This window comes from Primulina tabacum, chromosome 3, assembly GCF_025594145.1.
Source record: "Primulina tabacum isolate GXHZ01 chromosome 3, ASM2559414v2, whole genome shotgun sequence".
In the NCBI taxonomy this organism is placed as follows: Eukaryota; Viridiplantae; Streptophyta; class Magnoliopsida; order Lamiales; family Gesneriaceae; genus Primulina; species Primulina tabacum.
This window is the reverse complement of record NC_134552.1, coordinates 23,079,423-23,151,511: the sequence shown is the minus strand read 5'-3', so window position 1 is coordinate 23,151,511 and position 72,089 is coordinate 23,079,423. Positions and strand designations below refer to the sequence as shown.

The 72,089-nt window shown below is 37.2% G+C and overlaps 2 protein-coding genes and 1 pseudogene across 2 annotated transcripts; 1 reads left to right on the top strand and 2 right to left on the bottom strand.

Moving 5' to 3' along the window:
* Positions 1-23,696: 23,696 nt before the first annotated feature.
* Positions 23,697-28,848, bottom strand: LOC142541020 (26S proteasome regulatory subunit 8 homolog A-like). The gene is made up of 9 exons (XM_075647558.1): positions 28,529-28,848; positions 27,681-27,778; positions 26,717-26,941; positions 25,917-25,979; positions 25,644-25,807; positions 25,317-25,473; positions 25,065-25,163; positions 24,724-24,834; positions 23,697-24,068 (listed from the first exon to the last, which is right to left on the bottom strand). The coding sequence occupies exons 1-9, from the start codon at positions 28,725-28,727 to the stop codon at positions 23,928-23,930; spliced, it is 1,257 nt and encodes a 418-aa protein (XP_075503673.1). The 5' UTR covers positions 28,728-28,848; the 3' UTR covers positions 23,697-23,927.
* Positions 28,849-33,470: 4,622 nt separating this feature from the next.
* Positions 33,471-37,190, top strand: LOC142541019 (uncharacterized; annotated as a pseudogene).
* A 14,107-nt stretch (positions 37,191-51,297) lies between these two features.
* On the bottom strand, positions 51,298-55,702 carry LOC142538599 (uncharacterized). Its single transcript, XM_075643912.1, has 8 exons — positions 55,552-55,702; positions 54,206-55,470; positions 53,764-53,950; positions 53,566-53,676; positions 52,826-53,127; positions 52,187-52,717; positions 51,990-52,092; positions 51,298-51,659 (listed from the first exon to the last, which is right to left on the bottom strand). The coding sequence occupies exons 1-8, from the start codon at positions 55,700-55,702 to the stop codon at positions 51,298-51,300; spliced, it is 3,012 nt and encodes a 1,003-aa protein (XP_075500027.1).
* Positions 55,703-72,089: the final 16,387 nt, after the last annotated feature.

Genomic DNA, 72,089 nt, shown 5'->3' with positions numbered 1-72,089 from the left:
AATGATGGATTGGAGGATATCAAACTGCGTGTCCATCTGTTGCTTTTACTTGGGTGATTTGCCACGAAAACTCAACATTCATTTCAGCGGCTTATTTCTTTGTAACAGTTTGTTTTGTAGCTAGCTTGAAGTTCGTCTCTAAAAAACTGAGCTGGCACAAAACTTGTTTCTTGAAACCTTCAAAGGATATGGTACGAGAAAAAAATTTGACCTCAACATTTGAAATTAATTTGTTCAAACCCTTCATTTGGGAGTAGATTTGTTGGAACATGATTTGAGGTGTGGTAGCTTTGTCGAACTTGGAGAAGACATTGATGTTGAGTTGATGAAACGTCTTCAATATGAGTTTTGAGAGAGAGGAGATAGGTCGGATCTTCAACTGTTGGATTTGCAAGATTAGTTTCAGTGGATGGTTCTCATGCTAGTTGCAGTTCAACCAAAATTTCCACATATTTGAGTCACGGTTAGACCTAAGCAGTCTAATATTTGAAAGCCTTGTGGATAAACATTTCCTTGTTGGTCAGATTTTCAAGTGAAATAATATGATCATCTATCATGTTCTCACTGGCAGGAGTGGTTGGAACTGATTCTATATTCAAATATTCTTCAACATACATACCTTCATTCGCAGTGGTTTGATCTGGAATTATTGGAGAAGAGGGGTGTAGCGATGGCTGATTGAATTCAAACTGGGACAAAGACAATACCACATAGATTAGGGGAACCTCTGGGAGATCTTCAGAATGAGTCTGCCTTGGTGGAGAAAGAGGAGGAGCTTGAGCCATAACGTGTTCGGATCATTAAGACTAGCACACTTGGCCACCAGCATTAAAATCAGATTCAAGAGCGGCTGAATCTCGAGAGAGTTCTTCCACTGAGGATTTTTCTATGGTGGGTATCTCAATCTCTTGATCTTATTGCTCGGAAAGAGGTGCTTCTGTCATTACAAATTCCTAGACATCTTGGTTCACATTAGTTGTTTGTTGTGTTAATTTTTTTTATTTTCTTCTATATTGAGCTGCTCACCGAGTTGACTTTCACCCAAGTCAAATACAAGATAAATAATTTCTTGTTCAACAGGAGAAAGTCCATACTCCTTCCTCTTCACTTTTACTTGCATAGACAAGGATAGATCATACATTTCCAATTGAATGATTATTGTTGCCTCGTCCTTGGCAGTCGGAAGATGAGCCAATAAGTTGGCACTCTTTAATTGGATTAAGTATGGGGGGATACTTTCTTTCAATTCTAGCTCAATGAAGTCTCGCGAAACGTCTAAAAAACCAAACCTACGTAAACCACATGCATGCAAAATTATTTTAATTGCTTAATTGTTTTATTTAATTAATTTTAAATGCTTGCATGATATTTATTATATGATTAAAGGTATGATTGCATGATTAAATGATATATGACATGATTTCATGAAATTTAAAGATTTTACCCGAATACTCGATAATAGGCAGGGGAAAGGAGATCGAGGACGACCAAGACAAGAATATTTATTTTTCATTAAATATTTGCAAGGCTTCCTAATATGAATAAAAATGATTTAATTTTTCTAAAAATGTTAGAGTTCAAATTATTTTACGAGTCGAGCTCGATTTTTCCTGTGAAGCCGGTTTTTGGCAAACGAGAAGTTTTTAAAAGATCAAAAAAATTATTTTTGGGAAACTAATATTATAAACTTTTATGTTTTAATTAAATAAGAGTTATTGTGCTCAATTTAACTAAATTGAGTAGGTCCAATTCCTCCTATGCTTGGAAGCCCAAAACCAAAGCCCATTAGCCTGCAATTAAATCTATAAATAAGTGAACCAAGTGTTTATTCACCCCATAAATGCTTGATTCAGCCGAAAAATACACAGCACACACATTAGAATTTTTGAGATTCATCAAGGAAAGAAAAACAAGGGTTATTCGTCGTCCGGTCTTCCAATTTCGCACCGTCGCCAACGATCGTTTATTCGAATGTTATAAATGCAAAGGCACGTGTTTTCTAAACTCTTTTAAACATCATACAAATCATAATATGCATGATTTAAGTGTTTATGCATGAAAAATATGAGTGTTTGATTATTTTTACGGTAGATCGTATATTTTCAAAAATATGACGATTTACATTTATATGAAAAACGTTAAGAACCCAAAGGACATGCTGCCAGCTAAGATTGATTTTTGAACAAAACATGATAAAATTTAAAGGAACTTACAAGCTGGAACCGCAGGTGTCATAGGGGTTAACTTGCATGGGGTTTCCAAGTCATCCTTGTGCACTAGTGGGATTGAGGGCTCGGCTAGGGGCTGTGCTGGGGCTCGATGAGGGTCATGGGTGAGGGAAACTAAGGTGGGATGCGTGGTTGCTGTGCTATGGCAGGTGGCTTTCTGCGTGCGTTCAAGGGTCTGGGCTGGGCTGGGCTTGGTTGGGTCTGGGCATGGTCTAGGGTTGGTCAGGGTGGCTCGGTGGTGGCTCGGCTGGAAGTGTCCTAGGTTGACTAGGAGTCTTGAACGAGAAGGGTAGCATGCGCGCAGCAAGGGCCTTGTTCCAGGAGGCTTGTGCATGGGTTAGGTTCAGGTTCTATGGGTCAGGGTCGGTTAGTAGGGTGCCTAGGTGGGTTGGCTTGGGTTTGGCTCGAGGTGGCTAGACCATGGCTCGAGTAAATTGGGAGATGGCTCGGGTTGTTCACATAAGGGTCATATTTCAAATTAAAAAGAATAAAAATTGGAACCATGGGTCCACGGATGTGGTTCATGGCTCACAAGGATAGCTTAGGTAATAAGAAGTCTATGTTTAAAGTTTGGGAAGAAAATATTAAGTTTTGAATTTATTCGAGAATTACACGCCTCACGAATCGTTAATTAAAGAATTAATTAGAAATCTTATAAAATTATAAAAAATTAGATTTAAGCTTAAATAATTATTTGGGTTAAGCTCATGTCACTAAAAGTAAGAAAAAGATAAAATCGAGAAATATTACGTATAGGGGCAAAACGATCATTTTACACTTGGGAAAAACGTTAAAGCTTGGCAGCGTCCCGAAGGATCATAACGCATGTTAAAGGATATTTTACGATTTTAAATGATGATTTTTATGAAAATATGAGATTTTATGATTTATGGTAAAACTGTGCAATTTTTACTGTTAAAATGTTATTTTTGGAAAAGTTATGATATTACTCTTTTAAAAGAAAATGAAAAATATTTTGAGGGAAGTAAATTGACGATGACAAATGATATATGATTTTGTGGGGATGTCGTGAGAGAAAAGACCCAGAGGGAGTCCATTTATGGGAGAAGACCCCATAGGGAGCCCATTTTTGGGAAAGCCCCAGAGGGAGCATGTCTATGGGAGAAGGCCCTAGAGGGAGCCCGACGATAATATTTTCATGGTGGAGCCTAGTGCCCAACCCCATGGACCATGTGTTGTTGAAGACCGATCAGTCGACCAAATGATTAAAGATAATCATTTTCAAGGATCAAACTTCACCCAAAATGATAAAGGATGAAAGTTTTACGATTAAAATGATTTTATGATATATGATTAAAAGCTATTTTTAAAACGACTTATTTATGTTTAAAGTTTATTTTAAATGATTTATTTATGTTTAAAACTATTTTAAAAGATTTATTTATGTTTCAAATTATTTTAAATGATTTATTTTATGCTCAAAAATTATTTTAAATGATTTTACGATTTATGATTTAGTTATGCTTATATTATTTTAAATGATTTACTTAATGCTTGTGATTGTATATGTATTATTTTCTATTCATATTTAGAATGTGTTGAGTCATTAGACTCACTAGATTTGTATGATGCAGGATTTGATGATATTATGGGAGGCACTGACGATTGAGTGGATCGAGTGCAGCAGCACACACCCGAGGGCCATTTATGTTCCGCACTAACTAGATAAATAAAAAATTTAAAGATTTATTGTTAATGATTTTATTAGATATATTTTTATGCTTTCATTTTATTTTAGTTGATCTTTTTAAAAGTCGACATGGGATTTTTGGTTAGTTGATGATTTAGAGATATTTTTATACACTTGATATTTTAAATATTAAATTATTATGATTTACGAAAATGTTAATTTATTTTATTAGTAATTTTCGAGTCTATGATTTAAAAGAAAAAAAGTGGTGGTCATTTAAGAGAGTTTCAGATATCATCTCAGTTTCTGTCCATCTCAACATCTTTTGTTCAAGAGCAAAAAATCGTCCTATAATCCACTCTTTTGTCAAACTCGCCCATCTCTTCTTTGAACTTTGATTGACTTGCTCCAGTATGAAGTTGATGACAGCCTGAATGTTTGAGAGCTTGCATTCTTCCATCAGTTTACCCTTTCCCTTGTCTTTGGGATCAATTATCGGTTGACCAGATATCATTGAAGTTATTTCACGCTTTGCAATGGTTAAACCTTTGGACAAAACAAATATGGGAATAACTTGAATTGGTAATGGTTCATTGACATGTTTTATCAACTTGATCTTGATTTTTGGCTTTTCAGCCTTGTCCTCTTTTAGCAACCGATTGGGATTTGAGCAGCTTCTTTGATTTGCTTAAAACTTTAATCAAATGGATTTTCTCCCGATTCACATCTGATTCAGAGTCGGAGGTGTCAGAATTTTTCTCAAAAATCATGTTTTCACGTAAATATAAACATGATAAATAATATGCGGAAGCAGATCGAGAATTACCTCCGGCCATTGAAAATTTTTGATTTCTCTGCTTTTCCTCCGATTGATGTATTCTAAGCACTTCACACATTCTATAGATGGTGTATAATTTTCTTGTGTGGTGTGTGCTTAGGGACCTCAACCGCTGCTATTTATAGACATCTCATACCATCAACGAGTTTATTGTGGGAGCTTGATTGTCAAAAGAAAAAACGTGTACGCATCTCGATTTTCTAAAGTTGAGACGGCTTACGTAAGTTTTGTCAAAAGATGTAGGCAATGGCCGTCGTCAATTCCTACACGATACTTGTTTTAATATGTGTCATATTTCTTACATTCCCTCACTTGACACATATATCTCATTTACCATAGGAGAAAATAAAATACATGAATCATGGCGATATGTCATCTAAAAACGATTATTATCTTCCATGTATCACAATGTATTATATCTCTCAAACGACTTAATGAATAAACTTTATGTTTATTCGAGGTCCAACTTTATTTATATTTCTCGAATTAATGAATATGTGCACAACAAATATGAGAAAATATCACACATAGTTTCTTAATTTGTTCTTACAAAAAAATTACATCAAGGAACCAAGTTCCATTCTTTCTGTATGATCCTTAAATTTCAATGGTGGCATACCTTTAGTCAAAGAATCTGCAATCATCAATTCAGTGCTAATGTGTTCGATAAGTAACTTCTTATCTTTAACACGTTCTCGTATGGATAAATACTTAATGTCGATGTGCTTGCTTCGACTACCACTTTTGTTATTTTTAGCCATAAAAACAGCAGCTGAATTGTCACAATATATTCTTAATGGCCTAGATATAGAATCCATAATTCTAAGCCTCGAAATGAAACTCTTCAACCATACACCATGTGAGTTTGCCTCAAAACAAGCTACGAAATCAGCTTCCATAGTGAAACTAGCAGTCAATGTTTGTTTTGCTCTTCTCCAAGATACAGCTCCACCAACTAGCATGAAAATATATCCTGAAGTGGATTTTCGTGAATCAATGCAGCCAGCGTAGTCTGAATCAGAGTAGCCAATTACTTCCAAATTCTCAGTTCGTCTGAACATGAGCATATAATCTTTGGTCCCTTGAAGGTACCTCATTACTTTCTTTGCATCTTTCCAATGGTCTAAACCTGGATTACTTTGATATCTTCCCAACATCCCAACAACAAATGCAATGTCATGTCTAGTGCAAACCTGAGCATACATCAAACTTCCGACAGCAGAAGCATAAGGAATTTTTTTTATTTGTTCCCGCTCTAGATCATTCTTTGGGCATTGACTCAAATTGAATTTATCACCTTTCACAATGGGAGTATACTTGGTGAACAATCTTTCATCCGATATCTCTCTAAAACTTTGTTGATATAGGTTTCTTGAGACAGACCTAGAATACCTCGAATCTGGTCTCTATGTATCTTAATGCCAATTACATATGATGCATCGCCCATATCCTTCATATCAAAGTTTTTAGAGAGGAATTGTTTCACCTCATATAACAGACCCTTATAATTGGTTGTAAGTAATATATCATTCACATATAGAATAAGGAAACAAATCTTGCCCCCATTGACCTTCTGGTATATACATTGATCCATGGGGTTCTCGACGAATCCGAATGAAGAGATAACATCATCAAATTTTAAACACCATTGACGAGAAGCTTGTTTCAATCCATATATAGATTTCTTAAGCTTATAAACCAATTGCTCACTATTACTTGAGAAGAATCATTCAGGTTGTTTCATATAAACCTCTTCCACTAGTTCTTAATTGAGAAAAGCCGTTTTCACATCCATTTGTTGTAAATCTAAGTCAAAATGTGCAACTAATGCTAGAATGATACGAAGTGAATCTTTCTTAGATACAGAAAAAAAGTCTCATTGTAGTCGATTCCTTCCTGCTAAGTGAATCTTTTAGCTACGAGTCTTGCTTTATACCTTTCAATGTTGCCTAATGAGTCTTTCTTTGTTTTGAAGACCCATTTACATCCAATGACTTTTACACCATCAGGCAACTGAACAAGATCTCAGACTCCATTAACTGCCATAGAATTCATATCTTCTTTCATAGCATTAAACCATAGTTTTGACTCATTACAACTCGTGACTTGTGAAAACGTTTCAGGATCATTTCTGGCTCCAATATTAAAGTCCGATTCTTGTAAATACACAACATAATCACTAGATATTGATGATCTTCTTATTCTATTAGATCTTCTAAGGTTGTTTGGTTGATCAACAATTTCTTGTTGTTCTTCATTAACAACTTGATCTACTGGATTTTCATCAGCGATTTGTGGAACTAAAGTAATCGGTTGCCTAACATCCATTTGATCTTGAGGGGTGTGAATTATAACCAATCTGTCATTTGAATAAGAGGGTTGTGCATTAATGTGATCATTCTCAAAAATTATGTCATGATCACTCACACTAATCAAGTCATTTTCAAGAAATTTTGCATTTCTTGATTCCACAATTCTAGTGTTGTGAGATGGACAATAGAATCTGTACCCTTTAGATTTTTCGGCATACCCAATGAAATATCCACTTATAGTTCTTGAGTCCAGTTTATTTTCTTGTGGGTTGTAAACTCTTATTTCAGAAAGACAACCCCAAACGCGTATATGTTGCAAACTCGGTTTCCAACCTTTTAATAACTCAAATGGCGTCTTTGGGACAGCCTTAGTTGGAACTCGGTTTAATATATACACAGCTGTCTTAAGAGCTTCAGTCCACAAGGATTTAGGAAATTTTGAGCTACTAAACAAGCTCCTCACCATGTCCAATAATGTTCGGTTTCTCCTCTCAGCTACACCATTTTGGTCCGGAGAACCAGGCATAGTATATTTGGCAACAATCCCATGTTCTTGGAGAAACTTCGCAAACGGACCAGGTGCCTGTCCATTCTTAGTGTATCTACCGTAATATTCTCCACCTCTATCAGTTCTCACGATCTTAATATGTTTTCCACATTGCTTTCCACTTCAGCATTAAAAACTTTAAAGGCTTCAAGTGCTTCGTTTTTATTATGAAGCATGCAGATATACATGTATCGTGAATAATCATCAATGAAGGAGATGAAGTATTTCAGACTTTGCATGTCCATATTTGGACAACAAATATCTGAATGTATGATTTCTAATATTTATGTACTCCTCTTGGCACCCTTTTTAGACTTATTAGTCCGCTTTCCCTTAATGAAGTCCATACAAGTATCAAAATCAGTAAAATCTACAGTACTAAGTACTCCATCATTTACTAATCTTTTAATTCTCTCTATGGAGATGTGTCCCAATCTCCTATGCCATAATATAGAGGAATCTTCATTTATAACACATCTTTTAATACCTCGTTGAACATACATAGTGGAGTTATTATTTTGTAAAGAAATAGAAAAAAGACCATCAACCATTGTACCATTTTCAATAAGATTTGATTTATAAAACAAATTTATTGATTTATCCAAAAACAGAAATGAATAGCCAAAAGGTACAAGTTTTGAAACTGAAATTAAATTCCTAGAAAAACTAGGACATAAAAGGTCTTTTTCAATTTTAAAATATAATCACTATTCAACACTAGGCAGCAAGTCCCAATAGCATCCACATGCGAAGACATCTTGTTTCCTGAATAGATGTTCCGCTAATTTTCTATTGGCTTCCTTAGGTTTTGCATACCCTGCAAGGTATTTGTAACATGGATTGTAGAATCAGAATCAATCTACCATGTATTATAAATCATATCGACCATATTAGATTCAAAATAGACAAATGAAATAGGAATACATTTCTTTTCAAGCCAGTCCTTAAATTTATTGCAATCCTTCTTAGTGTGTCCCTTCTTTTTACAGAAGAAACACTTGGATTCTTTCTTGATATCAGGTTGGGGTGGAATTATTCATTTCCCTTTTCCTTTGACTTTGGCTTGTTTCTTAAATTTTCCTTGTGTAGTCATAAAGACATTATTACTTGTTTCCATCAACAGCCTTCCTTCCTCTTGAACACACATGGTCATTAATTCATTAATTGACCATTTATCCTTATGTGTATTGTAGGAAATTTTGAAGGGTCTATATTGCTGTGACGGTTCGGAGGCTTTTTTGAGTTCTTGGTTGGCTTTTAGCCTATGGCCTTGGACTGGACAGTGCCTCATCAAGTTAGGAAGGTCGTGTTTTGACCGTTCGTGATTCGGATCATTTTTGAGGTCGTACGAGAATTTACGGTGCGATGTGCCAAATTGACTCTCGAAAGAGCGTTTCTTGTTTTGGACTCCATTTCACCTAGATTTCGACCCTCATCATTTTAGGAGTATTAGTTCATAATTTTAAGCGTATTTTAATCATGACTATACGTCGGTTCACTGTTGGTTCGGGTTGGTTCGGAGTCATGATTAAATACGAAGTCGTTAGACGTACTTGTCGCATTTTCAAACTTAATTGCATAGTTTGGTCAAGTATAAGCTATTGCATATTTTTCATGGCATATTTAGGTTGCAGCGAGCCTGGGAACGATCCAATCCAGTTGGTAAAATATACAGGATATTTTCATTATGCCATTTAATTATATTACGTGCATGAAAATAGAAAATACTTATTTTTGAGATTTATGCGATATTGCTTGTGGTCAATTCACTATTATGGGAGCATTATTATATACGGTCGCCAGTGACCGATCAGTTCAGTTTGGTACCACCCGGTCAGCTCAGTTCAGTTTGATAATCCACGGTAGCCAGTTACCGAACAGTTCAGTTCAGTGCAGGGGCCGCAGGCGTAGACCATAATCTCAACAGAAAATTTTTATCAGTTAGTTCAGTACAGGGCTCCAAGGAGCAAACATTCTATTTACTATTCTAAATATGCCATGAAAAATATGCAATAGCTTATACTTTAACCAAACTATGCAATTAAGTTTGAAAATACGACAATTACGTCTAACGACTTCGTATTTAATCATGACTCCGAACCAACCCGAACCAACACTGAACCGACGTATAGTCATGATTAAAATACGCTTAAAATTATGAACTAATACTCCTAAAATGATGAGGGTCGAAATCTAGGTGAAATGGAGGCCAAAACAAGAAACGCTCTTTCGAGAGTCAATTTGGCACATCGCACCGTAAATTCTCGTACTACCTCAAAAATGATCCGAATCACAAATGGTCAAAAACACGACCTTCCTAACTCGATGAGGCACTGTCCAGTCCAAGGACATAGGCTAAAATCCAACCAAGAACTCAAACAAGCCTCCGAACCGTCACAGCAAGTTGCTGTCAAATTCCAGCAGCTGTGCAATCGCGTGTCTTGTGTTGTTTTCGAGACTACCAGCCATTGGGGCGTGAACCACCGACCAGAGACTCTTACCAACATCCCAAGGAATGATTTGAGCCATGGCTAAGGGCCCTAGGCCAGCCACAATCCTCACCATTCCAGCAACCAACCAAAAGCTCTTCCCGAGGGCCCTCATGCGTGCGTGTGTGGTGTTGTGCTTTGCTTGCTGTCTCGACTCGTTCCAGTGGCCATTGATTGACCATGGCACGATCTAGACATCTAGGGGCATGGTATGAACCGTGGCTAAGGGCCATAGGCCAACCAAGATCCATACCATTCCACAAAACTCGAACACACACATGCTGTCAAAAACCGAAGGGGCCGAGAAGGGAGGGGCTGTTCTTGCATTTGATTTAAAAACCGATGCACCATGGACCGAACCACCAAAAGGGTGACTTAATCACGTCTTAGACATGCTAGGGAAGTGATCCAACCATGGCTATGGGCCTTGTGGCAGCCATGATCAGATCCATCTCCATTATGACAGCAACCTGAATTTTCGAACACAAATCTGCACCTATGGGGAGCTTGCTGTGATTTCGGTTTTCCAGCAAGCATGGGGACTGAATGAATGGACCAACATGGTCCTAATGCATCCTATTACATGTCTAGGAGCTGCCTTGGGATCCTGGAATCGAACCATCCACCTGAAACAACAAAACAAGAGGAAGCCGTGAACTGCACAAGAAAACCGAAATCTGCATGTGATGTTTTCTGAAAATTCTTTGATGTATTTCGGTTCATACATAATGATGATCATAAAACATAAAAATAATGATAGTATGACTTGATTGAAGAGTCAAGGAAGAATATATGCATGCCTGGTTTCGTTTGAAAGAAAAACGAAAAGGAGAGACAATCCGGCGCGGAGGAGGTGGAGTGATTTTCTACCTAGCTTGTTACTGAATTTTTTTTCCTCTTGTGTCTAGCTATGCAACCCACGGTTTTCTACTTCTGAAATGGCTCTGAATTTCGAGATTAGGGAGATGGGGAAATGGTTAGGGGAGTGAGGGAGATGGGTGCAAAATATAAGGGACAAATCAAGACCAAGTCTCCCTCATTTTGAAATTTTGAATTCTTGTTTGATATCAAATGATTTGTTGGTGCTTGTTGGGGTGAGGTGGCCGATCATAATACCATCTAGACTAGGTGAGGATAAGATTGATCATTAATTAAATGGTGCTCCCAAAAATAAAAGAATTATCCTACTAATTAAATACAAAGAAAGGGTCAAAGGTGTTGAGTTGGCAAGGTAATGCTTAGTCATCTAAGGGTGCAGAAAATCATCTAATAAATGGAAGGAAATATTTTTTAGTTGATAAATTTTAATACCTTAAGATCCTTACCTATCCCTAATTAATTTAGTGAACTAACCCCTTAATTATGGAACTTAAATGAATTTATTTCCTACTCACCTCAAGTAATTTAAATAATTCCTTGAACTTCCTTATTAACTTAAATTAACTTACTTGCTAGCTAAAATAAATTCTGGAAATGATTTCTAAATCTTAAATTCTATCTCAAAACTCCAACTTCAGTCCGGCCTCACTGAAATAACTGAAAATCAAACTACTGCATGAAATAATAAAATAATTAACTTCAAAGAAAAGTATTAAAATAATCATGCAATGAAGTCAATTTAATTTAAAATACTAGAATTATGCATGGCTTATACGTAGACTGATTTACGGGTTCTACAATCCTTCCCCCCTTAAAAGAAATTTCGTCCTCGAAATTAGAACTCACCGAATAACTCGGGGTATCGATCTCTCATCTCCGGCTCAGACTCCCACGTAGCTTCCTCCTCAGAATGGTTGAGCCATTTGACTTTGACTCGCTTAACCAGCTTGTTCCGAAGCTTCTTCTCCTGCCTGTCTAGGATCTACACTGGCCTCTCCTCATAAGACAAGTTCGGAGTAAGCTGCAACGGCTCGAAATTCAGCACATGCGAAGGATTTGCCATATACTTCCTCAACATGGAGACGTGGAACACATTGTGTACTCCGGCCAGATTCGGCGGAAGAGCCACACGATAAGCTAGCGTCCCAACTCTGTCGAGGATCTCAAATGATCCAATGAATCTCGGACTGAGCTTCCCTTTCTTGCCAAATCTCATGACACCCTTCATAGGTGCCACTTTCACAAAGACATGATCGCCCACTGCAAACTCTAAATCTCTCCTCCGCTGATCGGCATAACTCTTCTGTCGGCTCTGAACAGTCCTCATCCTATCACGGATCTTGACTACTACATCTGCTGCCTGCTGAACAATCTCTGGACCCAACTCTGCTCTCTCTCCTACTTCATCCCAATGAACAGGAGATCTGTACTTGCGGCCATACAGTGCTTCATACGGAGCCATACCAATAGAAGACTGGAAGCTGTTGTTATAGGTGAACTCAACCAATGGTAAGTTCGACTCCCAACTCCCGGAGAAATCAATGACGCAAGCACGGAGAAGATCCTCTAAGATCTGAATAACTCGCTCTGACTGCCCATCTGTCTGCGGATGGAAAGCTGTGCTAAACAGCAACTTCGTACCCATAGTCGAATGCAAACTCTTCCAAAACGAGGAAGTAAATCTGGGATCTCTGTCAGATACGATAGAAACTGGGACACCATGAAGTCGGACTATCTCCCGGATATACAGCTCTGCATACTGAACCATGGTGAAAGTCGTCTTAATAGGCAAGAAGTGCGCTGACTTGGTAAGACGATCTACAATCACCCAGATAGCATTCGATCCTCTGGCTGACCTCGGCAATCCGGTCACAAAGTCCATGGTAACATTCTCTCACTTCCACTCGGGAATGGGAACAGGCTTGAGCAAACCTGCTGGTCTCTGATGCTCCGCCTTCACTAACTGGCAAGTCAGACACTCGGACACAAATCGTCTGATGTCCTTCTTCATACCAGGCCACCAATACAATAGCTGCAGATCTTTGTACATCTTCGTACTCCCAGGGTGAATGGAGTACGGGGACATATGGGCCTCTGACAAAATGTCTGCTCGGATAGAATCACTGCTAGGAACCCATATCCTGTCTCGGTATCTCACAATATCGTCGCTGTCTGTATACAAGACACTGCCCTTGGCTTCATCTCTCTTCTTCCACTGTGCCAATTGCTCATCTGCGGCCTGACCACTGCGAATACGGTCAATAAGAGAAGACTGAATCGTCAAAGTAGACAGACGGGGAACTCTATCTCTAGGATATGACTCTAGATCAAACTTCTGCATCTCAAGCTGAAGAGGTTTCTTAATCGTCAAATGAGCCATCACTGCGACTTTTCTGCTCAATGCATCTGCAACTACATTAGCTTTACCCGGGTGGTAGCTAATGTCACAATCGTAGTCTTTCACAAGCTCCAACCAACGCCTCTGACGCATGTTCAGCTCCTTCTGCGTAAAGAAATACTTGAGACTCTTGCGGTCGGTGAAGATCTGGCACTTCTCTCCATACAGATAATGCCTCCAAATCTTCAAGGTGAAAACTACGGCCGCCAACTCTAGATCATGAGTAGGGTAATTCTTCTCGTGGATTTTCAGCTGTCGAGAAGCATACGCTATCACTCTCCCATGCTGCATCAGAACTGCACCTAAACAGAGCTTCGAAGCATCGGTATAAAGGACAAACTCGCCGGGCCCTGATGGCATGGCCAAAACTGGTGCTGAGATAAGAGCTTGCTTCAAAGTATCGAAACTCTTCTGACACTCCTCGCTCCAAACAAATTTCACATTTTTCTTGGTCAGTGCTGTGAGTGGAACGGCAATGGAGGAGAATCCCTGAATGAACTTTCTGTAATATCCTGCTAGCCCAAGAAAACTGCGGATCTCGGATGCATTCTGAGGCACAACCCAATCTCTGACTGCTACAACTTTTGCCGAGTCTACCTCAATACCACTGCTAGAAACGATGTGGCCTAAGAACGCCACCTTCTCTAACCAGAATTCGCATTTACTGAACTTTGCGAATAATTTGTGCTTTTGCAATGTCTGCAACACTGTGGCCAGATGTCTGCTGTGATCCTCCTGATTCTTGGAGTAGACGAGAATGTCGTCTATGAATACTATCACAAACTGGTCAAGATACGGCTGAAATACGCTATTCATGAGATCCATGAAGATCGCTGGCGCATTCGTCAGTCCGAACGGCATCACAAGGAACTCGTAGTGACCATAACGAGTCCTGAAAGCTGTCTTCGAGACATCAGCATCTCTCACCCTCAACTGGTGATAACCTGAACGCAGATCTATCTTGGAGAAAATCGAAGCTCCCTGCAACTGGTCAAACAGATCCTCAATCCTCGGAAGTGGGTATTTATTCTTCACTGTAACCCTGTTCAACTCCCGATAGTCAATACAAAGCCTCATCGAGCCATCCTTCTTCTTAACAAATAAGACTGGCACGCCCCAAGGTGAGAAGCTAGGGCGAATGAACTCCTTGTCCAGAAGTTCCTGTATCTGTTTCTTAAGCTCTGCCATCTCTGTCGATGCTAGTCGGTACGACGCTTTGGATATCGGAGCCGTACCTGGCATAAGCTCAATGGAAAACTCCACCTCTCTCTCGGGTGGCATACCAGAGACGTCTTCGGGAAAAACGTCTAAGAAATCTCTGACAATCGGAACATCTGAGGCTGACTGGATGGGTTCCTTGGGGACAGATAAAAAGGTCGCTAGAAATGCCCGACACCATCTATGCATGAGCTTCCTGGCCTGAACATAAGGAATAATGCGCGGTAAAGGAAAGTACCATGTCCGGCTCAAATAAGAACTGCTCCATTCCAGGCGGTCGGACAAGAACAGATCTCCACTGGAAGTCTATCAAAACTCTGTTCCTCAATAGCCAGTCCACCCTAGGATGATGTCTAATTCTGGCATTGGTAGCACAATCAGATCCGCATAAACAAGATTACCGTGCAGCTCAAGGTCTATATCTCGGATAACATTGGTAGCTGCCATCTCCTCGCCTGACGGCAACACTACTGAAAAGGCTATGTCTAGCCCAATGGTCTTGATCTTGAGAAAGTTTGCAAAGACCTCCGAAATAAACGAGTGAGTGGCCCCAGAATCTATCAAGGCCTTGGTAGCGGAACCAGATATAAAAATTCTCCCTGAAAGATTGGAACTCTAAGTTGAATCCAATAGCTACAAGAACTAAACTTATAGACATGCAAAGGCCAGAGTTCTTCTAACTTAAATCCCCAAAATAATACTGAGTAGAGCATGCAATCCTATCACCGTTCTAAGTTCAATCTTAATCCCTATTCCCAAAACACGAAAATTCAAATAATAACTTAAAGCTTAAAAGTACCTGTCAACAACATAGTCTCCGGGTTTGTTTCCGTGGAATGGAGAGCAAAAACTCTGCCTTGGGTAGGAAGATTCCTCTGAGGGCACTGCAGCAACATGTGGTCTGGACTGCCACACTTAAAACACTTTCCTGAGCCAGACATACATGCTCCAGGATGGCGGCGTGAGCACCTGGGGCAGACTGGGTGCTCATAAGTCCTCGGGGCTGGGCGTCCCCGCTGCTGCTACTGTTGCTGACCTCTGTTTCTAGGCGGTCCATGAAAAGGCCTCTTATTCTGCTGCTGATGATGATGAAGAGGAGGGTGGTGTGGTACCTGGACTGGGCGCTTGCCCTGGCAATCCCTCTCGATATCCCGCAGATCCTGCTCTGCGGCTAGGGCCTTGGAGACAGCAATCTCATAAGTAGCAGGGTCAGACACCCTAACATCCCGGCGCAAGATAGGCAGTAGACCCACCAGGAAATGCATCAACTTGGCTCTGGCATCATTCGCGATCAGGGGCACAAAATGACAGCCCCTCTCGAACTTACGGATGAACTCCGTAACCATCATATCTCCCTGTCTCAGGCTCATGAACTCAGTGGTCAACCTGGTGCGCACTTCCTCAGCAAAATATTGGAGTAGAAAACCTCCGTGAAGCGTGTCCAAGACAGTGTAGCCAAGGTCAGGGCTACTGACGCTCCTTCCCACCATAAGCGGGCATCTCCACTGAACAGATAGGTGGCACAACGGACTCTGTCTGCATCTCCCAGCTCCATGAACTCGAAGATAATCTCGAGGGATTTGATCCATCCCTCGGCAATCATGGGGTCAGACGTCCCAGAAAACTCCTTCGGGCGCATCTTCATAAACCTCTCATAAACAGCCTCGGGCCCTGTCGGCCTGGCTGCGGCTGCGGCTGCGGCATTGTTCCCCGCAAACTGTGCGAAGAACTGTGTCATCCCAGCTAGCATCTGGGCACTCATGTCAGGTGGGGGCGGTGGTGGAGGTGGAGGAGGAGGAGGAGGTGTCTGCCTCTCTTGTCTCTGATCGTCATCGTCCTCGCGACGGTGCTCGCCACTACCTCTCGGGCGTCCTACTTGACGTCTAGGGGGCATACTGTTCCAAACATAACCCATACGTAACTAACATGCATAATTCCATAATTTATTTTAAATGAACACTGAAATGCTGAAAAATCTGGTCGAAATTATTTCATGGAAGCATGCTGTCAAAATAATTCATGCTTTAAATAAAATGCAGAACTGTAAAACTTACAGACCGAAGGCGTGGCTTCGTGAGCTTCTCGTGGTCAGTAGTAGTGTTACCCTATACAGAACCACCGCTCTGATACCAACTGTAACGCCCCAGATTCGACGATTTTTCTCACTGTATCAAGACAGGTTTTTCCAGCGTGCTTATGTCCTCACTCACACGCACCTTGAGAAACTTCCTAGGAGGTCGCCCATCCCAAAATTGCCCCAAGTCAAGCACGCTTAACTTTGGAGTTCTTAAGTGATGAGCTACCGAAAAGAAGATGCACCTTCGTGATATGAGTAGTACAAATCAAATCTTTTAAGCTCTCTTCAACTGTACAGTCCATTACATTGAACAGTCTCGGAATCCCTCTCATTCCCGTGTGGGTCGGTTCATTCATGTTCCCTCCACCTAGAAGCCTGCTAGGAGCCGCTCATTGTCCGTGCAACTGATGGCACCGGCGATCACCCCCCGCCCTCTTCGGCCCCTTCGGTTTTTGACAGCATGTGTGTGTTCGAGTTTTGTGGAATGGTATGGATCTTGGTTGGTCCTATGGCCCTTAGCCATGGTTCATACCATGCCCCTAGATGTCTAGATCGTGCCATGGTCAATCAATGGCCACTGGAACGAGTCGAGACAGCAAGCGAAGCACAACACCACACATGCACGGATGAGGGCCCTCGGCAAGAGCTTTTGGTTGGTTGCTGGAATGGTGAGGATTGTGGCTGGCCTAGGGCCCTTAGCCATGGTTCAAATCATTCCTTGGGATGTTGGTAAGAGTCTCTGGTCGGTGGTTCACGCCCCAATGGCTGGTAGTCTCGAAAACAACACAAGACACGCGATTGCACAGCTGCTGGAATTTGACAGCAACTTGCTGTGACGGTTCGGAGGCTCGTTTGAGTTCTTGGTTGGCTTTTAGCCTATGGCCTTAGACTGGACAGTGCCTCATCAAGTTAGGAAGGTCTTGTTTTTGACCGTTCGTGATTCGGATCATTTTTGAGGTCGTACGAGAATTTATGGTGCGATGTGCCAAATTGACTCTCGAAAGAGCGTTTCTTGTTTTGGCCTCCATTTCACCTAGATTTCGACCCTCATCATTTTAGGAGTATTAGTTCATAATTTTAAGCGTATTTTAATCATGACTATACGTCGGTTCAGTGTTGGTTCGGGTTGGTTCGGATTCATGATTAAATACGAAGTCGTTAGACGTAATTGTCGCATTTTCAAACTTAATTGCATAGTTTGGTCAAGTATAAGCTATTGCATATTTTTCATGGCATATTTAGGTTGCAGCGAGCCTGGGAACAATCCAATCCAGTTGGTAAAATATACAGGATATTTTTATTATGCCATTTAATTATATTACGTGCATGAAAATAGAAAATACTTATTTTTGAGATTTATGCGATATTGCTTGTGGTCAATTCACTATTATGGGAGCATTATTTTATATGGTCGCCAGTGACCGATCAGTTCAGTTTGGTACCACCCGGTCGTCAGTGACCGGTCAGCTCAGTTCAGTTTGATACTTCCCGGTAGCCAGTTACCGATCAGTTCAGTTCAGTGCAGGGGCCACAGGCGTAGACCATAATCTCAACAGAAAATTTTTATCAGTTATTTCAGTACAGGGCTCCAAGGAGCAAACATTCTATTTACTATGACTTTCAGTTCACTTATGCACGTATTATAATTGCTCAGTACAAGTTATTTTAAGTATGGCTCATGACATGATATTTTATCCATGCAAATTACATTTTATCGTTATCTACGATATTTGCATGCTGAGTCTTTAGGCTCACTAGACTTGATTGTTGTAGATACTGATGAGGCCAGGGCCGAGGGCGGGGACCAGTGAGCCAGCTTGGGTCGGCAATAGTGGCACCCGATGACCTCAGTTTCAGCACATGTCATTTTATGCTCAAATATTTTTACCAGTTGTTGGACATTCTTTGAATTGTTATTTTTGGCAAACTTTATTTTCTTCCGCTGCTATATATTTTTTTTTTAAACATTGAACTTGATTCATCAGTTGATTTTATGGATGAGGCACTCCATTTATTTTAAAAGAAAAAAAAATTTAATTTTCGCAAATTTTCAAAGTAAGAATTTTCGGGCCTTTTACAAATTCTTTCTTTCCATATTTTATAGTTATCGCCCTTTAGTTCGAGAATGTCACATTTCATATCAGAAAAACTTGCAGGTTGCATAACTGCACAAAATATCATATGCTTAAAATTTTGAGACAATATCATGTTTTACCAATGTAATTCATGTTTTAAAAATCTAGTGACATAAAATTTTCTTGTGGGCTAAAATTTTAATTCAATAAGATTTTTCTGTAACTTTATGATAAAACTATCAAAATATATTTTCCTTAACTCATGTGGGTAAATTAAGAAAAATAAAATTTGATATTTTAACCTAATTAGTTATATAAATATAATAAAAATCCATGTAGGGTAAAATTTATTATGTTTATATAATTAATTACAATTGATGTCCATTATGTGATCCAAATCCACTTAATGCACAATTTTCATAATTAAGGATTATGTGGATATTACTCAATTATTTAAAATTATACGGTTCACTGGACAAAATTTTAACTTTACTTTAATACTTTATATAATAATTATTTAGTAACATAATCAATATTTTCCAAGAGTGGTCCCAGGAAAGATAGGTAGTGCTAAGGCCCTTTAAATACATAACTCCTAGTCAGAGCAACATTCCTCAGGGAGACCAGTGGCAAGTCAAGGCAGTTTAAACCGATCTATGAAGAACTCCCTCAGATAATGTTTTCTTACGTCACCTTATAATTATTATTTAACTTAATTATCCACATTTATGTGAATCTTTGTAAGCCAAAATTTTTCATTAAATAACTTTATATTCACATTTTTACTTAATATGAACAAATATGTTCCCCATCAGTTTTTCTCTTCAATCAGAGTAGTGATAAAGTGAGGATCACATTTATCAGTTTTTTTCTTCTATCAGAGTAGTGATAAAGTGAGGATTATTTGTTTATTTATTCATTTGTGAACATCTAAAAAATTTTATTTTATAATATTATATTCACATCTTACTTGATATGTTTATTTCAAATTATAAACAAATCAATATAATTTAATATGAACATAATGTAAATATTAATTTACCAAAATATTTTTCAATACAATTTGTATTTAAAAACATCAAAAATAAATGCAAGTATAATATTAAATTTGCATATACACATTATACACTTATCCATAATATTTGACATTTTATCTAACATGCAAAAATAATTTCTAAACATGTATTAAAAATTACGTCGAACTTGGAATTATTTTAATGTGTACAAATTATTTAACAAAATGCTATATGTATACCGAATTATACATATAACTTAATAATACATTAATCATTATTTATTTATTTATTATTATTTTTATTTTACAAATAATAATAATAATAATAATTAATGTTGCGGGACCCACCAATTTGACAAATTGAAAGAATTGTTTACTGACACAAATTTATAAAGAATGAAAAATTTGGACAATTGAAATGTGTGGGTCTAATTTCAATTTATTATTCTGAAAGCTTTGTCTGAATAATTGAATTCAGCAGCTACGTGAAATGCATGAATTCAGTTGCCAAAATCATGAATTTGCAAACTGCGAAGTCTTCTTTAAGCTTTTTTCTGCAACTTCTCTGAAAATATTTTTGCTCTCAAAAATTCTTATTTTATTTTTCAAGAATCAAGGAAAAACTTCAAACTCCGATCAGAATACAATTCTAAGGTAAGTTTCTTAATATTATTACGTGATCCGATCTTTAAATTTCATGTTTCTTACGCAAATTTTAGAAAATGAAAAACAAATTTTCAAGGGACAGATATCACTGCTTTGATACCAAATGTCAGAAGTTTTCTCAAAAATCATGTTTTCACGTATATATAAACATGATAAATAATATGCTGAAGCGGATCGAGAATTACCTCCGGCCATTGAAATTTTTTATTTCTCTGCTTTTCCTCCGATTGATGTCTTCTAAACACTTCACACACTCTATAGATGGTGTATAATTTTCTTATGTGGTGTGTGCTTAGGGACCTCAGTCGCTGCTATTTATAGGCAACTCATACCATCAACGAGTTTATGTGGGAGCTTGATTGTCGAAAGAAGAAACGTGTATGCATCTCGATTTTCTAAAGTTGAGACGGCGTACGTAAGTTTTGTCAAAAGATGTAGGCAATGACCGTCGCCATTTCCTACACGATACTTCTTTTAATATGTGTCATATTTCTTACAGGAGGAGAGAACTAATTTTCTTTTAGCATTTTTGGCTAGTGCCCTAGTCCGCTTGACTGGCTTCTTCTCTTGTTCTTCTCCCTTTTCTATTTTGATAGCAAGAGGTTCCTCTCCGCTTGGAACATTCTTCTTGACATACGATTCCGCATCGTTCCGATCGAGCACCTTGAATTTGGGGAGTTTGATAGCATCTACGAGTTTGATCTTCTTATGCTCTAGGAGATCACAAAGAGTAATAGTGAAGCCCAGAGATTGAGCTTCTTTCTTCACCATTGCAGTGAAAATCTTGCACAAGATGTTGGACCAGTTGACATTCAACTTTGATGCGATGGTTGCCGTGGATAAAAACTTTTTGGCGGTTATCTTGTCAAAAGAATTACATGCCTTAGCCAACAGCGGCTTGCTCACAATCATGATTTGCCAAAACGGGATCGGAACGGCCGGAACGGCCATTCCGGAACCGGAACGCTACCTACCTTGACAAGGGTTCCGGTGTTTGGAGGTATATGATGTGGGTCGGCGTTCCATGCATGAAGAACGACGATTTAACGGGAAAACGGAACGCGCCACGCTCGGAACGGAACCGAACGCAATTCGCGACTGGTTTTGTTAAGAACTGTCGCTAGTAGCGACGGTTTTATGTATGTAGCGACGATTTTTATTCAACCGTCGCCGATTTACATCGGCTGTAAATCGAAGACGGGTTTAATAAAATCGTCGCCAAATTAAAATCAACGACGGTTGAATAAAAACCGTCGCTAAATTTACTGACGGTTTTTCATAAAACCGTCGCAAATCTGAATCAGCGACGGATTTAATAATGCACGTATCTTTGCTTTCTAGTACAAATAATGCAATTGTAGGTCCTATTGCACGTCGTATCTTTGCTTTGTAGTACAAATAATGCAATTTTGAGCACATGCATTGTTTGGATAAAAACGTCGCCAAATTAAATTTCTTATTTACATCAAATAATCTATTTAAATAATATTTATTTTAATTTTTATATTTCTAAATATTTTCCAAAATTTTTAATTTTTATATATTTATAATATTTTTTTTAAATACTCGTTCCGCGAAATTTCATTATAACTGGAACGGTAGTATCTGTTCCGATCTCCGCGACCGCGACAGCGAACCATGCTCACAATGTCAGCGAGTAGTCTATATGCCACCTTCAAGTCTTTCTTTTGTCAGGTCGGAGCCATGAGTGGGAAGCCAAACAGAGAACTCAACTCTCCGATGAGCATATTTGCTTTCTGGAAAGACATAGAATGAACTTTATCCAGTCGTTGGTAGATCGAAGATATCAGCAGACAGGTTATGTGTGATAATGGCATTCACCCATTGAATAGTGCACACCACCTATCAATGCTCCATCTTATCATGCTCAAAGAATTCATCGAATAATGTCTCTGAAAATTGGAAACCGCGTCCTAGGAACTTCCTGAGACCTGAAACCTCCAACATCTTGAACATTGTCACCATGGCCTCGTCCTTCATGGCCAAAACAGATGTGAATTTGATGGCTAGAGTGTTTGCAGAATAGCTGGTCATCTTGAGATATTGTTTGAAGAAAATGTCACTTTTTTCTACACACACAGTTAGAGAGCAAAGAGAATGGGAAGAGGGCAAGAATACAGATAGAATGCTAATGGTTTGCTAAGTAATCCTGAAAAGAATAAACAAGAAATAAAAACTGAATATATATACGATCCGAATAGATAGACATGTCAGTCTACATGTCTCTATTTCGTTGATGGAATTTTTGAATTTTGAAAATCAAAAAGTAACTTTTGGCAAGTCGAAAAGTGATTTTTGATGGTTCATAGTATCTGAGCGAAATAAATTTTAAAATGGATAGTATAAGTTAGAACAATAAATTTAGGAAATGAATCAAGTTTCCTAAATATTAAGATATTATTTCTCAAACATTCTCTTATCTCACATTCTCAGTTTCTTTTCTCTGGCTCAACTCTCCATAAAACCATTACGAAGATAACAATAATAAAAAATTAGTAGGTCTTCTGTGAAACGGTATTACAGATATGCATATCTGTAAGACGGTCACCCGGTTCATATTTGTAATAAAAAATATATTTTCACACAAATTTATTATTTTTCATGTGTCGGATCAGATTAGAGATTCGTCTCTCAAAATGATCTATGTGACGATCTAATAAAATATTTGCATAAAAGAATATGGTGGAGGAGAAAATAACAAAAATTAAAGATATGTTAATTATAGAAAAACTAATATTGTGCAGTGAAAATTTTATTAAAACTTAATAAATTCGCTCTTTTAACCTAAATTTAAGATTTTGGTAAATGTCACGTCTTCCCTTCACTTGTCAGGCTTCATTCCCCAAAGATCAATTAGCGCAATACGAGCATCGTAAGCAATTTGATGTGGGCGTCCTGAGAGTAATTGTACTTCATTGCAAACGAATGACAGTCACCAGTCTTTGAAGAAAGGGAAGTGTGTATGCTAATTTTAAAAAATTGTCCTATTTCAACATATAGAGGACTATTTTTAAAAATAACACACATAATGAATCCATTTGCCATAATTTCCTACGGTTAAAACAAGCAAATGGCAGATCCTCTCCATCGACCAGACGTAAACATACACTTCTAGCTGATGTGTAAATTCAATTTTTACTAGTATTATAGTTAATTTCTAAAGTAAAATACCTCAGATACTAGATTCAGATCAAGCTCTAGTCGAACTTGATCCAGCCATATTGACTCCTCCAGCCCACCTCAATATTTTGTAGGGGAAATTAGAAAATTTGCTTAAACTAATAAAATAATAATAGCGTCCGCCTGGTATATCAAATGAGCACTTTTCTTATATTAAGTGTCAATTTTGACGCCTAAAAACACCCGAGAACAAGAGAGATCCATAGAGAATGTTCACAGAGAAGAAACAATGCTTGAACATGCATTGAGTACAAGTTCGACATTGTTCACCGAGCATGGGTTCGATCTTTCGATCATGTACTTGTGTTCAGTAGCAAAATAAGACGACATACACTACTTCCAAAGTTTCCTCAAGGACATGTTTTTGTCAGTTTCCTTCTTCATGACCTTGGCAACAGCCATTTCAAAGTCTTCTTGAGTAACATGAACCCTCCTCTCTCTCAGAGCAAACATTCCAGCCTCCGTGCAGACGGCCTGCCAATGTAACAGATTCTCAGTCAATGCTAGTTCATCTTCAAGGGTTATAAATAATGTCCTAAAAGTAAAATTTTCAAATATCACTCCTATAACATAAGCAACATAACTTACATTCCTCAATTCATTTCCCAAATATACATTTTCAGGAAACATGTCTGCTAATACCACAAAGATAACCAAACGTACCCTAACAACTTTTATGGCAAACATACATACGAGAAAAAAGACTTTATGTCCACGTAAAGGGAAACTTCTCATTATAAGCTTTAAAATAAGCATACAAGAGATCGGTAAGAACTATAAGAGATTTTATCAAAGAAACACAGGCATGATAGAGCAGGCACAACTGTTGTACTCCAATATTTTAGATATTTATTGCACCATGGTGTATGTTGTACACAAAATAATGATTGTTTTGGCTTCTATGGAAACATGTTTCAGACTTCTTTTACTTGGTTAGCAAATGCATATCATATTCTAGTTGAAAAATACTTGAATGGAACTTGCAATTATATGACCCAATTGTGTAACAAAAAAGGTATGACCAAAGACTATATTGTTGAGGGTAATTGAGGAAAAAACTACATATTATTGATGACTTCAAGGACATTGAATATATACCAAGATTAATTTACAAAAAATGTCGGCGTACCTTGAGTTCTGCACCAGATGCGCCGTTCATTTTCTCGGCAATCTTCTTCAGATCAATTCCACGCATCATGTTCATTTTCCTCGAATGTATCTTCAATATGTCAAACCGGGACTGAAAAAGAAATTATGTTAGCCATGTGAAAGTCAAATGGGATCAGCGACAACGTACCAAAACTCAAGAGCACCAATAAAAACAAAATTAGCAGTTGAAAGAAGAAACTTGCAGTATGAGTTTCAAGGATGGACGAAAAGTAGAGCAGAAAGCACAATCGAAATATATAATGTAAAACAGTGATGACTGAACATAAGATTTCTAGGGAGAAATGCTGAATTCAAACATACATCTGCATTCGGATTTGGGAACTCAATTTTCCTATCGATTCTTCCAGGCCTGAGTAGAGCTTGGTCCAGAATGTCGATTCTATTAGTAGCCATCAGTACCTGCATAAATCAGTCGTACATAAAAAATAATGCAAAACCCTGATTTTAAATGTAGCTACATCAAATTGATTTTATGGCATGCCAAAAAAGAAAAATGACAAAAGGAGAATAAGTATTCAACCGAAAAACACTTGGACTTGGACTTGGACATACTTTTATCTTATTAGATGCTTCAAAACCATCAAGCTGGTTGAGTAGCTCCAGCATAGTCCTCTGAACTTCACTATCCCCATTGCCGCTTCCAGATTCCATGCGAGCAGATCCTATGCTATCAATTTCATCCATAAAGATAATAGATGGAGCATGCTCTCTGACAACAAAGTAAAATAACTAAGTATATGTAGAGGAAAAAGTTATAAATATTGTCTATTTATCCACTATTCCAATGAAAAAAGTAAGCATTGCTGACTCCGTAAGGAAATTAAGAAGAGTGTTAGCAAAAAAGCCATATATAAACTGATGCTTTCCATTTGAACAAACCTGGCCATCACAAAAAGTTCTCTCACCATCCTAGAGCCTTCTCCAATGTACTTTTGTACTAATTCTGAGCCTGACACTCGGATAAAAGTGCAGTCAGTATGATGAGCCACTGCCCTTGCCAGAAGCGTTTTACCAGTGCCAGGAGGTCCATATAGCAAGACTCCCTTCAGCAATTGAAGGAGATAAAAAATTATAAATGCTATTAAAGGAGATAAAAAGATTAATAAATACTTTCAAATGTTGAAAGAACTGTAAACCAATTGCTAATGGTACCTTCGGCTGCGCAATTCCAAGACTCTCAAACAATTCAGGATGTTTGATAGGAAGTTCAATAACCTATACAAATAAAAGAGGGCAGGGGAAGAAAACAACTTAAATATCAGATGCAACATCACGTTAAGCAATAGTTGCAGAAAAACTCAACAGCGGAAATTCCTGTGAGCACCAGCTCACTTGAAAAGACCTAGTTTTCAACCTTGGGAATGTAAGTAAACCTACTCGGTCTGAATCTACCATTTGAATTTTGATACATATTAAAAAAATTAACAAAAACAATGCAAGGATGAGAATCTTGCTTCCTTTAAAACAAAAATAAGGTTTTGCATATACTACAAGCAACCATTATTCTTCTACCTCTCGCCCAATCCAAAAATAATTTCATTCCTATTAAATGAACAATCAGAGATGAAGTACTTCCTCCAGAATGAATAAAAATTAAGATCGTAAATCAGCTTATCGGAATATTATTAACTTGTACATATCAATGAAATCTCACTTTTAAAAAGATTTCCTGATTGTCTTCTATGGAACAATGAAATCATTTATTAAAAAAGAAAAATAATGAAAATAGTTAAAGGCCAATAGAAACAAAGTGACAGCAATAAAAGATGGGACTCGCGTGCCTGTTAAGAAAAGAAAGTAACACTAAAAAAACTCTAATAGAATATATAAAAATTTAATTTCTCAATCAAGGGTTTAGAAAGAAAATTATTTTACAGGATAGTGACAATAACAAATACATAAGATAATACTTTCAATATAAATCAACAACCAAAAGAGAATTTGAAGAACACCTCCTTTATCTCTTTAATTTGCTGGTCAAGACCACCAATCATGTCATACGTGGAGTCCGGAACTTTCTCTACTTTCATAAGGTTCACCAACGGATCAACTTTACTGGGAAGAATCAAGTGGAGCACGTAGCTATCATTACGCAAAGCAACTCTTGTTGATGGTGTAATCTTAGTGATATCAATGTTCTTGTCAATGTCAACAACATACTTACCCTCAGGATGAACCTGAGAAAAAATAAACCAAAAGCGTCTATTATTAACGTAAATCTGGCAAAGACTTAAAAAGCAAACGCACCTTGCATCACGTCCTTCAAAATTTTCTAATATCATTGTGGCATTGTATAAACCCCATCTAAGACAATAATTATCAACATCTGGCATGGAACAAAAATTCAATAACTGAAACAAAGCTAGATGGTCCTCTTTCTACCCTAACTAAAGGAATAAAATAATGGTTTCTCTTCTTTTAGTTTCTTTTATATTATATTACTGTCAGAACTCAATGGCCACTTTCCCAACCTGAAGAAGTGAATATTGATTAACAACTACATTTTTGTGGACTGATTTCTATATTTCAAAGCACTCAGCGAGAGAGAGATTGAAGGGATTCCATACAAAGAAAATTTTCCTCTCTCCTCCGTAAACATCACCTTGGGCACTTCTAGTGCACTTCGGATTCATGAGGAAGTAAATAGATGAGCTTGTTCAAACTTTTTTATAAGAGCTCCAATTCACATCGAATAATGATCATTTTCGAGGTGAACAAGAGGACAAACACAAGCAAAAAGCCACCAGACAAAAATCATGAATAAAATAAACTTAAACTTACCATTCCGCTTCATTTGGACATAGGATAAAATTGGAATCGGGGAACGAAAGAACAGAAAGAGTAAAAGGTAAAGCTAATGCAAAGCCCAAACACGTGATTTATAAAATGCTGTTAACAGATGAAAAGATAACAAACCTTGACAAGAACCTTTGATTTTCCCATGACTTTGACAACTTCACCAACATAAGATCCAGGCTCTTGAAGGAGCTGCAACTCTTCCTTCAGCGATCTCACTAAACACCAAAGACATTTATTAAGAACATATTCAGCACCGTAAATATCTATGATATATCTCTGTGCATAAATGATTGTTTTCTCCTATAACCTTGAGTCACCTTAGTCATGCTAACTTAAATTGATTCCATAGCTTCAATTCCCATTAATCAAGACATAAATAAGAACAAGATGGCACCATGCTAACAATTAGCAAGTACAACAGGATTGCATTTCCTCGCAGAGTTGACACACAGAGGAAAAAAGCAATGCGGAAACGGCTTCTGTCATTTCAAATATTGAGGATTGATACCAGTATTTCTTTAATCAATGAGCTTATACATCATGCTAAAATCTCCCTATCATTACATCCCACCCTAAAAACCTGACTTCAAAATCCCAATTTTCTACAAAATCCTACTTTATCAGACACTAGCCCTCACTCGCACATAAAATATCCTTTCCATGTCTCCGTCAACTGAGGAAGGATTCCCAGTCCCCAAACTAATTTCCCAAAACACGCCACTAACCAAAACTGAGGCAAATTGACAAAGCCTAAACAAAATTGAACAGCCAAAGAAACCCTAGACATTTCTCTCGAATCTATACGACTATTATAACTTTAAATATCATGATATCGAAATCACGACCACGTAAATTCACCTAATCCCATAAAATAAACAAAGGGGTATCAAAATCCTAGGTAAGAGATAAAAATAACAACCAAAAGAAAAACCCTCGAAAAAATCACAAAAAGAGAAAAAGAAGACCTCGAGCATTAAGGTCGTTCCGCTGTGCTTCGAGACGCTGGAGATCGTGGTCTTTTTGACGAACAAGAAGCTGCATATCCTGTATACGTTGCTGATAGTATTGCCGGAGCCCCTCACCACCGCCAGCCCCTGTACCAGCTTGCTGGTGATGCTGCTTTGATTTCTCCCCCGTTCGAGTCTCTACGGCCGCCGTCGCCATTATATATGACGTTCACCTTTTTCGATCGAAGAGTAGCTGTGGATTCTTCACGCGACCAGATTTCCTCTCTTGGTCCTGTAGCACCGTTGCCGCCTAATCCTATGGTCTTTTGAGTAATTTTTTTCTTTTTCTTTTTTTTTCCCAAGTGAAGATGCTAAAAATATTATCCATTTTGTTTTTTCAGATTAAAACATATTATCCAATTAACTAAACTACTATTGAATTATTCCAAATAATGGCTTTACTATTTCTTTTTAAAAAAAACCCGATGATTTATAGTTTTCATATCATTAGAAACGAACATATGTTCGAGATTTTAATTATAATAATATATTTTAAAATTAAAAAATAAAATTTTCCTCTCTAAACAGTCCTCCACTATCTGGATTTTTTAAAAAAAAATCACAAAGATTTTGTTCATATTAACAACATTAGATATTTTTCTTTTTGTTTTTAAAATTATTTTTTAAAAAAGAGTTATTAAATTATTCGTTATAATATAAGATGTAGTACTCTATTGAGGTTATAAAACAGTTAAAATGTTATATTATCATTTCCCAAATCGGTAATTATTTTACTCTGACTATCCACTTTCCCATAATTACAACACTTCCACAAGTCATGGAAATTTAATGAAATTTACTTCGATATCAATCATAAAATCAAATATTTATCATTTTAAAATCCTTAAAAATAGGAATACTTAGAAGGCCAAAATGACAATTTAAGATACACAGGCATATATTCATACCTGTATTTCCTAATTAAAAAAAAAAAGACACTCCGACTTTAAAAAAAAAAATTGAAATGAAAAAATGTTTTATATGATATTGATATAAATGTAGTACTCTCACACTACATCCAAAAGACCGATTTTAATTCGGGTGTTTGGAAAATTGCAATCGATATATTTTTATTAGAGTTGTCAAAATAGGTTGGACTCGTCGGATCGGCTCGTCCAGTTACATAAAATAGGTGGGTTCGTTTGGTAATCACGACCCGCCCCGTCAAATTCAACTTAAAATTAGCATCACTCGTAGGCCGGCACACACTACAAGAAAAAACTAAATCAACAACGCACATACGACAACGGTTTTTACTAAAACCATTGTCGTATGCTTTTTAACAACAATTTTAGCTCGTTGGGTTGGTCTGCCCCGTCACATAAAATAGATAAGTTGGATTGGTAAAACATCGATCTGAAAAAGAGAAAGCTGGCATGTCCCCAGCCCACTAATGACAGTTACTGTGTGTTGTGCTACACTGTCAGCCTATTTTGATAATTTATGAAATCATTAAATTTTACATTATGATATTACTTTTATGTTAACACAAGCTCAGCCAACAACTGGTCAAGTCAAATAACATTTTTAGTTTAAACTTTCATGAAAATTAACGGTGATGATCGAAATTATGTTAATTTTAAGGATTGCGTGTTACTGGTTAACCCACACCGTCAGCTTATTTTGATAATGAAATCATTAAATTTTACATTATGATATTGCTACCGTAGTAACACAAACTCAGCCCACAATCGGTCAAGTCAAATGACATTTTTAGTTTAATTTTTCATTAAAATTAACGGTGAGGATCGAAATCATGTTGATTTTAAGGATTGAGTTGATGAATAAAATTGCAAATCGAAAAATATAAGAACTAAAATGCAATTGTTGTTACTCGTCGCTTCTTGCACCTAGCCCTATAAATGGCAATGGAATTTCTCTATTTTTATTTTTTTTTTCTTTTAATTCTAGAAAATTAAGCTGTGAATTCAATCTGTTTAGGGTTAGGAGTTGAGGATCCGTGGAGAATTGCCAGCGATCATATTTAGCCGGAAATTGGGGTTTCCCACTGCAGCCAATATACCATAGATGCTGCTTTTTACTTCATATATGTCGGAGTTGTAGAATTTTACTGCTCATAGCCCGTCATTATTCTTTTAATACCTGAAAGGGTAACTTTTGTTGTCTTTTTTGAGAAATCAAACCAAGACTAATTTTTTTGCAGGTAATTGGTCTTTTTTTGTGTTGATTATTGTCCAATTTTAAGGAGTATGTTGATTCCCTGAAATTGGGAAATTGGGATTGGGGATTATATTTAGATAACAAAAATATTCAGAAAATGATGATGATTAATGTGGAATTGTGGTTGACAAGATCTTAACAAAAATATTCAAAAAATATTTAGAATTTTGAAGTTCATAAGAGATAAAAACCATGATAGCTGCTGCCTTTTTCACTTTAAAATTTTGCGGCCACAAGACACTACATAAGTGTAATGCCCGAGGTGTGAGTTGGTAATCAGATATTCTTAATGCATGCTTTGATGTCTTTGTCGAAGACCGAAGAAGCGACGTTGCGATTCGATGTTAGTTGCAAAATATTTTGTTGGGGCAGCAGAGACAGTGCACCGCGGGCCAAAAGACAGTGCACACGCGGTCGTTTCTCATAAAATGTTAAATGGTTACAGTAGCTTGACTGCACCCGCGCCAGAATTTGTACCGCACCCGCGGTGTTGGTACAGTAGAGTTACCGCACTCGCGGTACAGGGTATAGCGCGCCAGCGGTACGTTCTTCTGCAATTTTGGAATGTGTTACAGCACGCCTGGCGCACCCGCGGTGAAGAGCGAGCGCACCCGCGGTATGACGTGCAGCTTAAAGGATGAGACATGTGTTCTCACCATGCAAGATATATATCATTGTTTTCATTCCTTTCGACATTTTCAGTAGCAAGAACCGAGAGAACACACATGAAAAGCTTCAAGTTTCTTCATAGTTTAGATTGTTGGTTTTGAAGAATCTAACCACCCGATTTTCAATCTGAGACTAGATTCGTATTCCTCTCATCACCAGCTTCGAAAGGACGTAAGTTTGTTTAAATTTCAGCATGATTCAGATTTAATGAGTTGGAGAAATTATGATATGATTACGATTAGATGTTCTTGAGATTATAAGCAACGTATATTCACAACCGGATCGAAGAACGGACCTCGTATGCAATTGATATGATTTTCCTAACTAATATGATCGAGATTGTACAGATTTGAGATTATGATCTGTTATTGTATCGATTATGAGTTGTGGTATTTATCTGTGATGTTGAGATTGACGGAGTTATTGAGATGATATTATTATGTCGTCAAAACATCAGTAGATTGATATTAATCAGATTCAGTATTGATTTGAGAATGTCTATTTATATTATACCTATTCGGTATTGTCATTGCCAGATTGGGTATGGACAGAGTTGAATCCGAGACTTCGACTTCGTCCGATCGAGAAGAGAAAGGTATAAATCGATGTTAACTGGGAGATCGACTTGAGTTAGATTTAACTCGAGTTTCCCTAAACCACATACGTGTATGGTTCTGTTTTCATACCTTTGTGTTATGTGAATGAGTATGTTTCTGTTAGTGATTGCTAGGAAAGCAGAGGATAGCAGATAGCTATTGAGTGAGAGTCACTGACAGAGGGGCTAGATTATAACAGAGTAGTCACTTGCCCATTGCACATTGTCAGAGTAGGATTAACTAGTCTTTGGCAGATATGCCAAGACACTGGATGTTTGGTGTATCGATATGCTTATGAGACAGAGCAGTCCTTATTGCAGATGATTCGATATAGAGTAGACCAAAGTCCAGAAATAAGAACGTACCACCACCGCGAACGGTAGTAGTAGGTGAGAGACTTGTTACGTTCTTATTCATCGGGATCCCTAGATTAGAAGAGAGATGAGTCGAGTCTGAGATGCCGAGTCAAGAATTGAATTACAGATTGTATAGATTATGTTTCGTAGATTACGATCCATGTTTTATTTACTGTTTGATATTGAATCAAATTTCAGATTATGATACATGCAGTGATATATGTTCCATGCTTTTATGTTAGTTCAGTTAATTGTATGTATACATTGTTTATACTGGGATTTATTCTCACCGGAGTTATCCGGCTGTTGTCTTGTTTGTATGTGTGCATGACAACAGGTGTGACAGGATCAGCGTCAAGAAGATGATGAGAGAGAGGACAAGTTAGCATGGTGATCCCGGACTTGTTGTAAATATGGTTTTGACACTTGACATCTAGTAGTTGAACCTTAGTCTAGTTTGAATGCTTGTTGTACATGATTGTACTTTTATACTGATATGTATATTAGTCAAATTCCATTACGTTTCCGCATTTGCGTTTTAAAAAGAAAAAAAAAATTAGACCCTGTTTATTATAATTGATTAAATTGTCCTAATGATGATTAAGAGTATGATTAGCGTCCGGGTCCACACAATAAGACTTGACAAGAGCTAGAAATTGTTGATGTTTTGAGTTTCCAAAAGAGTAGGTATATAAGCAAAAATATGTACATCAGTACACAATAACCACAAACAATCTTCTATGACATATAATTGATATTTGCAATAATACTTTTCTATGATCAATGTCACATGAGGAAAGAACTTGGAAAACACAGCAGATAATACATATTTCTCATTACATTTTCAACAAAACACCAGAATAAATCAATGTCATAAGATCGTCGAGGTATTACCCTAACATTGCATTTTTATCTTTCGGGTTGTACATTATTAGGATCGAGTTAAAATTTAGAAATGTTGAATAAAATCTTTTATTTTTTTTAAATATTTTCGACATTACAGTTAAACTTCTAGCATAGTCCAATAACCCAATACATTTTTATCTTACAAAACACCAATACATTCATTCTAATAAATTCTCCAATAACACAAAAAGAAAAAAATGAAAATCGACCATGATTTAGCAATTAAGAACTTCGGATTTCGATTCTCTTTTTCAGTTTCTTTCTTGTAAACCTCGAGCACAACCAGTTTCCATTTCATGTCAGGAATTATAGTTATTGAGCCACGACACATTCGTGGATCTTCCCATGCAAAAAAAAAAAAAAAAAATCACACTCGCCGCTCTGTCATAGCAAGTAACATGTTTCATCAATTGTTGTGAATTCAATCTGTTTAGGGTTAGGATATGAGGATCCGTGTAGAATTTCAAGCGATCGTACTTAGCCAGAAATTGGGGTTTCCTTCCCACTGCAGCCAATATACCATAGATGCAGGTTTTTACTTCATATATGTCGGAGTTGTAGAATTTTACTGCTCATAGCCAGTCATTCTTCTTTTCATACCTAAAAGGGTAACTTTTGTTGTCTTTTTGAGAAATCAAACCAAGACTAATTTTTTGCGGGTAATTGGTCTTTTTTGTGTTGATTATTGTCCAATTTTAAGGAGTATGTTGATTCCCTGAAATTGGGATTGGAGATTTAGGTTTTCTTTGCTTTGGAGGGAAGAGTTTTTGATCATTTTTTTAGGGTTGTATATTGATCTGGTGAATAATGGATAAGAAGAAGGTTGTAGCTCCAATGGTTTGCCATGGTCATTCTTGGCCAGTGGTCGATGTATTCTATAGCCCAGTCACACCTGATGGTTTGTTCCTTGTCAGTGCTGGCAAGGGTAAGATGAAATCACCATCTTCTTCTTCTTTTGGCTTAATATAACTTACAATTATGGTTTGAGTCTTAAGGTGTCCTGGGTCAGTTTCACAACATGCGAAACGTCAAATAAGTATTACGAATCTCCTATCTTGTTGGCTAATGTTTCCCTTTGAGTTCTTCTTTCGGTTCTCTTGGGTTTATGATCTATATTGGTGATTTCATTAAGATCCACGCAGTGGAATGGCTTATGTTACATGGCATTTCTTTTGACATTTTCGTTTATTATTTAATAGGAATAGATAGAAAATTGGGCATTTATCGTAAAATTTAGAAATTTTAACAATATTTCCCGTAGGCCCCATTGTTTTTGTTTCTCATTTAAGACCTGTAATTTGTGAGTCGTTATTTTACCAATGACTTTGATTATGGTGTATTGGTGTTGCACTATCCCAACATTTGTAACTATGACCTAAATGATCACATTTTTGATGGACTGATCCCTTGTATTATATGTTACATTTTGAGTATTGAGACCACCTAACACATTTCTGTAGGAGAAGAAGATTTGGCATTGGTAGGATAGGTCTAACTAGATACCATGCATTGCCTAGGTGGAATTGCAGCAATTTAAAAAATGATTGCATAAAAAATCACCTCTGGATATCTTTGGTTCATTTATGTAATATTAATGGCTGCTCCTTCTCAGATGCCACTCCCATGTTGAGAAACGGAGAGACTGGAGATTGGGTTGGAACATTTCAAGGTCATAAAGGTGCAGTGTAGAGTTGTTGCTTGGATAAACATGCTCTTGAGCTGCCTCGGCATCGGCTGATTTTTCTGCGTATGTGGTGAACCAAATCGTCCACCATCTTTGTTGTGTTGATTGATCTTGTCCACTGAGCATGTCAAGTAGAAGCTTATTCAAAATTTTAGCTTTGTTGGCTAATGGATGAGCTCTGTTTTATATCTTTGCACCGACTAGTTGCAGGAAACTATGGGATGCATTAGCTGGGGATGAATTGCATTCATTTGAACACTAGCACATAGTGCATTCATGTGCCTTCTCAGAGGTACGCCAAATATGTTAACCTAACATCATGTGAATATTTTTACTATTCATTCATATCTGATTTAAGGAATTTGGTACAAAATTTATCCAGCTTTTCTACTGGCTTGTCAAGCAAATTTATTTGGTGCAGCTCAAAGTGTGATGTATAGACCTAACCAATCTAGAATCTGAAATTGCAGGATAGCCACTTTCTGCCAAATGGAGGGACGGAAAAAGCTCTTCGTGTATTTGATATAAATCGGCCTGATGCTATTTAAGGGAAATTGAAAAGGCCCCTGGTTCTGTCTCTACCGTTACTTGGCTCCATAGTGATCAATCGATCTTAGGATCTTGTACTGATGTCGGAGGGGAGAGGTCTGTAGGCATCCCTTAGATTCTGTTTATCTTTATATTCACAGAAAGCTTTCTGTTCTGTTTGAATTTGTCTCTTGTAAAACTCTGTTGAAGTCTTCTATTTTTCCATGTCCATTTGACCTAATCGTTATCATTTTATTGTCACCAGGTTACGGGATGTGAGAACTGGTACGATTGTTCAAACGCTTGAGACCAAGCCCTCTGTAACTAGTGCCGAAGTGAGTCAAGATGGCCGCTATATAACAACTACTGATGGGTCAGCTGTCAAATTTTGGGATGCAAATCAGTATGCCAATATATCTAATCATCAAATAAACGAAGAAAGCTATTTCTAGTTGTTTTGGTTATCAAATATCTGCATTTTTTCCTTTATAAGCTATGGATTAGTAAAGAGTTACCTGCATTGTGGAATCTGCTTCATTTGAGCCAAAGTATGGTAATAAGTTCATCGCTGGTGGAGAAGACATGTGGATTCATGTCTTTGATTTTCACACAGGTGCAGAAGTTGGTAAGATCTTTGGTGCTTTATTCATCAAAACATTTTCTTCTTTGCTTTTTCAATTTCTTGATTTCCACCATTTCTCTAGGTTTCAATGTAAATTTTATTTGACAGTCTTCTAAATGACGGTCGAGACGACCATTGACCGCACCTCCTTTGCATTAGGCGGTCAAAGGTGAGCCGAGGTAGGTTGTGAGGCGTCAAAAGTCAACAAAATTTTAAAATAATGTATTATCACTTTCTATACTTTCTATTTAAAACATGATATTCAACCCAATCACCCAATTTAATTTATGCATATATTGCATGATTATATATAATTATGTATAAAAAAAAGTAAAAAAAATTCAACCGCCTAGCCACGGCCTACCCACCATTTACAACACTGGCATTTGGAAATGCACATTTGATGTTCCAAAATTGTATTCTTTAGGGATTCGTCGACTGCTGCGTTTTATGTAGTATTTAATTATTATAAAAATATGGTATCAAGATATCCACCTATCATATATACCATAGAAGAAGGGCCTGGAAGTGAGGTGATAGATTAGTGTGCATTGTCCAATTGCAAAACTGATTAAAAACACAATTATTTGAGAAACTCTTATCAATCTCACAATGGTCATTCGTTGCACGTAACATTTTATGTTGCGTTGATTGTTTCTTGTTTTACTTTTTAAATGTGTTGATCATGTGCAGGATGCAACAAGGGGCACCATGATCCAGTCCACTGTGTGCGTTTCTCTCCGGGAGGCGAATCTTATGCTTCAGGATCTGAAGATGGGACTATTAGAATATGGCATCTGGGACGTCCTCTATCGGAACTAGAGACTGTAGTTGTAGATGGACCGGCCAATGAGGTTACTCACCAGTTTCAGAATGTCCACATTGCTAGAGACGATACGACAGAGGCAGGCGGAAAAGTGATACAAGCCAACTAGGTTGTGTTGCGTGTGAATTTGTGTTGTCTGTATGTCTCTTGCTCTGGTTGTTTGCCTGATTGCTAGGCTGGGGTTTATGTGTTTGTGTCTTCTTAACCTCTAAAAGTGAAAATAATATGCGTTCTAAAAGGCTTTTTGACCTTCATTTTTGTTCTTCTTTCTTTATAAAAAAAAATCTGGCCAAGTACATCGCGAGCCATAACACATCTAGTCAAGAAAACTGTAATTTTTGTCTTATGTGTATCTGTTTAAGATTTTAGTCCATTGTGTTGTCTAATTTCAGTTTTTATCTTGTGTCTTTCGATTTTTGGTCATTTTTTATTTAACTACTGATGTGACTTTTCATATGTCATCGTGTTAGGATCAAACGCTTACCACTAAATCAAAGATATAGCTGTTAGCCGATGCGCGACTTTATTTCCTTATACTTGTGACAGTGTAGAGCCTACTTGGGTTCTAATGAGTCGAGCTGTTAGGCCCATGAGTTTGAGGAGGTGCCCTCTATCTGCTGATGCTGTCTCATATCTCTTAGAGATCAGTCTTATCTTTTCTTTACCGTCGGCCATGTCCCCAGCAGAGACAGTGTAAGGTCTAGGAAATTTAATTTACGTAATATGAATGCATGCAATAGAGGATTTAATTTAAATGATGTTTTTATTTATTTTTATGCATTTAATGCATAATTATTTCATAATAGAATTTATTTCACGATTATTTTAAAACTTCATGCATTAGGGTTTCTAGATGCATTTCGTGCTCGAACGAGGAATGGAGACCGAGGATTAATCAGAAAAATTATTTTATGAAGGGATTAATGTTTATTAATCAATATGAAGTGTTTTTAAGTGTATTTTTCAAAAATGGGCTTTATCGGATATTTTTACCTGCAAAATTTTATTTTTATCTATTACGCAAATTTTATTGAATCAGATGACTTTTGAGAGTTCAGGTAATATTTTCAAAAAACTTACCAAAACGAAATATTTTTCGGGAGTGTGTTTGGACTTGATGGACCTATTTTTAAGCTTAATAGGCTCAAAACCTATTTAATCTTTTTAAATAAAAGTTACGGCCCACTAACATTTTAATTACTTATTCAACTATTACTCTAAACACTCCCTGACCCTAACACTCACATATCAATCGTCCCTCCCACCCTCCAGCCGCCTCATTGACATGAAAAACCAGCAGCAATGTTTTCCTCCATTGTTCTTTCAAGAAAAGTCACTCCCCGCTCCTGCAGTGCCTCTCCGACGCGTACACCTTCACGTTTGTAAGCAAAAATCGTTAAGGCACGCTTCCTACCCTTTTTTTTCTCATCATTCACTCCTTATGTATGATGTCATGTGTGCATGTGAATGGGTTTACCGATCTTGCATGTTTTTCAATTGTGGTGCGTCGATTTCATGGCTTATGCATACAAAACCTTTGCACCTCTCATGTTTTTGTATACCAAGATGCAAGGGGCTGCCGAACTAGGGTCCTAAGAGGCTGATCATGTCGATACTGGAGTCGAGAGGATGAGAGGTTGTTGTAGGCCGAGATTGTATGACCCTTGAGGATTGCGGTTTTTGAGAGACAACTCGTAAGGGGCTGAGCCAGCGGTGCAAGGACTGATCCAAGCCACGTACCAGGCCCTAGTGGGTCTGAGACAAGGCATGGAAGGGTCCGACCCCTGCTGGAACAAGCCCCGAAGCCGACTGCTCGTGGTGAGAAGGAGAGGTAGTGGGTAGGGAGTCCTTGGGAGTCCTCGGCTTTTGGTGTTCCACGGCTTGCATGGGGCTGTGGCAGTGGGTCTGGTAGGTACAGTAGGGTCTAGTCTTGGTCCTAGGTGGCTTGGTTCATGGTTGGTGCGAGCCGGTAGAGCCTAGGAGCGTTGGTTTCTGAATATGGTGCAGCTAGGGTTCGTAAGGGAAGTAGCAGGAAATTTCCAGCAGCATTTCAGGGTCCGAGCGAAGGTTTAAGGCTTATAAATATGTGTTTGGATGTTTCAAGGAGTTTGGTAAGCTTCGGGTCGAATTTTAGAGGTCTAGGGGTAAAATGGTCATTTTGCAACAAGGGTGAGATTTTAGTCCTGACAGCGCCCTAAGCACAAACTTATCATGTTTTTAAATGTATATGCATAATGTATATGATCTTTTTTTTTGTAACTAAGAAAAATACGGTGCATGCTTGGTTTCAAGGAAAATTTACGTATATGAATGTTTTTATTAAGTAGTGAACATGATGACACGTTTTGAAGGATGAAATTTGGTTGTGACTAACACGATTATATGAGATATTATGAGCTGAGGCCAAGGCTCAGTGGACGAGTAATGTTGTCGTTGATGTCCCCGACACCGGGTACCACGGTTTATAGATGGATCCATCGAATAGAGCTGATACGAAAGTCACAGCTAATCAACTAAATTCAATTAAAAATAAATGTATACGTATATGATGATATGATGGGACATGTTTTGACACGTTATGATTTTATACAACACGTTTATGTTCATGCTTTTAAGTTCATGAAATATATGTTTAGTGTAACGTCCTGAAAATTTAAAGGTCAACGCGAACCACATGCATGCAATTATTAAATTCTCTTGCATTTTAATTAAATGTTTTAGTTGCATGAATTAATTATGTTGTGTATATTTGCATTTTTAAAATTATATTTTCTACATGGTTGCATTAAAATGTATTTTTAAAGGTTATTCGAATGGCGATCGAGGAACTGAAGACCGATGGCTGAAAAATAGAAAATATTTTTATTAAATAATTGTTTTTGATTATTTAAAAGTACTAGAATTTTTTTTTAAACCTCCCTAGCATCGGCCGAACCACCGAAAATTTCATAAAATATTTTGGACATCATTTTAAAATAAAACAACCAACTTTATAATTGTGAAATATAGCCCATACTATAATATCTCAAAAACCTCTCAAAACATGAATAAAAAGTCGTAAAATATTTTTAACATAACTTGAAATCATAAATCATAACTAGTGCGGAAAACTAGCGTCGGTCCTCGGGTTATATGCACCTTCAGTCTAGCAAAGTCAACCATCAAGACCTCCATTATCATAATTATCATAATCACCTGCATCAATCACACCTAGTGAGTCTAAAGACTCAACACGTCATATCCTTGATAACAAGTAATACGTAATACAGTCAACATATAACAGTGAAAAATACTTGTACTTAAAATATCGTTTTCATGAAGATGCATATATAAACTTCAATCATAAACATTTTCATAAACCATTTTATGATGCATGAACTTTAAATAGAAACATTTTCATAATGATGCATCAACTTTAAATATAAACATTTTCATGACATGCATAACATAAACCTTAACCTTTCTTTTTTCCTCAACATGACATAACATAAAATATTTTTCATGATCATAAACATTTTTCCTTTTTCTTTTTCCTTTGTTGAATTCAAATCGTTAATTGTGACTTTCCTTAAACCTCAAAAGTCGATGGATCCATCTACATGAAACCGCAGTACTGGGCGGCGGGGGACACCAGCAACACTCTCACCGGTCAACTGAGCCCTGGCCTATCCTCTTTCAAATAGAATACGATCGTTGGGGCTCCCTATGGGGCCTTTTCCCATAATGGGCTCCCTCTAGGGCCCTTTCCCCTCACGATATTCCATTCTTACCGTTACCACATACCGTTACCTTATACCGTTATCACATACCGTTACCTCATACCGTTACCTCAATAGTCACAATTACTTCACTTCCTTCAACTTTTAACATTCTCATCACTTTATAAAATCGTGCATAACATAACATTTTTGTTTTGAAACCAAGCATGCATTATGTATTTTAAATGTCAACCTTAAATCATAAAAATCCCATAGACATTTAAAAATCATAATTTAATCATGAACATTTCATAAACATTTTAAATGACATTTTAACCTCAAAACATTTAAATAACATTTTGATATATTAAATCATAAACATATAAAATTCCCTAAACATTTCAAATATCATTTTAACATATAAAACCCCATAAACATTTAAAATATCATTTTAACATAAAAAATTCCATAAACATCCATAACTATAGGAAATAATCATATTAGCACATAAAACAGCATTCAGGGCACTGCCATGACGTTTACTAATTTTAGGGGCAAAAAGACCGTTTTACCCCTAGACGTAAAACTCCTTGATTTTGACTTTTTTCTTGAATTCATTGACTCTAACATGTCCCAAATAATTATTTAAGCTTACATGAATTTTCTCATCTTTTTATTTGGCTTAAATCGAGAACTTTTAAATTAATCTTTAAATGTGACATATTAATGCGTTTTAATCCCGAATTAAACCAAACCTTAATATAAAATTCCCAAATTCAAAAATTAGACTTTTAATAATTATTTAAGCTTAAACCTAATTTTTCATAATTTTATAAGGCTTACAACTAGGCGTTTCAATTAACTTGTTAATTAGCGTTTCGTGAGGCGATTAAATCCTGATTAAATCCAAAAACTCAATATTTTGATCCCAAATTTTTAACATAACCTTTTTATGATTTATTCTACCCTTCCAAGTCATGAGCCACCCCCGTCGACCCATGGATTCAATTTTAGTTATTAAAATCTCATTTTTGACACATTATCGAACCACCCGAGCCACGCCCGAGCCACCTTGAGCCAAAACCTAGCCAACCCATCTATGGACCCTCCTAACCAAGCCCAAGCCCCTAAACCTAGCCCTGCCTCGTCCAAACCCTGCTGGACAATAGACCCAATTACATGAGTGTATGTGCGTGAGTCTCCTTTTAGTGTTATGACTCCTACCTTGTCTAGGACACTTACAGCCCTTAACCACCGACCCCTCTCGACCCTTACTGACCCTAGACCAGTCCCAGACCCGAGCCACCCCAAGCCCGAGCCCCTGAACCAAGCAGCAAGGTGCTGTACATGGACAGCACCTGCGCGTCCCCTTATGTGCGCGAGAGTCCTACTTGCGTGGGACTCTTTGCAGCAGCCACCAACAGGGGCGGAGCTACATAGCTCTTTACCCGGGCTTTAGCCCGGGTGGCCCTATTTTTTTTAAAAAAATTTATATGTAAATTTTCTATAATTTTGAAATAATATGATATTAGCCCGGATAGATCAATTTAAAATATTAAAAAATTTTAGAGTTTAAAATTCTAGCCCGAGCGGAGCCATATTTCTGGCTCCGCCCCTGGCCACCAACGAGCCCTAGCCTCCCTGACCCACTTTGGACCACCCTGAGCCATCACCTGGACCACCCTAGCCCAGCCCTCAACCGAACCATTCCCCTGAAAATCTCTCGGCCACTCTTAAACCTGCACAGGAAGGACTCTTCTCCAGCCCCTTAGCATGAGCCCTAGCCAACCTAGGACTCAACCCAGCCCTAGACCGAGACCTCCCCTAACCCTGGACGAGCCCTGGTCGAGCCCCTAAGCCCCATGCATCAAACCGCACCCATGAAGACACAAACTCTCGGCCCTTCTTGGCTAATCCAATCCTACGGTTCCCGCTTTCATGTTCGTGTTCGTGCAACGTATTGGTGATGTTCTAGGATCCTATACCCGTGTAAAACAATGGCTGAATGTGTCCTAGACATGGCAGCCCCTTTAAATCATTATAAACATGCTTTTGGAATCAAACAACCACAAGTTAGAACATGGAGGCACATAATTACGAAAATAAAGTGTTTGTGTCATGTTTTTCCTTTCAAAATAAGTTTAGATAATTAATATGGTGTGATAGATGTTGAAAGAAAGAAATATGCGTGCCTTTGCGTTATTAACGCACGAAATAATGTTGACGAATTGACGAACGATGGTACAAAGACGACGGCTTGAAGATCCCTTGAAAAATTGATGATTTTCCCTTCAAATATCCTTGTTGGTGGCCGTGTAAAGCTTGATGAATTTGGTGTGTGCAAAAGAAATCTGAAAGTGGCGTGATTTTTGTGTAGGTTTGGAGGTGGGTTTACATATTTTATAATAATTAATTCACTAATCAAGGCTTAGGACTATTAAGCATAATTTAGGCCCATTAAAGCTTGATTAATATTTAATTAAATTATTAAAATAGTTTTGATAAGATAAGTTTGTGAATTTATTAGCCGGGTTGCCAAAAAATTCGTATTTTTGTTGAAAAACCAACACCGATAAAAATTACGTCCCGGCATATAAAATCACCTCAAAACCCCATATTTATTTTTTTTAAATAAAAAAAGCATCACCCATATTTTAAATAATCAAAAACAATTATTTAATAAAAACATTTCTATTTTTCAGTCATCGGTCTCCGTTCTTCGATCGCCACTCGAATAAACTTTAGAAATACATTTTAATGCAACCATGTAGAAAATATAATTTTAAACATGCAAATATACACAACATAATTAATTCATGCAATTAAAACATTTAATTAAAATGCAAGAGAATTTTTAATAATTGCATGCATAGTGGTTCGCGTGGACCTTTAAATTTTCGGGGCGTTACATTTAGTGTGGTATTTTTCACTGCTGCATGCTATGTATATTTATTTGCTATTTACGGTGCAGGTGTGTTGAGTCTTTAGACTCACTAGACGTGTTTGATGCAGGTGAGAATTTAGATAAGGAGACTGGAGGTACCGAACTCTGAATAGGCAGGGCTGGATGTGCGAGCACGACCAGAGGACCACACTTTTCTGCACATTACGTTTTCTTGAGCTTTTAGTAGACATGAGCGATTTTATACGTTTTACGTTATGCTGTTGATCTTCAGAATTTGACCTGTTTTATTTTAATTATGCATAATTGTGGGACATATTGGAATTATTTTTACTGCAACATTTTAAATGTCGAATGTTTGCGGGTGTTATTTTTAGATGATATTCTTTCCAAGGGAGTTGCATGCATGAAAAATTATGTAAATGTTTATTTTCAACAATGTGAGCTTTCAAAAAGAAAAAAATATTTCCCCATTTTAAATTAGTAGACGTTTCAGATAGTACAACCTATTAAGATCTGATGCTACTCTTTTATGGCCCACTTAGCCAACCAGATCAAGCGGCGCAACGTCAGCAACTTGACGCATGAGAACTTCTCAGAAGGTCACCCAGATGACTATTATATTATTAGTTAAATAACAATTATAAACGCACGATATTAGATTGTATATTCTCATTGAAATTCGAGATATTGATTGAAAATGTATTACAAACAAATAATTGACATTTTCCTTACAAAAAAAAGTCATATAAAATATGGTTATTTTTATAATAGAATTATTTACCTCATTTTTTTGTTTACATATAAGCTATCTTTAATGATATACAAGTTATTTAATTGTTTAGTATTATTGCAAATATTGACAGTTGAGAATAGGAAAGAATAATATTATATTTGAATGAAGGAACAAAAATAATATAGTTAATCGAATATTCGAGCCGTATGGAATAAACCCAAGATGAGACAATTTTGTTGCATCATCTCGACTGAATTCAAAGAGCGGTGTCATTTGCGTTTTGGTCCACCTTTGCGTTGCCGTAAGCTGGGTGAACACTCCAAGTTAAGACAAATTGGATCCATGGAAAATGAAAGTATTTTGTTTAACATCAACGGTAATAATTGTATGTATCAAATATAAATGTTATCTTAGATGTTATAACATCTTATGAGAGTATGCAGCGAATTAATAAAACACACAAATAATTAACTTAATTAAAATATCCCAGAAATAAATATACAACAATTATAAATACTTATGTGATGTCTCATGGCAAAATTTAAACTCAGTTTAAAAAACCAATACTAGTGATTCAATAAAAAATTAATTTCCTCATCAAGTTGAGTAAAAAAATTGCTTACTAAAATAATTAACCAAACTTAAAACACAACCAAGGAATGCAAAAAAATATACCGAAAACTGGACCAACAAAACAAAAACTTAATTCAACACTTTGTTTTCAGATGTCTCGAACACTCAACGACAACACAATATAATTACGATATTTTGTCTTTACGAGTTCTTCGCAAAAATTCTCTCGTGTATTGTTTATCTCGATTTTCTGGCACTTTTGACCGACGCATTTCTGTGTATCGGTTAATCTTGAATAAATACAAACTTGTGTTGATCTTGATGTGCTTGAATAGATTTATACAAAATAAGGAAATTAGTCTTTTATTAGGAAACAAATTTTTCCAAATAATAAAAATCAAATCTAGAGTTTAAGAAACTCGATATTTTAAAAAGATAAAATTACTATGCAAAATCTTATAAAGAAGTAAAATAATTTAGGAGATAAATTTGTGTATTGAAAGGCAAGACATTTTTCCTTTCGATATCCTCTTTTTTTCCTTTCTGGACAAAATAAGCACAGTCTATGAGTTGATGCAACTCCAATTAGCTTCCCTGAATTTGAAAACACATCTCCCCTGAATTTGATCATGTTAGTTTTGGTGTTGTTAGCAATCTTGACAAAACTGGGCAAAACATTTACTACATAACATTTAATCAGATGATTACAAACAATTAAACACCTAATGAGTTAACAAGAATTTAAGAAGAACTCAAAAATAAACAAACTCAGAGTAGATAAAATAAAATAATCCATCATTATCAATGCTAGCAGTTTCGTCAGCTTCGTCTTCAGTGTTATCACTTTCTTTTGTTCCTGATGGTCCTGCTTCAAAAGTTTGTGCACCACTGCTATCTTCCCCTTTTATTAAAAATGGACTGACACGTCCGATAAAAGTTTGTAATGAGTCAATTGGAATTCATAATGAATTATCAATTCTTTGACTTGAACGATTTTTTTAAGTGCAAAGACAATCTGGGCTTCTAAAACATTAGGGGCAAGCTGGATATAGTCATAGGTAGAGCACATGTTCCTAACATCAGGGGCAACACTAGATTCTGGCCAAGGAAGATCTAGCTTCCGATTTCTTGTGAAGAGTTCGAGCAGGCAATCTTCAGTCACCATAGACAAATGCTCATCGATGTCTCGGATGAATCCTTGTGATTCCAGGATCCCATAGATAAGTGTCGCGTGATTTCTTAATTGCTTGCAAGTGCACAACGTCAAGTTGTAATAAAATGTATTTTCGAGTACAAGTGTCGATCCCACGAGGAGTACGTATTTAAATGTATATTAATGCTTGCAATTAAAATAGTCTCAATTTTATTTAGAAAAATCAATTGACAGATTTGTTTGCACCAATAACTAAATTGAAAATAAATTTAATTATATTATAACACCAAACTTTTTATAACAAATAACTATGAAATAAAAGATCTAGAGGTCCGATTTCACGCAACTATCCACTATGTGTTATTTTGTGTAGCTATATTATAAATGTCCTTATTATACATTAGCCAAGAATTCTAAATTATCTACTCCCTCTCCCGAGTGCTAAGTAGATACTAATTATCTAACAAAGGATTGTAACGTCCCCGTCAACAATCTAATATTAAATAACACAATAAGCAATAACTTCTTTTAATGGCTTCAATAGCAATATATGTCCTCCCGAACTATATAAATACCATCGATGTATTTTTCCCTTTCTTGTTTATAAATTCCCCTTTTCCAAGTGATAAATTATAAACATAAGAATCATTCAAGATATGGCCAATAAAATGAAAGCATTAAGATTGGAAAAATACAAATGAACAATAAGGAAAACTTATATAGCATAATTCATAAATCCCAACACATGGTGTCTAGTTTTGTTCCATCATTCTTCTAGAAATAAGAATTAGTTCATAATAAAAATAACACAACAACACATGAATCTTAAACAAGACATATCAAATAAAAATAAAGAAAGAAGAACTTAGAACAAGAGATTTGGAGTGCAATGAAATTTCTGTCCAGAAATGTGCAATAAATTTCCAAGGATGATGAACTTGAGCTTCAATCCTTTCTTTGTAGCCTCCTCTCCTTTCCTTTGCTCCCCAATACCCTAGATGGTGAATAATAGAAGCCTTTTATAGTCCAGACAAACTTCCCCACGCAGCACACCATTTTCCTCTTCTTTTATTCGAAGTCCACAAAGTTACAGATTTTTCGGACTCTGTTTTGCGAAGGACTGCGGGTGCGGTGAAAGAAGGACCGCGGGTCCGGTGTTGTTTCGGAGAAACTTTCAGTCTCGAAATTCAGTGACCGCGGGTGCGGTGAAAGAAGGACCGCGGGTGCGGTCATACTTCGGCCATTTTATCTTTTGCACTACTCCAATTCAACAATTTGCTACTCTAAATTCTATTCTAAGCTTCCAAACTACAACAACAAAAACAACAACAAATCACATAAAATCTGCTCAAGAATAACAAAATTTCAAGTTAAAAACAAGTAATAAAAGTACAATAAATTGCACTTATCAAATTCCCCCAAACTTAAGATTTTGCTAGTCCCGAGCAAAACAAAACAACACAAACAAACAAGTCATGAAATATTTTAAAGAACTTGACCTCAAGATATTTTAACTAACTCTTCATGCATTCACAATTCAAATCAATCCAACCACTTGTTCATCCGGATAAAATCATGCAATCGGTTAATTTTCTTAACTTCTAATCTCTTCAACTCATGTTTCAAAACATTCTCAATCAATTTCAATTTTTACAAACACAAATCAAGAGGTCTTTTCCGGTAAAAATTTGGTTCAAAGCAATATTCATTCAAGAAATGGATACCCAATAAATATTTGATGCAATGAGGTATGTGTAAAATTGATCAAGATTCTTACTCAATGAAAGTGTTTATCGATTGTCCATTAGCTAGATCCTCCCAATCACTCTCCACTAGTATATTGGACAACTATGACTAGGTTAATAGGATTTTCAATGGTTATACTGTTAGGCCTTGGCTCATGGCTACAAATAAAGATTAGGAGTTCAAATAAGGGAGTAAGTTGAATTTTATTTCTTTTGCAAACTTCACTTATTCTTTTATCTCCAATTTTTTTATTTATTTCATCTCTTTTTCTCCCCTTTTTCTCCAACTTCATCAATGTAACATCATTCATTTTTCTTTTCTTTTGTAGGAGAATTTTCATTTCTTTGATCCTTTGAATTCTTACTCCCTTGAGAAGGTAGGAAATTAATGTTTAAGATATTCAACGGGGTAGTAAATGTGGGATATTTGAAAGAACATCGAATGGGGGTCTTTTACACATATTAACGTGTGCCATTCGAATTCATTTAAGTTCAAAGAGGTGACAAATGATAAATTCTTTTTATTTGGTAGCTTGAAAGGCTCAATCGATCCAAAAATCACCTAAATCATTCCTAAATCATAATTTGTCCGTATTTCGCCTTGAGTGATGTTTGGATAATTCTAGACAAAATCTCAATTCACCAACACAAAGTAGAATCTAATCATCGTGAAAATGGTGTCTCAATGCATCTCAAAAGAAAAGTGCTTAGCTTCCAAAAAATTTCAAGAACACAATTCTTTTTTTTCATATAGGCTCAAGAGGGCTTCAAATGAATATTTATGAACAATATAAATAGGTCCAAATAAAATCAAAGATTGCCTCAATCATATATGTGTTTGCAAAAATTTATTTCGATGTCAAATGAAAATCAAAGAGTTGTATAGAAATTATAAGTCTCAAACTTACCAAATCTCATGATTGTTCTCTAAATTTTTCAAATTGATCGATTAACATGAATGTAATACATGACTTTTCTTCTTAATGCAACATTTTTCTTTTCTCATCATTGGCCATTTTAAATAAAAATTTTCATGACTATAAACACACAAGCAAACAACTACAAAAATAAATAAACACAAAATAAACAAATAAACACACAAAAGAAAATAAACACACAAGCAAACATAAAATAAATCAAATCTCCCCCAAAGTAAAACATGTGCATCGTCCTCGATATAAATAAGCATGAAAATTAGGAGAATACACAAACTTCGGGCGACGACCGTCAGTGGTCATCGCCATCCTCATCATCTTCGTCATCTTGTGGTGGTTGGAACTCCGGCGGGTGGTATATGGGTGGCCACTGTGGAGGAGGTGGGAATGGATTGCCAGAGGTTGAAGCCGATGGAAATTGCTGAGCCAAGACAGATGTAAAATCCATCATATATCCCATAAATGTGTCGGTCCTAAACCGAAATGCATCCATTTCTTGGCGGTGTTGTTGCATATCTTCTTCCAACTGGGTCAACCTATCTCTCCTATTTCGTTGTTGCGGTTGTGGTTGTTGTTCTTGAGCTTGAGCCTGAGCACGTCTCTCTACAGCTCTTCTGTTAAATTCCCTTTCTGCTCGACGTGCCGCAGCATGTTCACCTCTAACTACCCTATGTGGTTGAACTACCACAATGGGGTTTTTAGGCTTCAACAATTCTTCATTTACTGCCCAAGTCACTCCCGCATTTATGCATAAAGCAGTGATAAGAGAATGGTGGAGGAGTCCACTAGGAGAGTTACCTCTTGCATATTCAATCATCGAACTCTGAAGCAATTGACCTAAATCAATTGTCTTCCCCGTCATAATGCAAAAAGTAAGAATTGCCCTCTCCTTGATGACTGTGGTGGTATGCTCAGTAGGCTTAATCCTAGCAGAAATAAATGAATACCAATCTTTGGCAACACTTTTGAGATCAGACTTAGCTAGGCTAACATGCACATCATCCCTCATTCTCCATTCCGCTCCCTCTATGCAAATTGTTTGAAGAATATTATTATAATTTACATGCTCAGCCCGGTATTCTTCATATTCATCGTGCATTACATGAGGGATACCATATAACGTATTGATCGTATGTGCATCAAAGGCTACCATTTTTCCTCGCACCAACACCTTCAACTGATCATGCCTAACCTTGAGGTTAGCATAAAATTCTCTCACCAACGAAATGACAGCATCTTGTGGCTGCCTGCCAAACTCATCCCAGTGCCGAGCAGTAAGCATTAGTCCAATTTCAGTTCGAGGGAAACTAAGATCAAATCCCCTTTCTTTTATAATGCTCTTGCTCAAAATCTTTCCATAGTTCTCCTCCGGTTGTTCGTCCCAAAACCTGTTTGCATTGTAATTCACAGATGATGATGCACCCTTAGATTGTTTTTTTCTTGGAGGCATTTTATCGAACACCTTTCAATCACCAACTTCTCCTCAATCCAATTCACAAAATTTAATGATTCTTGCACTCCCCCAAACTTAATACTCACAATATGCACACCTCAACAATATACACAACAATCCAATCAACAATATCCACAATACTAAGAATGTACTTCACTAAACGTAATTTCCTTCCATAGCAAATAACACCTTCAATTTCGAAATTTCAACAAATATGAAATGGATTTGCTCATCTTGATTATGTTGAAATGTTTCTTGAAGAATAAAATCAAAGCTCCATCCAATTTGAAGAAATTTTCGAGCCCCTTTGAAACCCTAGGTTTGATGTTGATTTTTGTGGAAAGAAAAGTGATATTTGATGGAATGAATGAAGATATTTAGGTTGGAGTGGTAAATTTGTTGAAGAAATAACAAAAATTGAGTGTGAAAAGTTTGTTCTTGAGAAAGAATTTCGAAGGAAGGAGAGAAATTTGAGAGAGGTGTTCTTCGATTATGAAAATTTCTGCCCCATTTTGTTTGTAAAACTATCGACCGCGGGTGCGGTGTGCAAGAGACCGCGGGTGCGGTGTTCCTTCGGGAATTCTTATAATTTTTATCTTCGATGACCGCGGGTGCGGTGTACAAGAAACCGCGGGTGCGGTGTGCTCTCGAATTAATTTTGATATTCAGTATTCAATGACCGCGGGTGCGGTGTACAGGAGACCGCGGGTGCGTTATGCTCTCGGCAAATGTAGCATAATCCAATATTAATCAACCGCGGCCGCGGTGCAAGAACAACTGCGGGTGCGGTATGCTTTCGGGACATGTTGCGCGGGTGCGCTCCAAAATATACCGCGGGTGCGGTGCTTTCTCGGCAATTTCTTGAAAATTTTTCTTCCTTAACCGCGGGTGCGGTTTTATATGTACCGCAGGTGCGGTATTCCTTCGGGAAAAAATATTTTCTTCTTCATTTTTTTTGAGTCCTGAGAATAAAACAAGTGGAATTCATTAGTTTTGGGAAGATATAAGCACACACTATACTAAAAAAAATATAAGCAACCTATAATAAGAATACTAGAATAAAAGCAAAACCAAAAACAAATTGCAAAAGAGAAACAAAAATTTGGGTTGCCTCCCAATAAGCGCTTGGTTTAACGTCTTCAGCCCGACTACCATAAGTTTACATCAAGTCGATCCGCCCAAAGGAATGTTGTCAAGTTGCCTTACTTCACATCCATAATATGGCTTAACTCGCTGCCCGTTCACCTTGAAGGTCCTCCCATCACTGCATTTTAGCTTAATCGCCCCATGAGGGTACACTGTCTCCACCAAAAATGGACCTGACCAACGTGATTTCAACTTACCAGGAAACAACTTCAGACGGGAGTTGAACAAGAGTACTTGTTGTCCTGGTTTGAGCTCCCTTCGTACAATGAGTTTATCGTGCCACTTCTTGGTCTGATCTTTGTAAATCTTGGCATTTTCATATGCATCATTGCGGAACTCATCCATCTCGCTCAACTGCAGTTTCCTAATGTCACCAGAAGCTTTCAAATCAAAATTTAATTTCTTCACAGCCCAAAATGCTCTATGCTCCAACTCCAACGGCAGATGACATGCTTTCCCAAACACTAGCCTATAGGGAGACATCCCAATAGGCGTCTTGAATGCAGTCCGATAAGCCCATAACGCATCATCCAACTTCATAGCCCAATCTCTCCGGTTGGTGTTGACAGTCTTTTCCAGAATTTGCTTAATTTCACGATTGGATATTTCAGCTTGTCCATTCGACTGAGGATGATATGCTAGTGCCACTTTGTGCTTCACATTGTATTTAGCCAACAGTGAGTTGAAAATTTTATTGCAAAAATGCGTACCTTCATCACTTATGATGGCTCTCGGTGTTCCAAACCTGGTGAAGATGTTCTTCTGGACAAACTTAACTACAACACGAGCATCATTTAGTATTGGTGGCAATTGCTTCCACCCATTTCGACACATAATCAACAGCTAATAAAATATAAGATTGACCAAAAGAAGGGGGAAAGGGTCCCATGAAATCTATGCCCCATACATCAAAAAGTTCCACTTCCAAAATATTTGTCAGTGGCAATTCGTGACGCCTAGAAATGTTTCCTAACCTTTGGCACCTATCACATGATTTCACTAAGGTATAGCTATCCTTAAACAAAGTAGGCCAGAAAAAACCTGATTGCAATACCTTAGCTGCAGTTCGTGTCGCTCCAAAATGTCCACCATATGCAGATGAATGACATAGCTCAAGAATTTGGTGTGCTTCAACACCGTCAACACATCTCCTAATCACTTGGTCAGCACATCTCTTATACACATAAGGATCATCCCAGAAGAAAAATTTGATATCATGAAAGAACTTCTTTTTCTGATGGTGGTTCAGATCTGGAGGAAGAATACCACAAGACAAAAAATTCGCAATGTCAGCAAACCAAGGGAGTATTGAACTTACCTCAAAAAGTTGTTCATCCGGAAATGTTTCCTGTATTGCTCCTTCTTCTTTCCTATCCTCTAGCTCAAGTCTTGACAAGTGGTCAGCCACTTGATTCTCACTCCCCTTCTTATCTTTGACCTCGAAGTCAAATTCTTGTAATAGCAGTATCCACCTTATCAAGCGTGGTTTCGCATCCTTCTTGGCAAATAAGTAGCGAATGGCTGCATGGTCAGTAAAAACAATTACTTTTGTGCCGATCAGATATGGCCTGAATTTGTCGAAGGCAAATACTACAGCAAGCATCTCCTTTTCAGTTGTGGTGTAATTTTGCTGTGCAGCATCCATAGTACGGCTTGCATAATAGATTGCCCTAAACATCCTTTCTCTTCTTTGGCCCAATACTGCACCAATGGCATAATCACTTGCGTCACACATCAGCTCAAAGGGCTCCTTCCAGTCCGGCACTATCATGATTGGTGCTGTCACCAATGCTCTCTTGATTTTCTCAAAAGCCAACAAACAATCATCATCAAATATGAATGTGGAATCTTTTTCAAGCAAATTACATAAGGGTTTAGTGATCTTAGAAAAATCTTTAATGAATCTCCGATAAAACCCCGCATGTCCTAGAAAGCTCCTTATTCCTTTGATGTTCTTTGGTGGAGGAAGTTTTTCAATTGCAACCACCTTGGCTCTATCCACCTCTAATCCCTTAGATGATACTTTATGTCCCAGGACAATGCCCTCTTGGACCATAAAGTGACATGTTTCCCAATTAAGAACTAGGTTCTTTTCTTGGCATCTCTGCAACACAAGAGATAAGTTATGTAAACAATGATCAAATGAAGAGCCAAATACCGAGAAGTCATCCATGAAGACTTCCATGATTTCCTCCACCATGTCTGCAAATATAGCCATCATACACCTCTGAAAAGTGGCCGGTGCATTGCATAGCCCAAAAGGCATTCTCCTAAAAGCGAACGTACCATAGGGACACGTAAAAGTAGTCTTCTCCTGATCCTCTGGTGCTATAGCTATCTGGTTATAACCTGAATAACCGTCTAAGAAGCAATAATGACAATAACCAGCAAGTCTATCTAGCATTTGATCAATAAAAGGCAATGGAAAATGATCTTTTCGGGTGACATTGTTCAATTTTCTATAATCCATACAAACTCGCTAACCAGTTACAGTACGAGTAGATATTAATTCATCATGTTCATTTTTAACCACAGTTATTCCACCCTTTTTCAGTACAACTTGTACAAGAGACACCCAATTACTATAAGAAATAGCATATATCACACCAGCATTCAACAATTTAAGCACCTCATTTTTCACAACTTCTTTCATTGCCGGATTTAATCTCCTCTGATGATCCACATAAGGAGTATACGACTCCTCCATTAAAATTTTATGCATGCATATAGTGGGGCTAATTCCCCTAATATCAGAAATCGACCATCCCAATGTAGTTTTATATTCCCTCAATACTCTCAATAATTTATCTTTTTCATCAATAGTAAGGGAGGAAGATATGATTACTGGATATGTCGACTTCTCTCCTAAGAATGCATAACATAGGTGGCTTGGCAATTCCTTCAGATCAGGAAAGGGTGATATTACCTCTATTTTCTCTTTGACGTTCAACTCCTCAATCAACACATCCGTTTTCTTTTCTTTATGCAATACTTCAAGAGCCACCAGTTGCTCTTGAACTTCCCAGTCGTCTTCACTAACAACTTCAACAGCTCCAACCAAGCAACTCTCCAAAGGGTCCCTAGTTCCTGCACAGTCAAAGGATACACATGAGTCTATAACATCAATGCTTTTACAAGTACTTACCTCATATGATCCCCTCATGGCATGATAAATATTAAAAATGACTTCTTCTCCACCAACTCTCAAGGTGAGTTCACCCTTATGCACATCTATCAATGCCCTTCCAGTTGCAAGGAACAGTCTCCCAAAGATTAATGGAGCATCATTATCCTCTTCCATATCTAGAATCACAAAGTCTGCAGGAAAAATAAACTTATCCACTTTTACCAATACATCCTCGACGATCCCTCTTGGATATGTAAGACTTCTGTCTGCAAGTTGTAGGGTGATAGTGGTTGGTTTAACTTCTCCAAGCTCCAATTTCCTGAAAATAGAAAATGGCATCAAATTAATATTTGCTCCTAAATCACATAAAGCTTTACTACAATGAGAACCACCAATAAAGCAAGGAATAGTAAAACTCCCTGGATCATTCAATTTTTGTGGTAATTTCTTTTGTAGGATGGCACTGCACTCCTCAGTAAGCTTCACTGTCTCAAACTCTTGCAGCTTCCTCTTTTTAGACATCACATCTTTAATGAACTTGGCATAGTTGGGCATTTGCTCCAATGCATCAGCAAATGGTATATTGATGTGTATCTTCTTAAAAATCTCAAGGAATTTTGCAAATTGATCATCTAAACTCTTCTTTTTGAACCTCTGAGGGTATGGAATGGCAGGCTTAAATGCAGGAGGTTGTACAACTTTTGTCTTAGAGTCCTCAACTTTATTCTCTGTTATAACCTCAAACTCAACATCTTCCACTAACTTCTCATTTTCCACCATCTCCTTGGGACTTTGAACCTCCAATTCTTTTCCGCTCCTCAAAGTGACTGCCTTGCACTGCTCTTTTGGATTAACTTCCGTATTACTCGGAAATTGACCCCTGTTCTGATCTCTCAAAGCATTAGCCAACTGTCCAATTTGTGTCTCCAAAGATTTCATCGTAGCACCCATGTTTCCTATGTGAGTCTCCATGCTATCAAGCCGAGACTCAGTTCTAGCCATCCTCTTTCCAGATTCAGCCACAAATGTACCCACCAAATCCTCAAACGAAGGCTTTCCCTCCCCTTTTGATGTATTGAACCCCGAAGGAAGATTCAACACATTCTTATTGTTTGCATAAGAAAAATTTTCATGATTTCTCAAACCTGGATTATAAGTATTAGGAGGAGGGTTACCTCGATATCCTCCAAATCCACCAAAGTTTCTGTTGTTGATATATTGGGCTTCTTCAAGAGAATGAGTTTCTTCAGCAACCACGGAAGGACCTTCAGTGTCAGGTATGCTCACTTTATTCATGGCTGCTAGTTGTGTGGTCAATGTAGAAACTTGGGCGGTTAGAGAAGTGATAGGATCCACGGCATAAATACCAGCTGTCTTCTTTACTCCTGACCTTTCAGATGGCCACTGATAACTGTTAATGGTCATCTGTTCAAGCAAATCATATGCTTGATCAGGTGATTTGGCAAATATCGTTCCACCAGCTGCTGCATCCACAGTGCCTCTTGTTTGTCCATTCAAACCATTATAAAACAATTCAATCTGTACCCAATCTTCAAAACCATGGTTTGGACACCTCCTCAACAACTCATTATACCATTCCCATGCCTCATATAATTGCTCAAAGTCAGTCTGCCTAAAAGTACTTATCTCTATCTTCAACTGTGCAGACTTCGCAGGTGGAAAATATTTAGCAAGGAACTTGGTTGCTAACTCCTGCCATGTAGTGATACTCCCCAAAGGAAGCGATTGGAGCCATCCTCTTGCTTGGTCCCGAAGAGAAAAAGGAAACAAGCGCAATCGAATTATATCATCAGAAACACCATTTATTTTTACCGTGTCAGTAATTTCAAGGAATGTTCTGAGATGTAAATGAGGATCTGCAGTAGCGGCTCCCCCAAACTGATTCTGTTGAACCATGTTTATCAATGCTGGCTTAAGCTCAAATTTGTTTGCATTAATAGTCCCTCGTGCTATGCCCGAGTAATGAGCATTTAGTACCGGCCTAAAATGATCTCTGATGGGTATTGCAGGGAGTGGATTTTCATTATCTCTGTTTTCAGCCATTGCTCGAATCTCTTCTCTTCTTGTCTTTCTTAATCTTCTTACGGTTCTTTCGATCTCAGGATCAAAGATAAGCAAGTCAAGATTTTGCGATCTTCGCATGCACTGTCAAACAAAGATAAGAAACAAATCAATGTTTAATGTATTACAATAAAAACAGCTCTAAATTAAAATAAAGACTAATTAGTAACAATACTAATATAAATTTAAAATAGACACTCCCCGGCAACGGCGCCAAAAACTTGTCGCGTGATTTCTTAATTGCTTGCAAGTGCACAACGTCAAGTTGTAATAAAATGTATTTTCGAGTACAAGTCTCGATCCCACGAGGAGTACGTATTTAAATGTAAATTAATGCTTGCAATTAAAATAGTCTCAATTTTATTTAGAAAAATCAATTGACAGATTTGTTTGCACCAATAACTAAATTGAAAATAAATTTAATTATATTATAACACCAAACTTTTTATAACAAATAACTATGAAATAAAAGATCTAGAGGTCCGATTTCACGCAACTATCCACCATGTGTTAATTTTGTGTAGCTATATTATAAATGTCCTTATTATACATTAGCCAAGAATTCTAAATTATCTACTCCCTCTCCCGAGTGCTAAGTAGATACTAATTATCTAACAAAGGATTGTAACGTCCCCGTCAACAATCTAATATTAAATAACACAATAAGAAATAACTTCTTTTAATGGCTTCAATAGCAATATATGTCCTCCCGAACTATATAAATACCATCGATGTATTTTTCCCTTTCTTGTTTATGAATCCCCTTTTCCAAGTGATAAATTATAAACATAAGAATCATTCAAGATATGGCCAATAAAATGAAAGCATTAAGATTGGAAAAATACAAATGAACAATAAGGAAAACTTATATAGCATAATTCATAAATCCCAACACATGGTGTCTAGTTTTGTTTCATCATTCCTCTAGAAATAAGAATTAGTTCATAATAAAAATAACACAACAACACATGAATCTTAAACAAGACATATCAAATAAAAATAAAGAAAGAAGAACTTAGAACAAGAGATTTGGAGTGCAATGAAATTTCTGTCCAGAAATGTGCAATAAATTTCCAAGGATGATGAACTTGAGCTTCAATCCTTTCTTTGTAGCCTCCTCTCCTTTCCTTTGCTCCCCAATACCCTAGATGGTGAATAATAGAAGCCTTTTATAGTCCAGACAAACTTCCCCACGCAGCACACCATTTTCCTCTTCTTTTATTCGAAGTCCACAAAGTTACAGATTTTTCGGACTCTGTTTTGCGAAGGACCGCGGGTGCGGTGAAAGAAGGACCGCGGGTGCGGTGTTGTTTCGGAGAAACTTTCAGTCTCGAAATTCAGTGACTGCGGGTGCGGTCATACTTCGGCCATTTTATCTTTTGCACTACTCCAATTCAACAATTTGCTACTCTAAATTCTATTCTAAGCTTTCAAACTACAACAACAAAAACAACAACAAATCACATAAAACCTGCTCAAGAATAACAAAATTTCAAGTTAAAAACAAGTAATAAAATTACAATAAATTGCACTTATCAATAAGCGAAAGGAAAGGCAGCTTGGTTTACTTTAATCCTCCATCAACAAACTTTAGCACAGTCTGTTAGAATTAAAGGTTTCGGAGTTTGACAAATAAACTATCAAAGTTTGCACAACTGATCAGCTAAATTGAAACTATACAACTGAAGTAATTCGAACTAAAGCCATCTAAATTGAAGTCGTCCGAACTATTGGAATATTTCATGTTCGCAATCTTGATTTTGATGTTAACAAAACTTGTTATTTTTTTACTAACAAATTTACCTAAGCACGCATAGCTGATATCATTTATGAGCTGTCAAAATCGCAAACTGAAGACGTCAAACTGATCGCACAAACTGAACCAATCGAACTAAAATGTCAACGAATAGTTCAGCTGATTGTCCAGCTGATAGGTGGTTCAGCAGGAGAACTTCAAAAGCTCGGCCAACTGATGAAGAGTTCAACTGATGAAGAGCCCAGCTGACCAGTTCGACTGAAAGAGTGAAATCAGTTCAACTGACGAGTCAACTGATTTCACCAACCCAACTGAAGATTAGTTCAGCTGACCAGTTCAGAGCATCAGTTAGAACCAATCAGTTACAGATCAAGACAAGCTTATCCAAGTGGATTCCAGCTCAGCACAAGGGTACAAATCAAAGAACAATAATAGACATTGTAGCAGTGCTTAAAGCCAAAATGTTCCAGAATGGCTTTCGGAAAATACAAGACAAATATCGAGGAACGGATTCAAAATGCAACGATACAATAATTGAGTCTCACTATACGATCAAGCTTCACACCTATAAATAGAAGATTAAGATCAGTGAAGACATAACAAGTAGTGTGTGAAGTTCTAAAGAGAAACATGGCATGCCAACTGCTTAGTATAGAAGCAAAAATCTCAGTGTGTGAGAACACATTCGTGTTGTATTCATAGTTCAGTTCTCACACACACACACATACCATCACTCACATTTACAGAGAGTTGAGCTTATTGAATAGCTTAGTGAGTCTTGCACAAAGACGTAAAACTTGTCTGTAGTCTTTGACACATTGACATTAAACAAGTGTTGGCTAGAAAGTGCTGCCTTTAGTCTAGGCTAGGAGTTCAGTTAGGCAGTAGGGTAAGTCCTAAGCTGAGTGAGTTATACAAGGTGTTGTATAAATCAAAGTCTTCTAGTGGAACATACTCGAGGTGGTAGAAGGGGTGACGTAGGAGCAGTTGAAGTCTCCGAACATCCATAAACATATCTTGTGTTATTTCTGTTTAACTGCTTGTTTTTTGTTCTTAACTGATTTGATCAGTTCAGCTGATATCAATTTAGTTCAGTCCATAACTGAACTGAAATAAGCCAGAACTGATCCCATGTAATTTTCAGTTATTCAGTTCAACAAGATATAAAACCGATCAGTTTTCTTAACGAAGGATTACTTCGAATATTTTCCGCTTGGTTTGTAAATCAAACTCGATTTAATTCATCGGTGATTTCATTCTTAGAACACGAGCTATTGCAGCTCATTGAGAATATTGTGTTTGGAGCACCCTCAAGGGTGCCCTAACCAATCCTGTCACGAACTTAAGATTAATGAGTTAAATGATCGGATGCAAACAAATCTAACTAAATCTGTAAAGACAACTGAACTATCAATTGGAACTGAACAGGACACCTTAAGTCAGTTCAACTGATCAATTGAATAGTCAGTTTGACATGTCATCAGTTAAACCTAGCTTTAAACCGATAAATCATACTAATCAGATTGCAACTAACATAAGGAGCGCCACACAGCAAACTACAAAATCGTACTATTGTCAGAAGAATGTTGACAGACTCAGAAAGGACGAATCAACGGATGTATTAATTAATGCATTTAATATTACCGTTGGAAGCAAAGCCTATAAATATCTTAGGAATTAAGTGAGAAGAATATTAATTTTTTTGAATTGAGAATTCTTGAAAGAGAGAACAAGTAAAAGATCAGTTATACAAGATCAGTTATGATATTTAAAAAAAACTCACACTTCATAGATATATTGATATGATCGTTTTAAAGGAGGAAAATTGTTTAGAAAGGGAGGTTGAATAAACATTTACAATTTTCAAAACCTTTTCAACTGATGAGTCAGTTTAGTGATAAACTGATACTCGGGAATCTTGTAAGTCAATATCAATCAGTTAACAAATAGTGTGCGGAAACAAGCTGAGTGATAGATAGAATATAAACTGAAATATGAATACACAAGATTTTATGGATGTTCAGAGATTTCAAACACTCTTACGTCACCCCTTCTATCTTAAGGATATGATATCCACTAAAAGACTTTGATCGATACAAATGGTTGTACAGACCCACTTCAATTTTGGACTTAACAATGTCAAATTGAAACTCTTAGTTACAAACTTGTTTACAGTACTCAATAGAACTAAAGTAATCTAACACAACTCATCTCTTCAAGATCGAGTGTTACATTTTGTGCTGAAAGCTCAAAGTATAGCTTGAAAGTTATGAATGTATACGATAAGTGTGAGCTTCGATGTTTGTAAGAATTTCAGTAGAGTAACTGAATCGATAGATGTTCTGAGTTCAAGGATTCAAAAGTTCAAGAGTTTTCTTCAGTTGCTCTTCTCTGCTATTTATAGGCTTCACTCCAACGGTAATATTAAATATAATTTGAACCTTTCTATCCGTTGCATGCCATGTCAACATTCTTCTGACAGTCTTACACTGCAGCTTTTTTGAAATGCGGCGATCCCACTACTTGTTGCAGTCAGCTTTTGTCGGTTGAATGTATTAACTGATGACGTGTACAGCTGAGGGATCAGCTGACAGATTGTAGTCGATAAACTCACAACTGTTTGTAATAACTGATCAGTCAGTTGTCTGCGTAGTTCAGTTGCTGGTTCAGTTGCCTTAAAAAATCTGCGTATTATCTTTCAGTTAATGGCAATCGATAGTTTGCATATTTTAGATCAGTTATCATTCTTTTAGATCAATTTAGATGTTCAGTTTGTCAAACATCCGAAATTCAGTTTCCAACATATATTCATAGCATTCAGGCTATCAATTGAGCAAAATCACTAGCACTTTACATTGAAATATTCGATCTTTTCAGATCAGTTGTGCTATGAAACATAATCAGTTTGTGTACTGATAAGTTGTAAGAAACTAAGAGTTTCAGTTTGGCAGTATTTAAGTCCAAACTAAAGTGGGTTATTACAGTTTGTGTAATCAATCAAAAATCTTTTAGTGAAAACATATCCTTGTGACGGAAGGGGTGACGTAGGAGCGTTTGAAGTCTCCGAACATCCATAAAAATCTTTGTTTTCAGCAGTTCATTTATTCTTTGAGTATTCAATCTATCAGTTAGTATATTTCCGCACTTCAAACTAGTTAACTGACTGATATCCAAAAAAAGATTATTGAATGCAGTTTATCACTAAATTGATTCATATTTTGAAAAGAGCCAAAAATCTTAAATTTCCATCAAACCGATCCTAACAAGTGGTATCACAGTAGCTCAATCTTGTTTCTGAATACTGTATGTCTAGACACCTGATCACCATGTCTTTATTCAACCAAAAACATATGTTCTCAATAGAGGAATTTGATGGTTGGAAAATCAGAATTCAGGCTCATTTAGCTGCATAAGATGACGATATGTGTATGTTATAACTGACGGACATGTGAAGATCGTGAAATCTAACACAACTACTATTAACTGATGGAGCACCTCATCGCATTGAAAAACCACGAAAGGAATGGACAACTGAAGACAAGAGGAAAGCAAACTTGGATAATGTGGTAAAGGATATTCTGTATAAAACATTGGAAAAAATTACTTTCAGCAAAATCAAGATGTGCAAAACAGCCAAAGAAATTTGGAAAAAACTGATTCAGTTGTGCGAGAGCAACGGACAAACGAAGGAAAACAAACTCTCAGTCGTAGTACAAAAGTTTGATAATATCAAGATGAAGACCGGAGAATCAATGAATTAGTTTGACGAACGAGTTATCTGTAATGATCATGGGCCATTATATTGAACCAACATGGGGCTCGGCCCATACCCATGCACCACTACTGGTCATGGGTCGTTAGGATGGTCCAACATGAGCCCTAGCCCATGCTCATGCACCGTTACTCAGTAGAATATCTCACCCCTGGAAAGTGGTTTCTTTCGCCTCTCCCAACACTTGAACACATGACCTCCAAGCTTAAGTACCTAGATTCTTAAAGTGTTGGTACCAGTTGAGAGGAACGGAGACCGTGGACAGTTAAAGAAAAATGTTTTATTAAATAATTATTTTAATTATTTAATATATGGTGTAATTAAGGGTGATTTTCGAAAATGAACTTTGTAGGGTATTTTTACTCATCGAGTTATATTTTAAATAGGTACGTAAAATTTAGCAAGCCGAGGGATTTTTTGAGGGTTCGGGCATTATTTTCAAAAACGTATCTAAACAAAATATTTTATGGGAGTGTTTTTGGGCTTAATGAGACTATTTTATTACTTAATTGGCCTAAAATCCCACTTAATCTCATTATTCTTAATTAAGGGCCCATTATACTAATTATGATATACCTAATCTACCTCCCAAAAACCCTAAACTCCCCAACTCGCATTTCGGATGCCCCCTCTCCATTTCCAGCAGCTGGTTCGAAAATTCCTAGCAGCCATCCCTTCGAATTTTCTCAAGTTTCTTTCAAATGATATCTTCCTTGTCCCTCCGATGCACGGTCTACGCGATTATATCAAGGTTTTCGTGCGTATACACGCAAAGGCACGCCATATATCTCGTTTTTCTCATCATTCACATCATTATAAGTTGATTTGAATTTTTTTCTTTATAAATTCTTAAATCTATCATGTTTCATGGTTTTACACAATTTTGACACGAAATATGCATATTCTTTTACATGTAACTCACGTTCTTGACTTGTTTGTGTAAGAGACTGCTAGATAACGTTCTTTTAGGGCTGTAAAATTCGAGATCTGACTCTTCAAGTTGATGGAGTCGGATTTGGATCGAGCCATGAGGAGAGTCGATCGGATCTTAGGTTTCTAGTGATGTTGGTCGATCGGGCGAGGCACGTCCGTGTGGGGCTGAACCAGACCATGGTGCAGACCTTGGTGGGTCCAAGTCGTGGTCTAGGGAGGCTCAAGTGTGGATAGGTTGTGAGCCAAGGGTAGATCGGGAAGGCTTGGTTTGAATATGGGGCTCGTGTATGGTGTTCGGGAAAATCTTGAACATTCACGCGTACATGGGGCTGTGACATATGGCTAGGTCATTCCAGGAGAGTCCAGTCACGTCCTATGGTTGTCTGGTTCGGGACTGGTCCGGTCTAGCTTGGGCTAGGGTCGAATATTTGAGGGTTAGGTGCACTAGGGTTTGAAGGTTGCAAAGTGCAGAAAACTCCAGCTGCTGTTTGGTCAGCTCGAAGTATAGCCTGAAAGCTATGAATGTATACGATAAGTGTGAGCTTCGATGTATATAAGAATTTCAGCAGAGTAACTGAATCGATAGATGTTCTGAGTTCAAGGATTCAAAAGTTCAAGAGTTGTTCTTCAGTTGCTCTTCTTTGCTATATATAGGCTTCTCTCCAACGGTAATATTAAATACAATTTGAACCTTTCTATCCGTTGCATTCCACGTCAACATTCTTCTGACAGTCGTACACTGCAGCTTTTCTGAAATGCGACGATCTCACTACTTGTTGCAGTCAGCTTTTTTCGGTTGAATGTATTAACTGATGACGTGTACAGCTGAGGGATCAACTGACAGATTGTAATCGATAAACTCACAACTTTTTGTAGTAACTGATCAGTCAGTTGTCTGCGTAGTTCAGTTGCTGGTTCAGTTTCCTTCGAAAATATGCGTATTATCCTTCAGTTAATGGCAACCGATAGTTTGCATATTTTAGATCAGTTATCATTCTTTTAGATCAGTTTAGATGCTCAGTTTGTCAAACATCCGAAATTCAGTTTCCAACAATTTCCCCCTTTAGTTGTTTGACAAAACTTGGAAAGTAATAACTGAAACTGATCAAATGAACTCATTGTAGATAAAATAACTCGTCCAACATACAGATTCGTACAAAGAATAAAAGAATAAAGAATCTTCTAACTTTTTATTTCTTCTTGATTATCTTGAAGATTTCCATCATCTTGAAGATTTCACTGGCTTATCTTTTCCTTGTTCTTGTTATTCTCTCTTTTTGTCAAACTCATCAACCTTTTTGGATAATATTCGCACATCTGAAGATAGGTTTGATACCGTATTCATCAGGATATCTTGCAGTAAATCCATTCTTTTGGAGACAATGCTTTCCAGAAAATCAAGACGTCTTGTGACCAAGTCTTGAGTCTGGAAATCAACTTCAGCTGACACTCTGTCTTTTCGAAGTTCTTTCATTTGAAAGAATAATGAAGTTACGTCCTTCTGGATTTGCTGCAATTTTCCCACGGTATTGTCCTTTATAGAATCGAACCTCATAGTGTGCAAAAATTGGGTTGATTAAATATCAGAAATGGAAGTCATTATGCCGACGAGGTTGGTCTAAATAGGCCTGAATTTCTTCAAACAAAGATTCAGTTTCTACTGTAATGCCAGGAGACATGGCTCTAGAAGTTTCTGGTTCCTGCTCCTGTTCTCTTGATTGAAGATCACCAGGGCCCCGTCAGTTATTTTAGTTACAGGATTTATAATTTCTGAGATATCCTCTAGTATAGCTTCTTGTTGAGGCTGTGGAGAAGAAGAAGTCGAAACAGTAGCAGAGTCTGAAGGTTTTTCAGGTGGTTGATCAGCTGAAATAGTAGTTGTTTCTTGAACTAGTTGCTCAGCTGATTCTTCAGTTGTTTGAAAAACTTAAATTAGGGTAGGTTGTTTAGTTGGCACCTCTTCAGATAATGTTTGTTCAATCATGACAGATGACTGAACTGCTTCTTCAGTTTTCGTAAAAACTGCCTGTTCAGTTGTGGCAGACAACTGACCTGGCTCTTCAGTTGGTTTAAAAAGATCTTGAGAAGCTGGCTCGTCAGTTGCGAATAATTCTTCAACTGCTTGAGTAGAAGTCTGTTGAATATCAGAGGCAACTGATTTAATGACTTCATCAATATTTGCCAATGACAATTCAGCATCAGTGTAGAGTTTAGATCCTGCAGTTGAGGAATGAGGAGTGGCAGTTGACGATTACGCATCCTTAGAGGAGGAAGCAGTTACTTGCTCAGCAGATTTAGCAACTGGTTCCTTGGATGTCTTTTCTGGTTGAACTGATTGTTCAGCTTGCTCGTCTAATGAAAGACCTTGGGAATCTTCTGGAATTATCAGTTCTTGATCTAGTTCCCAATTCTTAATCGCCATATGCAGAGTTAAAAGATCCATTTCCAGCATGTCATGAACTGCTTTATCATTAAAGGCAGTTGGGCTGGTGGGATCATAATTTTGGCGTAGCTGAACAACCATCTGTTTTAGCTTCTTCGCCCATACTTGATCAAAGAAATATTTCTTCCTCTGCAATGCCTGAGCCACTGAAGCTACTTTGACCAATCTTAGAACTTGGTTTCCAAAGCAATAAACTTCTTCAGAACTTATTTCTTTTGCAGTTGCTTGGCAAACACGACAGTTCTAAACTTTACCCATTCATCATAAGTTTTGAGCTTAGACTCAGAAAATTCATTGACCTCTTTCCAGATGAGGTCAATGTGGGTCTGAATGGTGTTTGTTGATCTGGGCTCTTCTATCATCTTTTCTTTGCCCTTTGAGTCAGTTAGAACATTAGGAATGCTCAGTCCTGACCTAGTTGCATCAACTTGTTCTCTGATTACTATCCCTTTAGGTCTGGCAGATGGCAAAGAAGTTGAGCCAGAGATAGTGATGAGTGGAGCTTTAATCCCAACAGATTTCTTCTTATCACCAGATTCGGTGACAGTCTTCTTGAGAGGAGCAGCAGGTGAAGGTAACTGATCATCAGTTGAAGATCCAACTGGTATTGCTCTCAGTGGAGTAGCCTTGATTGGCTGTTCAGCTCCTGATTGGATCAGCCTCTCAGTTGGAATGGCTCCCACAGCGATTGAAGGTTTTATCTTCTGAGTTATGGGCTTCATGAAAATGAGTCTTTTCAGAATAAGTTTAACTGACAGTCAGTTTACGTTTGATTGCCTTTTTATGAATTGCCATTCTGGCTTTCTAACTGATTTGGGAGCCCCCTGTGTCCCAATCTCCTTTTTCGCTTTAATAAATTTCTTAGGAGAGATGTCCAGCTTGAGCTTTGGTAGCTGAACACTCTTGGCGTTGAAGATCTTGAATTTGGATGATCTCTCAAATGAATCACCCACTAAGCCCTTGTTCTTCAGCAGATAGCTGAGCTGCACCGCGAATCCCTTTTGACTGTTTTGAAGACTGAAACATATTCTTCAGAAGGGTGAAGATGATCCCTTTCCAATTCAGTCTTTTGCCAGTCATGATAGCAGTCATGACTTGGAACTTTTCCAACGTAAGAGCAGCAAAAGAACCGGCTTTGGCTAGAAGCCCTTTGTCCACAATATCATCCAGCAGCTGGATATTCCGGCTTCAGTTCCTTATTTCGATCGAAAACTTTGATTTTACGACCATCAGCGGACAAGAGAGTTTGCATCTCCTCAATGTCAGAAGATTTGACCTCAGATATATTTGCTAGCCCATCAGTTGGCAGCTGGAAGAGGTTGCTGAAGGAGTCTTCGTCTATCGTCAGCAGCTGATTGTTGACGGTGGTAGTGATATTGCCATCATTAGAGATAAAGCTGTTGGCATAGAGATCTTGAATCTCTTTAGGATAGATTTCATCGGAAGAAAGCCCCAGGAATGTCTTCAATCCAGCAGCTTCTATTTTGATAAACACACTCTTAATAGCCTCGTCCTAAATAGTCAGGACTGAGTCAAAATCAATAGCCATAGCGTTCAACAAGTGTGCAGGAACTTGATTTTCCATTGCTGAAGAGTTGATTTTCTGAGAGAAGAAAAGCGTAAAGTATTGATTTTCTCTGGAGAATGAAATGAGCTTAAAAGAAGAAGAACTGAAATGAGGCGAGGATAAGTACGTTTGTATGTGACTGTTCAAATTTTTGGACACGTGTCAGTCCAAGATAAGTTAAATAAAAACGTGTGTACGTGTGATTAAAGTGTACGTGTGTAGAATTCAAGTGGACTACGTGGGGCCATTATTTAAAACACTATTCATTGAAAGACGTACATGTAATGCATAATTATCAGTCATATCACTTATTATGGAATCTTTATCGATTTATCAGTTAACTTATTGGAGAAGATCAGTTAGGTCAGCAACTGAGTGATCAGTTATAAGCTGAATCATTTCAGTTAAAAACCAATTGACTATTTTCTTCTCATTTAACCATTTATATTCTATATTCCCCCTCAATAAATGCATATAAATAAAAGAAAGGGCAGAAGAAACTTAGTCTGAATCATTTAAGTCCATTTTGGTAACTGATGTCTCTTCGTCTTCCTCATGTCTCTTTAAGATATGTCTATGAATAAGACCATTGTCATTTGATAATAACATTTAAACATCGACAGATAGTTCAAGTAGTTCCAACGTCTCTTATCCTGCATTGACTCGTCGCCGTTTGGATAAACTAAAGAAGGCTCTTGAAAAGTTCGTCTTTTCAAAGGTGATGTCCACTTGGACCAAGGTACACGAGCTCCAAATGATTCAACATGATGTATTAGTTGCTACCTGCCAAGTAGAGAGCAAATGCAAAAAAGTATAAGAGGCGTGCTAAAGTCAACCATACTTCAGAGCTTGTCACTGATGATGTTCTTATTCATCTGATTCTTATGAAGGAATGGAATGTGTTTGAAATTATTTCTTCTTCAGAAGCCTTCAGGAGAATTAACAGTCATGAATTAACTAACTGGTTGTCCCTTTGGCAAGATACCTCTGAACATGAGATGAATCGTGTAACCTGGTTTAGATTTTATCAATAAACTTGTTGTTTCGATTCAATGTTCTTTCCTTATCTGTATATGGACTGATATCAGTTGACAAATAATTAACTAACTGACAATGACTAACTGAACAGTTATTAACTTATATTTGACTAACTGAATAAAAATAACAACCAACATGATATCATTAAAGATTGATATAGTTAAGATAAATCAATTAAACCAAGAATATTGCGAAAATTAGAAAACTTAGTCTTTGATAATGGTTTGGTGAAGATGTCAGTTGCTCGTTGTTCAGTTGATATATATTCCAGTCTTATTGCTTTATTCAGAGCATGATCTCTGATGAAATGATGTCTGACATCAATATGTTTGGTCCTGGAGTGAAAAACTGGATTGTATGTAATTGCAGTCGTGCTTGTATTATCACAAAATATTGCTGATTCTTTTTCAATGACTTCATAGTCATTCAGTTGTTGTTGCATCCACATAAGTTGTGCACAGCAGCTTCCAGTAGCAAGGTATTCTGCTTCAGTTGTGGAAGTTGCTATGGATGTTTGCTTCTTAATGAACCAAGAGATCAGTCTGTCTCCTAAAAACTGTCATGATCCACTGGTGCTCTTACGATCTAGCTACATCCTACATAATTTGCATCTGAATATCCAACTAAATTTAAAGAAGAATCCTTAGCATACCATAATCCCACATTTTGTGTGCCTTTAAGATATTTTAAAATACGTTTGGCAACTGAAAAATGCGATTGCTTAGGATCTGCTTGAAATCTAGCACACATGCAAACAACAAATACAATATCACGACGACTAGCAGTAGGTATAATAATGAACATATTAATCCTCTGTAAAGTGTCGTCTCAACTAATATTCCCCCTTGATCATTGTCTAGTTTGATTGATGAACTCATGAGAGTACTTGCAGCTTAGCAAATTTTCATGCCAAATTTCTTAAGCAATTCCTTTGTATATTTGGTCTGACTGATAAAAATACCAGTATCCAGTTGCTTCACTTGCAGACCGAGGAAAAATTTCAGTTAACCCATCATACTCATTCGAATTTTTCTCGCATTAGCTTGGGAAATTTCTCACATAATTTGGGGTTAGTTGACCCAAAAATAATATCATCAACATATATTTGCACAAGTAAAATATGATCATTTTTTGTGAATTTGAACAAAGTCTTATCAACTGGTCCAACAGTAAAATCATGATCAGTTAGGAATTTTCAAAAATTTCATACCAAGCTCTTGGAGCTTGTTTAAGACCATATATTTGTCCAAATGATAGACATGATCAAGAAGAGAGTGATTAACAAAACTTGGTGGTTGTTCAACATATACTTCTTCCTGCAACTGACCATTCAGAAATGCACTCTTCACATCCATTTGGTAGACTTGAAAATTCTTGAAAGATGCGTAGGCAAGGAACATTCTGATTGCTTCCAGTCATGCAACTGGCGCATAAGTTTCATCGTAATCTATTCCTTCTTCTTGCCTATATCATTGTGCTACAAGTCTCATTTTGTTGCGCACAACTGAACCATCTTCATTCAGTTTGTTTCTATATACCCACTTTGTACCTTTAATGGTTTTAGAAACTGGTCTTGGAACTAAGTTCCAGACGTTGTTATGGGTAAACTAATTTAATTCTTCTTGAATTGCATTTATCCAATTAGGATCAGTAAGAGCTTCATCAGTTTTCTTATGTTCCGGTTGGGAAACGAATGCAGAATGAACAAATAAATTGAACATTTGATTTTGAGTTCTTACAGGAACAAATGGATTACCTATCACCAATTCTGGTGGATGTGATTTCTTCCATCTGTATTCTATATTTATTGAATCCATCTCAGCGACTGCTTCAGTTGGCAACTGAATATTTTCTTCAGTTTCAGTTGCTGCTGTATCAGTTGGTAACTGATTGTTATCATTTTGCTCCACCAACTGATTATCATGAACAATTTCTTGTTCAACCGATTGATCCAGCACTTCTGGTTCTGGTGTTTGAAGGATATTTCGATTAATATGATTCTCCTCTTCATTATCATCCTCCAAACTGATATATGTAAAGCCATCAATTAGCTCAACTGGATCAGTTGGCTTATCAGTTATCACAGATTCATTAAAAACAACGTGAATAGACTCTTCTACATTCAAAGTGCATTTGTTAAAAACTATGTAAGCTCTATTAACTGAAGAATATCCCAGAAATATTCCTTCAGCAGATTTAGCATCAAAAGCTTTTAAATGATTTTTGCCATTGTCAAGAATAAAACATCTGCAGCCGAATATTTTGAAATAAGAAACCACACTTTTGCGTCCATGCCAGATCTCATATGGTGTTTTCACATGATTTTTATTAATCATTGATCTGTTCTGAGTGTAACATGCAGTGTTTATTGCTTCTGCCCAAAACCTTTGAGAAATACCAGAATCAGAAAGTGTTGTTCTAGCAGCTTCTTTACGGGCTCGGTTTCTTCTCTCAGCTACACCATTTTGCTGAGGAGTTCTTGCTGCTGAGAGCTCATGCTTGATTCCAGTATTTTCTAAAAATTGTGAAATATTTTGATTGATGAATTCAGTCCTCGATCAGACCTTATTCGATTAATTCCAACTGATTTTTCATTTAACATTCTTTTGAAAAGTTTAATCAGTTGTGCAGCAGTTTGGTCTTTGGATTTGAGAAAAATAACACAAGTAAATCTTGAGAAGTCATCCACGACTACTAAGGTGTATTTCATTCCCCCTAAGCTCATGACTGGTATAGGACCAAAAATATCCATATGTAACAGTTCTAAGCATCGAGAAGATGATTTACAACCCTTGTTTTTCAACGAAGATCTTATTTGCTTACCAAACTGACATGCTGACCAAATTTTATCTCTAGATAAATCTATTTTGGGTAAGCCAGTTACAAGATCATGGTTACTCAGATAAGCAATATATTTAAAGTTTAGGTGGTTCAATCACTTATGCGACAACCAGTTTTTAGAAGATTTGGAAGCTTTAAAACAAACCGGTGCATAAGGTTGATCAGTCCAACTGAGGTATTCCCACAAGGATTGCCAGTTAGGATGACCTCATCAGTTGAGTCTCTAACTGAACAAGTGTGTTCGTCGAACTGAACTGAGAATTATTGTCGCATAACTAGCTGATGCTAATCAAGTTATACTTCAAATTCTCAACTAATAAAACATCTTTAATAGTAAAGTTACCATGGATAAGCTTATCATTATCCACAGTTTTACATTTGGAGTTGTCTCCAAAACTGACGTTTGTACCAGTGTATTTGATCAGTTGAGATAGCAAACTTGCATCCCCTGTCATATGACGCGAGCATCCACTGTCCAAATACCAGTTTGATTCTTTATTTGCACCTGTCACCTGCAATCACACACAATATATAATCTTGGTACCCACAACTATTTGGGTCCTAAACTAATTAGTCCTTTAGGAACCCAAACTTGGACTAGTCTAACTGACTTTCCAGTTGTTGTGTACTAGATAGTTTTTCTCGGCTTGTGTGTGCTTGATGTGTAGTGTGCAGATGAAGCAATATGAGTTTTAACCTTCTTCAACTGGTTATTCAGCCGATATTTTTTCTGAACTGGCTTGCTGTTATAATAATTGGGGTAGCCATTTGAATAGTTCAAGTATTTATTACTGAACCTTTTTGATGACTGACTTTGTAGATCAGTTGAAATTTTTGAGCTATAACCAATACCATACCTTCTAGCATTGTCCTTATTTTAAATAGGCTGTATAACTGGTTTACTTGGCTCTGGTTGTTCTTGTACCATAACTGATTTTACAAAGTGAATGTATTTCCCTTTTTTCATGTTCAGTTTGGTTGAGTATCACTGGTGGAATTTTCATCTTGGTTGCTGAACCCTAAACCAGTTTTATCAATAACTGATTTTTGTTTATCTTGTATTTCAGCTAATGCAGCAGATGATCTGTTCCATGCTTTAATAAGCTAAGTTTGATTTTAATTTTCAAGCATCAACTGCTGAATCAATGATTGATTCTTGCTTCTTTCAGCATTGAGCTCAGAAATCTCCTTTTTAAGACTCAACAGATCAACTGATTCATCTGTTTCAGTTTTATTGTCTTTGAGATCAGT

Excerpts from the sequence above, each read along its gene's own strand:
- LOC142541020 (XM_075647558.1), bottom strand. The coding sequence starts at position 28,727 with ATGGCGACGGCGGCCGTAGAGACTCGAACGGGGGAGAAATCAAAGCAG. Across the intron at positions 26,942-27,680 it reads AATCAAAGGTTCTTGTCAAG|GTTCATCCTGAGGGTAAGTA; the intron begins GTTTGTTATCTT and ends ATTTTTTCTCAG. Across the intron at positions 25,474-25,643 it reads GAACTTTTTGTGATGGCCAG|AGAGCATGCTCCATCTATTA; the intron begins GTTTGTTCAAAT and ends CTTTGTTGTCAG.
- LOC142538599 (XM_075643912.1), bottom strand. The coding sequence starts at position 55,702 with ATGAATAAAGTGAGCATACCTGACACTGAAGGTCCTTCCGTGGTTGCT. Across the intron at positions 55,471-55,551 it reads TCCTAATACTTATAATCCAG|GGGAGGGAAAGCCTTCGTTT; the intron begins GTTTGAGAAATC and ends ATACATCAAAAG. Across the intron at positions 53,951-54,205 it reads ACGTCAAAGAGAAAATAGAG|AGGAGATTAAATCCGGCAAT; the intron begins GTAATATCACCC and ends GTGGATCATCAG.